We start from the raw sequence: 56,000 nt of genomic DNA, 5'->3' as shown, positions 1-56,000 counted from the left end.
GGGGAGTTGGTCCCGAATTATTTGAAAATTGAAGGCTCACTTTCACTATAAATATAGAGAGGTCTTGGAAGAAAGGGGCATTGGAGCGTGAGTGAAGTTCTCTAACAATTTGAGAACTTTGAGTGTTTTGTGAGAAGTAATTCTTTAGCATTTGACAGAGTTGAAGTGTTTTTGAGTGTTTTGTGAGTTTGGGACTATTTGGGTTTTGGATTGTGAGATAAATATTATAATACTTATATTCTCTATTTTTATAGTAAAATATTCTTCTTTGTCCTTACCCATTTACATAGGATAAAAAGCCGAAACATATATATCATTGTGCATTTTGTTTGATTATTTCTATTTTTCTCTATCACCTCATTAATATTGCCAGACAATCTGGGATTGTCACAACAAACGGACTCATTGACAAAATAAAACTTTTAGAAATACTAGAACAAGTAAGATGCCAATAACTCCTTATCCATATGGTGGAGGGTTCGACTTACGAGTCTCTCCATGGTTATAGGCATAAAAATTCCCCACAGACAGAAAAAAAGAAGAGAAAACCAAAATCCAAAATATATATAAAAAAAGACGACTCACGTCCACTCAAGAGAAGCAATTCATTTTCATGCTTAAAGTAACTGCCTATAAGCAGTGGAAAATTTAACTGGCACTATTCATTCTATATTCGATAACAATTTCACATTTTTTCCAAATTTCTCTCATGTTATGAGGCAGTTTAGGGTTGCGGTGACTGATTAAATAAGCTGCTTCTGTTGTGTGGATGAAATAAACTGCTGATTAAAAAAGTAGCTTGGTATTTGGTAAACTGTGCTGTTACGGTTGCTTGAGTTTAAAAAGTAGTGTACATGCGTTGGTAAATTTTATTACGAAAGTAGTATTTTATTATATAATAACAAAAATAGACATTATCTTAGATTACCTTTTATCTTTTAGGGTATGTTTAATAATGTTTAGACATGTCTTTTTCTTTTTAAAATACATAAAATTGCATAAAGTAAAAAAAAAAAAACTCATATAGAATCTAATGAACTTCATAATTTGTTACATAAAATATAATAAAAATTTATACTAATACATAATCCAAATAAAATACAAAAGTAATATGCATTACATTCATATTAAAGTTATTGCAATAAGCACCTTGTATATAGAAAAAAAAATGATTGAATGTTAAAATCAATAGTTATGAAATTGATTTTAAAAGTAATGGTTAAATTCCATGTGAAATTGTTCATAGTTCAAATAAAATTTATGTAATCATACGCAAGTTTTATTAAATTTTATAATAGAAAATAAAAGTAAAGTATAAAAAATATAAATTTACTGGATCAAAACTTGATAATTGTAAGGGTAATTTGATTATATTGGTAATATGATATCTTGTGGTTTATATATTAGGTGCATGAAAAAATAAGACATAATTATCTTTTTGTTGAAATATTAAGGTTATAAAAAGAATTTAATTTAAAAAGGAGTGGTGACTTATTTAATAAGTTGCTCATGAAAAATAACCTTCTACTTGCTTTTAAAAGCTATTGTTAAAATAGAAAAAATTATAAAATAAGTAGATTTTACAAAGTTTACCAAACACTATATTTGTCAAAAATTATGAAATAAACAGCTTATTGAATTTCAACCTCAATCCCAAACGGAGCCTATATCTTCTTTTATCAACTAAACACTTGATTTGAGCATTAGATTGCCTTTTTTTGGCGGACGACACAGATGGTTTGTAGTTCTAAGTCTACATATCAAAGAAGAAAACAAGGAATATTTGAAGACACTCTTGATTATCTCAATCTATCTTAGTCTTGTGTAATTTAAATAATAATATCCATCGATTTCATATTTGATGAAATCAACTACAGTTAAAGCAAAATCATGTATGATAATACAGTCCCATTACTTTATGATTTAATCTTTTGGCCTCATAGTGCAAATAAAAAGATGTGGTTGAAGAGGTCTCTTTCTTGAATGCTCTCTTTCTCTCCGAAAGAGAACAAAAGAATGGAGTAGATTTTGAGCTTTAATGGCTCTATTTCTCACTCTTTGAACTGAGTGATTAGTTCTGTTATTTCTTAGAGTATGGTAGTAGGGGAGTGCATTTATAAAAATGAGAGACTGTAAAGAGTTCTGGAATCTCAGGGAAGTAAATAGGTGGAGTTAGGTGTGGGTCAATAACAATGGATACAGAGGAGTTAATACGGAAATGCAAAGCTATCTCCATACGAGACGGCCATGAAAGAAAACTTTTGCTTCGAGGTGGAACTCAAGGGCAAGGGGGACGCATAATGGCAAACTCGTTAGTGGGCAAAGTTTTGTTGGCTCGAAGCATACATATAGAAGGAATCAAAACCGCCTTAGCACAAGCATGGAGAACAATAAAAGAGGTGAAAGTTGAAAGCTTGGGCAACAATATCTTCCTTTTTAAGTTTGGTCTGGAAACAGATAAAAAAAAGGTGATGGCAGGAGGACCTTGGCACTCTGACAGATCTTTGATTGTATTAAAGGAACCTAGTGGGATTGGAAATATGAGAAAGGAGGAATTCACGCATGCAGCTTTCTGGGTGCAAATTCATAATATGCCTATAGTATGTATGGATCGAGAAAACGTTCAAAAACTAGGGGAGCTGATAGGAGAGGTTATGGAAGTAGAAACAGATGAGGATGGGGAATGCATTGGTTCATATGCGAGAATCAGAATTTCCATCAACATTAAAAAACCATTAGAAAAAATGGTCTTCTTGGAGTTGGATGATAACGATGAGGTGGAATTGCCGGTCTTGTACGAACGACTTCCAGACTTCTGCTTCTGTTGTGGTACTATTGGGCATCAGTTCAAAGAATGTGCTTTATATGAAGGGCAATCAAAAGAAAATCTGCCTTACGGGGTTTATATAAGGGCACTATCAAAAGCAGAAAAAACCAGAATAAATCGCGGAAGAGACAAATGGAATTGGAGGGGGGAGCAGCAAAATCATGGCTTCACGGAGCAAGAGAGCCAGAGGAGAAGCCAGCCACATCAGAATGGCCTAGATCCAGATGGAAACGAATTCGGGTCAAATAAACCAAATCCGGGTGAGAAGGAAAGCCAAACAGAAAAGACAGGTGAGCAATTAATGCAAATGATGTTGGAACCAAGGAAGCAGTATGACACTATGCAGAAGCAACCCAGCATAGCTACTGCTGCAAACATAGCTGACAGCCCAAGTGGCTATGGGAAACAGAGAGAAGAAGCGGGAAATGAAAATAGGGAGGGAGCCAATTTGAGAGTGGCAGCAACTTTGGAGTCAAATACAATTTCTAGTCAAAGCCCCAGGCAAAAGGAAGTGGTAGATGAGAGGCGGGGAACAAAAAATGCTGGGCCCAAGCGAAGAAAATGGAAACTTCAAGCTAGGAATGTAATTAAAAAAGGGCACACAGAATATGGGCCAATTAGAGGAAAAAGGCTGGGGGGGGGGGGGGGGAATCACCAAAGCCAAGCCCAAACTATAAAAAGACTAGAATTCAAAGCCCCCACAACTTTTCTTTAGCCAAAGCCAACATTTACAATCGGCTTCCACACAAACAAAAGCTTCACTGGGAGGGTCTGGAAGAAGTGGACAGGGAACAAACCCACCATGCAGTAATTCAATCGGCGAAGGCTGAGGAGCAGCCCCGCCGACAGCCATGAAAATCTTGAGCTGGAACGTCCGGGGATTGGGGAATGACCGGACGTTCATAGCCCTGAAAAAATTCCTCAATTTGTACAGGCCTCAGTTGATTTTCTTGTGTGAAACAAAACTGACGACTGTATGTATGAATAATGCTGGCAAAAAGCTAAAGATGGAAAATTATTTTGCAGTGAGCAGTAAAGGAAAGAGCGGGGGTTTAGCTATGCTATGGAATTCGGAAACAAATGTGAATATTTCCTCATTTAGCAGCCACCACATTGATGCAGAGATAGCAACTAAAAATGGAGACCAGATGAGATGTACTAGGATATACGGTCATCCAAAAACAAACTAAAAGAAATACACGTGGACTCTTCTAAGAAGGCTAGCAGGTTTGTCATCATCCCCTTGGCTTTGTTTCGGTGATTTTAACGAAATAATGCACTTGAATGAGAAAAATGGAGGGAATGATAAGGAGCCGAGTATGATCATTGACTTTAGAGAAGCTGTTGAGGATTGTCATCTTAGAGATGTGGGATATAATGGTTACCCATTCACATGGTCCAATAGGAGGTCTGGAATCCACTTCATTGAGGAACGGTTAGACAGATTTTTGTGCAGCAAAGAATGGTCAAATCTGTTTCAGGACCAAGCTGCAACTAATCTAGTTACATGGTGTTCTGATCATAACCCAGTATTGATGGTTGTTAAAAGCAAAGATGAGGAATGGCATTATAAGAGGAAATGCTTCTCTCGAGCTCACTACGAGGATTTCTAGAGCTCTTATGATGAGTGCCGAGAAATTATTGAGGAGAATTGGGCTAAGCATGGGAAGTGGGAGGGGGCTGATGTAGTTCAGCTCTTTAAGCTTGTTAGCAAAGTTTCTCTTGCTGGTCTCATTCACTGGAGCAAGAGGACTTTTGGAGGTAATAAAAAGAAGCTTGAAGAGCTGGTCAACAGAATCAAGGATATTCAGCAACACAAACGGATGGGTGAAAGTGTTGAAGAATTGAGAAGCGTTGAAAGACAGATCCATCATCTCTTACTGGATGAAGAGATTTATTGGAAACAGAGGTCCAGGGAAGATTGGCTTACAGCGGGAGATAAAAACACGAAATTTTTCCATCACAAAGCCTCATCTAGAAAGAGGAAAAATAAAATATGGGGAATAGAAGATGCTCACGGCAATTAGATCGAAGAGGCTGGAGAAATTGCTAATCAATTTTGTGAGTATTTTGCAGCTTTATTCTCAACTTCCAGCCCCACCAAAGATCAGATGGAAGATGCCCTGAGAGGATTGAAGCCAAAAGTGTCACCAGAAATGAACGCATACATGAGCCAGCCATACACAGAGGAGGAGATTACAGAAGCACTGGCCCAAATGTGTCCAACTAAGGCTCCCGGACCTGATGGGTTACCTGCTGCTTTTTATCAGAAGCATTGGAAATCTGTAAAGGAAGGAGTCATATCTACATGCCTTCACATCCTCAATAACTCAGGTACAATTGCTCCTTTAAACCACACCTATATAGCTCTAATCCCTAAGTGTGCCAAGCCTAGGAAAGTGACCGAATTCAGACCAATAAGCCTTTACAATGTAATCTATAGAATCATTGCCAAAACAGTGGCTAAAAGATTGAAAACTATTTTGCATAATGTCATTGATGCTTCTCAGAGTGCTTTCATCCCCAACAGATTGATAACTGACAATATCATAGTTGGGTATGAATGCCTTCATAAGATTAGACATAGCAAAGGGAAAAAAAAGGGATTGGTAGCTTTGAAGTTAGACATAAGTAGAGCTTATGATAGGGTGGCATGAGAGTTTTTAAGGATGACTATGGGTAGATTAGGATTTGAGGAGAATGTTGTTAATCTGATAATGAAGTGCATTACCTCTGCAACTTTTTCTATAATCATCAATGGAGTCCCTCAGGGGATGATCACCCCTCAAAGGGGCTTGAGACAAGGTTGCCCGCTATCCCATACTTGTTTATAATTTGTGCTGAAGCGTTTTCAAATTTGTTGATACAAGCTGAGAGGAAAAAACAAATTCAGGGGCTGAGATTTGGACAACAAATATCCATTTCTCATCTTTTATTTGCAGATGACAGCTTGATTTTCTCACAAGCTTCAATCAAAGACTGCCAGCATTTAAAGAACATTTTTGAGTGCTGTGCCACAGCCTCTGGACAAATCTTCAATTATGACAAATCTTGCATGTTTTTTAGTGGAAATGTTCCAACAAAGCAAGCCGAAGATATTAAAAGAATTTTCCAGATCAATGTTGTGTCAAGACACGAGAAATATCTGGGATTGCCATCTATGATCGGGAGAAAGAAAAAGACTTTTTTCAACGAGATCAAACTGAAAATTCAGAGCAAGATATCTAGCTGGCAGCAAAAGCTCTTCTCGAGTGGGGGTAAAGAAGTCCTGATCAAACCTTTGGCACAAGCTGTTCCAGCCTATGCTATGAGTGTCTTTAAGATTCCAATGGGGCTCTGTGATGACATTCAAAGAAATATTGCTGGTTTTTGGTGGAGCAAGAAGAAAGACAAGAAAGGCATTTCTTGGACAAGATGGGAGGAAATGAGTAGAGCCAAGATTAGAGGGGGGATGGGGTTCAGAGACATATCAAGCTTTAACCAAGCATTAGTTGCGAAACAAAGCTGGAGACTAATTCAAAATCCTGAATCCTTAGCAGCTAGAGTACTGAAGGCAAGGTATTTCCCTAGGACTGATTTTCTTAGAGCCTCTATAGGGTCAAATCCATCCTATATCTGGAGAAGTATAATGTGGGGAAGGCAGGTCATTCACAATGGACATAGATGGAGAATTGGAAATAGGGAGAAAACATCAGTGTACAGAGGCAACTGGATCCCAAGACCATCAACATTCAAGCCACTCTCCATAATTAAAATGCCTATAGATACCATTGTTTCAATACTGGTAGACAACGAAAATAATTGGAAGACAGACCTGATTCAGCAAAACTTTGTGAAGGATGATGCAGAAGCCATTCTAAGCATTCCCTTGCCTAGGAGACAAAGTGAAGATGAAGTTATATGGCATTACGATAAAAGAGGGAAATATACAGTGAAAAGTGGATACCAAGTGGCTCTAAAGTTAAAATTTCCAGACTCTCCTGCTTGCTCTAACAGTAGTAGTAGTAACTGGAATGTCATCTGGAAGCTCACTCTCCCTGCTAAAATCAAGATTTTCATTTGGAGGGCAGCAAAAAATCTACTGCCCACAGCTGAAAATTTGTGGAAGCGAAAGATTATTCATGAAGCCTACTGTAAACGTTGTGGCAATAGAGTGGAAAACACATTACATGCCCCAATTACTTGTAAAGCTGCAAAGAAAGTTTGGCAACTCTCACCTTTGGCTAGTTCTTTTCAGGAAATGGGAAATACTGATATCTTGGGAGACTTAATGAGGGTGCAGAAGAAGCTAAGTAGAGACGATATGGAAATGCTGATGACTATTCTCTGGGTGATCTGGTATGACAGAAACAAACTGGTCTTTGAAGATTTGAAGTTAGATCCAAGACTATCAATGGCCAAAGCTGGAGCAATTAATGAGGCTTTCAGAAGAACTCAGTTCCCAGAGATTACGAATGGAGGAAAATTGCAGAAGCTAAAGCAATCAGTTTGGACTCCCCCACCCCAGGGATGGCTAAAGCTCAATGTTGATGCAGCTACTGATTCAAAAAAGAGTTGCGCTGGATTAGGTGCAATAATCAGAGACTCCTCTAGAAAATGCATGGCTGCAGGCATAAAAGCTGTAAAATTCAACGGAGGAGTATCAATAGTGGAGGCAGAAGCAGCTGAATGGGGAGTGCAAATAGCTCAGCAGATGGGTATGCAATCAATAATTCTGGAAACAGATTCTCAAGAAGTAGCAGACCTGATAAACGATAGAGAGAGAAATTTAACAGAGATTTGCTGGACTATCTCGGAAATTCAGAGCTTGAAGAAAACCTTCAGTTCTTTTGAAACAAAATATGTGCCCAGAGCCTGTAATATTAATATTAGTGCTCATCTTTTAGCTAAAGTTGCCTTAGAAAAGTTGGAATCTTTTGTCTGGGTGGAAAATTTCCCACCTGAGATTAGACATGTATTCACCTAGTTGAAGTAATGAAAGTTTTACTTCCCTCAAAAAAAGAAAAATCTTCTGGCCTCATAAAAAAAACTCTGTGCAATCATTTTCACCTCGATTCTTTGATATTTTCTCTTTTGAAAAAGTCTTAACTACCCCAGCTATAACGTCCCTGTTGCTATACCTACCCTCGTTAAAATTTGTCTTTTTAAATGGGAATAATAAGACATGGATATTTTTAGTCATTTTTTAAAATAGAAGGACTATTAGAAACTAAAGACTCTGAGCAAAGTTTATTTTCTTTATACACTCCCTCAACTTCTTAAAAAATGAACTGGCGGTAATCATAATTGTATTTTAAATGTTATTCAAAAGGAAACTTATATTAAGAACTCAGAATCACAAGCAATCTCCTAATTCAGTTGGGAAATCTTCCAACCAAACATGAAATTTATGCAACCTAAGAGCAGGGCTTGGCCAAAACATGAGCCGCTTGATTTTAATTCCTAGAAACATGACAAGCTTTAAAAGCATTACCAAGAATTAGACGTTGATGGATATAATGAATTACACAAAAAGGTTCTCCTTTCAGCTACCACGCTTGTTTCGAATTAAGTTTACCACAGTCAACGAATCAGATACGAGAACAGTGGTCAAATGTACACTATAATTAATGCTTGTGTTTTACGGTGTGTATTGTAGAGTGGAGCTATTCACAACCCTTTCATTTATCTCTTCCTTACTACCATTTTTAATAGAGTTACATAAATATTCTTAACTAAAATTGTAGAAAAGAGCAATAGAATCTTTAAATAGTGCAAATCAATTAACTGTCTATGAATAGTGCCAAATCCAACTCGCACTAAACAATCTTATCTTCTACTACAGTCTCAATTTCTCTGAACTTATTCCTTTCTCTTATGTTTTCCTCATTGGCCAAATCCTCTTGATGAAGGATTCAACTCCTGCCTCATCTTAAAACATAAATTAATATTGTGTCATATGATGATGCTATTGCTTAGCTCAAACTATCTTTCTCTAGTCTAATTTAATATCTTATCTTAGTTGATTTAATTAAAATTTGATGCAATCAAATGCATCATGAATGATTTATAAAGGTTCTCACTACTTTTACTTTGTGGACTTCATCAAAATTACGATAGTGCTGTCTCTGCCAACCTAGAACTAGAATATTCTTAATTGGCTTCTGTTTCACACATAAGTCATAACCGATCTCTGGGCTATATATATATATATATATATATATATATATATATATATATATATATATATATATATATATATATATATTGAATCTATTAACAGCCCCATATGTCGGTAGGCAAACATCTGGTTAAATGATGATATAATATAATTAATTATATAAACAGTTAATATTTTTCTAATAATCTTGAATCATAATGCTTGCATTTTTACTACAAATTAATACCTACATACCATATCTATGAGGCTCCTCTTGTGCTGGTGAGTTCATCTGAAATTTGTCGAAGTAATATGTAGGGGTAATTGGTCAAAAACATCATCATCTCCATCAGTTGTAAGATCCAGGATTTTTACCTCTACACTTTCTTGCACAGTAGAGTTCAATTCAAAATCTGGACGCAAACAAATCAGTTTCAATAAATATCCCACTACATATCAACCAAGAAATTCCAAGGATATATATATATATATATATATATAGTTTTGAATTTGAAGCAACCCTCCTCATAGCAGGGCAAGGAAATCCTGCTTGTGCAAAGAACATCATTCACCAAATTAACATCAAAATTGCCTTGGAATAAATTAAATTGTGATCAAATAAAGGATGATTATTCTTGCCACTTATACCAGCTTCCAATGCCACACCAAAACAAACATGTTGGCAGCATGAAAGCAAGTACATTTTATGAAATTGCTAAAAGAACCTTTTTCTTTTTCTAGTGGGGCGAATTGAAGCTAAGACAGTCCTCCCATTGCTAGATAGAACGGTATGTAACAGTATAGGGCGAAGAAAATAAGAGAAATTGACAGAACAATTGCACAAACTTTTCAGAATGCTTCTTATCGAGATGAATTTACTAGGGGAATTCTTAATCCAAGCTTATGGTGTAATAGGATCCACAGTTTACATGTGAGGCCTATGAAAATAAGAAGAGAAGAAGACTTCAGTACTAGTGTTAGGCTCTTATGAAACAAGTTGAAATCAAATTGTTAAAAATAAAAATGTTTGAAGCACAAATAGGAGTGACAAAGTGTCATGCAATATTAGTCTGTTACAAATGTCAAAGCAAAACTAATTGAATAAGAATATGAAGAATTTACGTGTACCTCCAACAATCGCAAAACCACATCTATGTTTTTCAAATCTTCAGACAAGCCTAGAAGGACTAGTCTATTTCGCAAATCTTTCCATTTCACAACAAAAGATATTCTGAAGGCTCCCCGACTAACTTATATCAAAAGTCTTATAACTATACATGTGCATAAAGACAAAATACAAAAATATAGCAGATGAAAGCTATAAAGTAATGATAAAATCACCACAAGTTAAAAAAGAATACGTTATTGATTTTTGCAGTAACGGGTTAAACCTATTGATTCTAATAAATATCCTCTGAAACTTAAGCAGAAAATGGTAAGGGGAAGAAACAAAGGAATACATGATATTGACTTTGATTAATGCACTTTAAATGAATAGAGGGATTGCTCGCAGCGGGATAGGGAAATCCTGTGTTTTTCAAAGCACTTAATGTAGCAAAAATGTAAAAGAAAGAGATAATTTCCGGGCAAAAAATTTCAAATAATATTATCATGGAGTTATTTATATCATCACTTTTCACACAATCATATAAAGAAGACAAACAATAGAAATTATTTGGAGCATTAGACTTACAAAAGAAAGCAGAATTTGAGAAAACAAGAAACTTTATTGCTTACGAGTGCTGGTTTGATCTCTGCAAAGTCTCTTGGGACTCTGTTCCAATTCCTCTTCATCAGATCTGCCAACAATTCTAATAGTTCCACTTGTGACGGCCTTATCATGCAGCTTCCTAATTGGAGTGAATTCTTCTTCACAGTTGGCACCAAAATTTACATTCAGAGTGCGATCCTGTCTCATTATGTTGTTTGTATACTGGAGAAAGCTTTAACCTGTAAAATTTTTTGTTTTCGTTCCCTGTGTGGTGAGAGACAAGGGATTAGTCAAATGAGATAGCGATGAAATCCGCATCGCAACAGTGAGAAATCCAAGTATGACATGATATGAATCAATGGATTCAGAGGGAGCCTGTATTTCAAAATGGAAGCTAAATTTGACTGAAAAGTATTATCTACTAGAATCAGACTTAGTCGAATTCAATAACAGCAAAAAGAGCAAATCTCATGAAGCTTCTGTCTAGAACAATGCTGTTGAAGTGGAATCCTTGTAGAAGATTCAGAACTTTGATTGCTGAACCACTCAGGAATTTCACTTCCAGATCAACATTCAACAAAGGGTGAATTCAGGCGGTTCAGCAAATTCCTGTTACAAGAGAGAGAACTGCATACCTTATCATGCAATAGTCTCAGTGATGCAGTTGCTATATGCAGAATTCTTAGATGGAGCTTCTATCTCATGAAGTTACTTTCTGCCCATTCATCTCCCAAGAACAACAGAATAATTGATGCAACTATAAAATGCTAATTTTTCCAAAATAACACAGTTTTGCCAATGAGTCGGTCATTCTCTCGAACATGTAGATGACAATCCTTGAAACAACAACCAACACACGTGGCCCCCAACATAAGTTTACTATCTCGAAAGTAGAAAGAACAGAAACCTTTCCCTCTCAGTGATCTCTGTGAATCACTGGCAAAATGACCCCACTTATGCTGTTTGCCAAGTACAAAAAGCGCGCCAAAACGAACTATATAACCGGTGTTTGACGAACTCAGTCTTTAAGTGAAGTCACGTGCTCCATCACGTGGGCGAAAATAGTCCAATTTCCTCCCGTTTGGCCGTTTCTTTTCTTTTTTTTTGGTTTTTAAACCATCCAGTTTTTGCCGACTGCATTGGGCCCCAACTAATTCGGATTTGGGGTATAATCACAATTAACGCTCCTTATTTCTCTTAAATGATGTGTTTAGTGGGGATCGAACCTTGAGATGTCAACTAGATTGCTCCATAATGGATATCCATAATATCCATATAATTGGATCGGATAATATCCATTCAAAACTTTTTAGATCTTGAAATAGATATTTTAAAATTATATCTAATGGATATGGATAATTATTTTTACCTAATGGATATCCATTTAACCCAACACAAGTTTAAAAAGTTTTAATTTTATAAAATTAAAAATGAAAAATGTAATAAACAAACAATTGTAAAATACTAAAAATAAATAAATGCAAAATTGTCCTCAACTAAAATATTTATTTTCAAATATACCCCCACAACAAAATTATAGAAAAATATTTTAAGTTTTGAAAATTTAGAAAAATTCATCATTGACACTATTCCATTGCCAAAACCATGGCTATTTCGTTGCCGGCAGCGAAACTTCATCCAATGTTGACACCGCTGACATAAATATATTGGAAACTACATGATCTGTACAAATATAAAAGCGATCAGCAGCAATCACAGAGAATGAAGGTGCACGCGCCTTAAACGTGCGGCGACCATGTGGTGGTCGTGGCTCTTTGTGATGCGTGTGCGCCTCCATCATTTGTTATTTTCTAAATCAAAAACCACCTTTAAATAGATTGTTGAATTTCTAGTATGTTGGTATGGGATTTGTTGACTACAAGTGATTTTGGGGCGATGGCGCCAGAAGAGACGGAGGCACCGACAACAAAACTGTGCTGCAATTTTTTTCAAAATTTCTAAAATAATTTTAATTAGCTTTTAAAATTAATGATTTTAGGAAATAGAAAATAAAAAAGAAATTTTTAATATAATACATCATTAATTAACTTTTACTTTATTAATGTATTATATTATTTTTAAAATTTAGAAATACTAATTTAATGTCTATGAACATCCATAGATATCTATATTTGTGTGGATAAAATCCATATCCATATCTAATTTTAGATATTAGATATGGATATGGACAAATCCATTAAATCATGAATTTACACACAAATGAAAAATATCTTTTTAGATATTAGATATGTATATGAACAAATCCATTAAATCATAAATTTACACACGGGTGGGTAATATCCATATCCAACTGGATATTTGCATTGGATAAGGATACGAACAAATCCATTTAATCATGGATTTACACATGGATGGACAATATCCATATCCAACTGAGTATTTATCATCCCCAATCGAACAGTTCTTCCCACAAACCCAATATATATTGCCAACTGAACTACGACCATTTGGTGGCCGTTTCTTTCCTTAACATTATAAGAGTTCCTAATGCTATACGAATTCTGATTTATTATTCTTGTGTATCAAGGAAATCCGACTGAATATAAGACAAGTTTTTTTTTTTTAGAAAAAGATTTTAAAGTTCAGATTTTTATCATTGTGCGTTCATTCATATCACAATTTCAATATTTCGTTTCTCCGGTTTCTTCATCAATGGTGATGCTCGGCAGCAGGGGAAGGTTAGATTTCTTAAACTCCAAGCCAGCGGCTAACTATATTGCTGGTGCGGGCCGTGGAGCCAGCGGCTTCACTACCCGCTCCGACATTGGCCCGGCCCGCACAGCCCCACCTTCCACTATTATTGGTCTTCCGAGACTAAAACCCAGAGACGACGACGGAGAAGATGATAATGATGATGATGGTAATAATGGGTACCAACAGAATTTCGATCACTTCGAGGGAAACGACGCCGGATTGTTTGCGAATTCGGAGTACGATGATGAAGACAAGGAAGCTGATGCTGTGTGGGAATCCATCGATAAACGAATGGAGTCCCGAAGAAAAAGCCGAAGAGAGGCGAGGTTGGAGGAAGAGATTAAGAACTACCGTCGTAAAAATCCTACGATTAGAGAGGAATTTGTGGATTTGAAGGGAAAGTTAAGCACTGTGAAAGCAAAAGAGTGGGAGCGCATTCTTGAAATTGGAGACTATTCGCGGAGCAATAAGAGAAAGAGATTCGAGAGCTTCGTGCCAGTTCCGAACAGCTTGTTACAGAAAGCAAGACAAGAACAGCAACATGTGATTGCTTTGGACCCCAGAGCAGGGTCGCCGGTGGGGCCGAGTCTGTTGTTACTGACTTGACGGCAGTCGGTGAAGGCAGAGGTAAGATTCTAACGTTAAAGTTGGATGGTATTTCCGATTCTGTAACGGGACTAACAGTTGTTGATCCGAGTGGATACTTGACTATGATGAATGATTTGAAGATTACTACTAACTCTGAACTTCGTGATATCCTGAAGGCGAGAAGGATAGTACGGGCAGTCACTGAAAATTCCCCAAAAAAACCATTGGGTTGGATTCAGGCTGCAAGGTTGGAGGAACTGGCAAAGGAGGAAGCTGCAGCTAGAAAGTTGATAACAAAAGGTTGCAATATGTGTCCAAAAAATGAGGATGTTTGGTTGGAAGCTTGCAGGCTCGCTAGGCCTGATGAAGCTAAAGGCGTTGTTGCTAAGGGTGTGAGACAGATTCCGAAGTCTGTTAGGTTGTGGTTACAGGCTGCGGAATTAGACCATGATAAGGCAAATAAGAGTAGAGTGTTGCGAATGGCGTTGGATGAAATACCTGATTCGGTTAGGTTGTGGAAGGCTTTAGTGGAGATATCCAGTGAGGAGGAAGCTAGGATATTGTTACATAGAGCAGTTGAGTGCTGTCCTTTAGATGTGGAGTTATGGCTTGCCTTGGCCAGGCTGGAAACTTATGGTGTAGCCAGAAGCGTGCTTAATAAGGCTAGGAAGAAGTTGCCTAAAGAACGGGCAATATGGATAGCAGCTGCTAAATTGGAGGAGGCTAATGGGAATACTTCTATGGTAGGGAAGATTATTGAGAGGGGTATAAGGACATTGCAAGGAGAGGAGGTTGTTATTGATAGGGATATATGGATGAAAGAGGCTGAGATTGCAGAGAAAGCAGGGTCTGGTAACTTGCGAAGCAATCATTACAAATACAATTGAGATTGGTGTTGACGAAGAGGATAGGAAACGGACTTGGGTGGCAGATGCGGAAGAGTGTAAGAAAAGGGGGTCCATTGAGACAGCCAGAGCCATTTTTTCTCATGCCTGCACTGTATTTTTTACTAAAAAGAGCATTTGGCTTAAGGCAGCTCAACTTGAGAAGACCCATGGGAGTAGAGAGTCTCTTATTGCTTTTTTGAGGAAAGCAGTCACTTACTTCCCGCAAGCGGAGGTTCTTTGGCTTATGGGTGCAAAAGAGAAGTGGCTTGCAGGAGATGTGCCTGCAGCCAGAGATATCCTTCAAGAAGCATATGCTACTATACCTAATTCAGAGGAGATTTGGCTAGCAGCTTTTAAGCTTGAGTTTGAGAATCGTGAACTTGAGAGAGCCAGGATGCTTCTTGCTAAGGCAAGAGATATGGGAGGTACAGAGAGAGTCTGGATGAAATCAGCAATCGTTGAGAGAGAACTGGGAAACAATGCAGAGGAGAGGGGTTTCATCGAGGAAGGGTTGAAACGATTCCCATCATTTTTTAATCTGTGGTTGATGCTAGGGCAGCTAGAGGAGCGGCTTGGTCACTTGAAAGAAGCTAAAGAAGCTTATCAGTCAGGTTGTAATCAGTGTCCCAATTGTATACCACTCTGGTATTCCCTAGCCAATTTGGAGGAGAAGAGGAATGGGCTGAATGGGTTAAGTAAAGCTCGGGCAGTGCTTAGTGTTGCTAGGTTAAAGAATCCTTTAAACCCTGAAATCTGCCTTGCTACCATTCGAGCTGAATCAAAGCATGGAAATAAGAAGGAAGCCGATAGCTTTATAGCAAAAGCATTACAGAAGTGTCCCAATAGTGGTATACTTTGGGCTGAATTAATCAAGATGGTTCCCCATCACGATCGCAAAAGTAAAGGTAAGGATGCCCTTGTAAAATCTGACCGTGATCCCCACGTATTTGCTGCTGTGGCCAAGCTTTTTTGGCATGATAGGAAGGTTGATAAAGCAAGGAATTGGTTCAACAAGGCAGTAAGCCTAGACCCGGATACTGGGGATTTCTGGGCATTGTACTACAAGTTTGAGTTGCAGCAGGGCAGTGTCGAGAACCAGAAGGAAGTGCTGAATAGATGCATTGCCGCGGAGCCAAAGCATGGTGAGAAATGGCAAGCAATTTCCAAGGCTGTGGAGAACTCTCACTGCCCAACTGAAGCAATCTTAATGAAAGTGGTTAATGCCCTTGGAGAAGGAGGAGAGAGTGGTGCTGAAAATGGTAGAAACTAGTTTCTTTTGAGCTTGTTAGGATCGTTTTTTTTTTCTTTTTTCTTTATTATTTGTTTTTGACTGTTGAATTTATGTTATCTATGTTATGTCTAGGAGATGGGAGGGGGGATGCCATGAATATTTTGATGGCAATACAAGGATTTTAATGATTTGAAATAAACATTAGAGTGCATTAATAGATGCTGCAATCGTTGACATGCTTAATCTTAATGATCTTGGCTTTAGGATGTTGTTTTGTTTTTCATCCACTTTGTACAAACTGTTTTGTTTTATCAACCCAGAGGGCTACTGTTGGATTTTGCTTTGCAGAATGTTTAGTTGATGTGCTCACCTGGAGATCAGAGAAGTTTGTTAAATAACTTGATGAGCTAACAGTTTAGTTATATGGTAAGGGCCTCGTGCTAGTACTTAGTGTGAATCCTAATAGAATGGTTGGGCTAAACGCTGTTTAGGCTTGAATTAATTAAGAACCTTCATTGAACATGAACTTCTGCTGGCTGTTTTTGATCCCTGTCAATTCAACAGTTTCTCGCAGGTATCCATTTATATTATCAACAGTATTGTTTTCAAATTTAATTAAGTTTAGTATTCTGTTGTTTGCTTCTAACCTGAAAAATGCCACATATCTAACAACAAATGGGAGAGGATTGTCCGGCTTCAATTGACCGGCCTAGAAGTAAAGTGTTTGTATTTGCTTGCAGGGAGCCTAACTGTTTGTTTTGTCTGGTGTAGGAAGCATACGCCGCAAGAACATTCATTTTGTTTTTTAAATTTAAAATGAAATTCCTTTCATCAGAATGCAATTTTGATTCTATTGTAACAATGCAGTTATTTTGTCCACTGACTTTCTAAAGTTTTATTAATGCAGCTCCTTGGCACATACTGTCTATCTGCATTGGTACGATAATAACCAAAATTAGAAAATTTTAGGTTGTGTCGATTGATGAATATACATAAATGACAATGTTCATTCACATTTGCAAAAGTCATACAAAACATAGAGATAGGAAACTGCACATGTTCATTCACATTTGCAAAAGTCATACAAAACATAGAGATAGGAAACTGCACTCACACCACTAATTTCAAACTTCATGGCTATTTGAATGCTTCTCCATTAGCATATTGTTGGCACATTCAATTCAATTTCTCTTTATAGCAACTAAAATCGCAGGATAATCAAACAGAGAATCAAATCATATGCTAACTAACGGTACATAGGAGCCGACTTTTGCTTTCTTTGTTGCCCTTTTCTCTTATATCTTCTCAGGAATCAGATTGAAAATGACGTTGACAACTTGACATACAGTCCCAACTGCATCAAAAAACATGCAGAAGTCAGGAATATCCACTTAGATATAACACAAGTTATGGAAATTAAAGGAGGAAAAAGGAATGATAAATGAGATACCTGGAGTTTCAAAATGGATGCACCTCACAAAAATGATTAAGATTGTTTCCTCAATGCAGGCTTACAAATTCTACACGTCTGCATTTACCAAATGACATAAACGCATCATTCCTATGAAATAAATTGTATGTTAAACAAAGAGCAAATATACTCTATTTGTAAGCTTTCAAAGCCTAACCAAAATAAAAAGTTTTGCACCTTGAAAGCGGAGTACAACTGTACATTTTTTCAAAAATAATTAGTTTTACAATGAAAAAGCAAAAACAGAATTTGAATCAGTAATAAGACACAGAAAATGATATATAAATACTAAACACAATTGTGCCACAATTGTGCTATATATAACACAATTTAGGATTAACGTTCAATAGAATTATAGATTTATAAAACAAATCAAAACATAAAAACTGGAGAAATAGCGTTGGACTTACATGAGAAAATAGAATTAGGTTTGTCTTTTTCTCTGCAAATTCTCTTCAGATTTGGCTCCAATTTCTCCTCTCCAGATATGCAAATAATCCCAGTACTTCCCTTGGTGCTGGCCCAATCATGGACCTTATGATAGTCACTGACATTGTGGAATTTCCTTATTTTAGTGCATTCTTCTTCACTGGAGGTAGCAGAATTCTCTGTAAAAATTTTGGATTTGGTCTCATTGGTATTTGCAGTTAGTGGACACACCCCAATACATTTGACCTTGCAACCAATTATGTTCTCTGGGTTGATGCAGTCATCACAGAGAAGAGAGAAGTGAAATGTGGCAGTTGCATGGAGGTCACCGTCTGGTAGCTGAATATTCAAACAAGGATCAAATCCAAGTAAGACGTGATTTGAGTAAATTAACAACTCCTCAACCTTATAGTCACTGGCAGAAGTCAAATAGCAAACCCAATCGCCCTTTTGGTTTCCAGAAAGTGTCTTGGTTTCAAATTGGTACTCACATCTGACTCCAAAACAGTATCCACGATAAAAGACCTCCTCAAATTCAATAACAACAGAAAGAGCTAATCCTATAAATCTTCTATTACACTGAGGCAGTTGAATAGTTATTGAGGATCCTAAACTTTGATAGCTGAACCAGTCAGGAATTCTGTTTCCAGGTAAACAAATGCTGAATTGAGGAGGTACATCAAATACCTGCAACATGAAAATAAGTATTTCTAGAGTGATAGAGAGACGGTAGTGAGAGAGAATGTTACCTTTTCATAGAATAGTCTTAGTGACGCTGTTGCCATATGTTGCATTCTTAGCTCCGAATCTGCCAAAATGTTGTATGATTTTCGATTCAATTTAAGGCAATTTGTAAATGTGAACGTTATTCTGGGCTGTGCAAAGACATCGGAGTACTCAGACAGTGTTTCCAGCTTGGATGCATCCAATTCTTCTAAATATGACGAAAGCTCCGGTAAAGACTGGAGCTGCTTGCAATTCCTTGCTTCTAACAATATTAGACTTGGTGGAAGCTCTGGTAATGACTGAAGCAAATTACAATTGCTCAGGATAAGTTCTTCCATCTGTGTAAACTGCTTGATACTTGCAGGCAAACTCACAAAATTGTTTCCCCTTAGATCTAAAGTTCGCAATGAGGATAGACACCCAATATCCTTAGGGATTTCTGTTATATTACGAAAGCTTAAGTTCAGTCCTGTTAAAGAGGATAAACCTGGTAAAGGAGGTAATATCAAACCTCTACATCCATAACTCCAATTTGCAATGGAGGATGGTAGAATTCTGTCTTCATTTGAAGATGGCTGCTCCTGAATTGTTGTTGAAGCCAAGGAAAAATATTCTAGACATTCCATTGTCTCCGTGATTTCCGGGAATCTCTCAAGTCTACAGCAGTCGTCGAGGCTAAGCAAATGAAGAGATTTCAATTTACAAATCCTAGATGATATACTTTTCAGCCGTGTACATTGCCTCATGTATAGCTCAGCAAGCTCAGTTAGGCACTCAACTGATGAAGGAACTTCTTCTATTGCTGTCCCACATAAATATAGCTGCTTTATATTCCCAGAAAACTGTGGGAACTCTGTGAGGTTAAGACAATCTGAAAAATCAAGAGTAATGGGAGATCTGAAATGAATGTTGCTTGGAAATCGCCTAAGACTCTCACAACCCCGCAAACATAAGATACTAAGGTTGTTGAAATTCTCGATGGATGAGGGAATGCAAGGCAAGCCTATGCAGTCCGAAAGGCGTATCCTCTCAAGATTTGGGGTTTCTAAGGGGTCCGGGAATCTAATCAGGTATTGGCAGTGATGAAGATCAATCCATTTTAACTTGAAAGACTCCTGTAAAAAAAATCAAATACTACAGTGATTTACTATCATAAGTTTTATAATTCCATAGAGAACAATAAATTTTATGTATGACATCATACCTTTTTTCCTTCCCACACTTGTTCAACCTTACTATAAGGTAGATTAAGTTCAATAAGATTCTCCGGACTAAAATTCGACGGCAATGTTTTCAAAGGGTATCCATGCCAATGGAGATATCTCAACTCATCAGAAAGATAGTCTAAACCATTGTGAAGATGCACTTTTACATCTGAAAGTTTGGAAAGCTTGGGCACATAGAACTTGAGCATTCTAAGATTAGTCATACACGCAAAGGCTCCAGAACTAAGATGTATCTCTCTTATTTTTGACATGTCTAGGAATATGCCTTTAATTGAATCAGTTCCCTGAAAATCAAAGAAAATTAAGTATGAGTCAGTATAGAATCAACATGAGCTTCATAAACTATCTAAAGAGTTCGTCTTAAGAAAGGAAATTTGATTGTATATAGTCTTGAAGGACGAAGTCAAACTGAGTAGGCTCTCACCTTATTTTTCTTCAATACATGATAGATATCCTCATGATGCCACAACCTGCTACGTTTGCCGGGCTCTTTGACAGATTCACAGCGAACAATTTCACGACCCATTTCTTCCAATAAATCATGCATTTCTAGCTTGTTGTAACTCGATATTGTTATGAGTGACTTATTAACGAGGACATTCAATACATAATGCACAAAATCAGGATCATCTTGTATCCTTGTCACGTAGTCTTTATCCTCCCCTTTGAAAAAACATGCTATATCTAAAAATATATTCTTCTCTTCCCAATTTAATTCATCATAACTGATTTTCAACACTTCATATACATCTCTGCCAGAAATTCTTTTTAGGTTGTGCAATGCATTTTCCCAATCTACTTTTCTCCTTCCATAGAAGAAGGAACCCAACACTTTAAGTGCCAATGGATTGCCTTTGGCATAATCTACTACCCTTGTTGAGAGCACCATAAGATCATGAGGGTGAGTATTTTGTCTGAAGGCATGGTTACAAAAGAGCTCAAGTGCTTCGTCATGGGTGAAATGATCAACACTATATATATTGTCTACTCCAAATTTATCAAGCACTTGCTTATCTCTAGTGGTTACAATTATTCTACTTCCTGGACCATATTGATCAATCCCCCCGGCTAAATATTCTAATTGTCTAAAGCTATTAACATCATCAAGAACAATAAAAACTTTCGTTTGCTTGAGTCTCTCCTTAACGTACAGGGGTATAGCGGGAGCTCCTATTTTAAGATTTTCTTCCAATAATTTAGAAAGGACTTGCTCTCGTAAATGTACTAGTCCACTCCATTTTTCTGATTCTTCTCTTACGTTTGCCATAAAACAATTACCCTCAAATTCACAGGAAATTTGATTGAAAATAGTCCCAGCTAGTGTTGTTTTGCCTATACCACCCATGCCCCAAATTCCTATAACTCTAAAATCTGATGATCCCATGCATAAAAGTGACTTTATCTGCTCAATTCGTGAATCTAATCCAACTAAGCCTTTAGAATCAATTGAGGGTGATATGTGTTCCAATTTCCTCAATATATCTTTGACAATTTCATCAACAAGTTTGGCCTCGGACCTGCCAGTTGAAAAGATTACTGACGATGAGTCCAAATAAAATAGACTAGGACTAAAAATGCTAAAAGCAAATCAGTTTTTCTACTTTCATTCTTCATAACACATAAATAGTTCCACTGTAATTATTTGTTTTTCTATTAATAGTAATAGACACATGAAAGAGTTATAAGTTACCTGATGTTCATGGAATCCCAGCCAGATAGATTGGAAGCTTCTGTGAGTACATCCCTCCATTTCTGAACCTTCTCTGGCATCTCCGTGAAACGACTTTCATGCTCAGCAAAAGCTTCACCAAAACTTCCAGTCTGCTTCCGCACATAGGATGGATTTACATGGTAGAAAACCGGAATAACCATTTGCCCATTTGTTTTCTGAGATTGAAGAATCTCAACAAGTTCATTGAGACACCATTTGGAAGAAGCATAGTGCTTTGAGAAAATGATCACTGCAATCTTTGATGCATTGATTGCCATCAACAAGGCAGGCGAAATCTCATCTCCTATCTCGAGTTCTTCTTCATCAATGAAAGTTTCTACTTTCTTCCGACACAAGGCGGCATAGAGATGGCTAGTGAAGTTATCACGAGTATCCTCCCCTCTGAAACTGAGGAAGACGTCATATTTATATTGAGTAGCAATGCAAGAAGAACACGAAGATACTAATGAAGCCATAAACAAATTCTTCAAGATGCTCTTTCACAGAAAGAGAAATTGTTGAGAGTAGGCAGTCTTTGCAAAGAGGATTCAATCTCTTCAATCATGTTCTTCAGAATACCGTAACATAAAAACAGTCACTTTACCAAACAGTTGGTTGACCATTGTTTTCAGAAAAGTCAGTATCAGCTGGTTGCTAAAGTTCAAAGCAAAATGTCAGCATCTCTGACTTTATATCCAGATTATTCATGACCGGCGGTCTAATTATACACGTACCATTTGAAAGCGCACCGCGAAAAAATATTAACAAATTATCTATCTGATTTTGACTTTCTAACTCCATTTTCCCACACAGTCGTATTGTCGAAAGCCTAGTTGACAATCTTTAAAACAATCACGTATAAAGAAGTGGCCATAAATAAACCAGCCTTATCAACCTTGGCTTTGCTGTTTAGGGAGGCGTGCCAAAATAACTGCCATTAGAAGTACATATTTGACATGGACATGACATTAATTGGTACACGCGACACGCTCGTGACTGACTTAATTTGAAAATCGGTTCAATTCAGTTCCGTTCAATCTAGGCAGGTAAAAAATCCTTGCGGATACGGAAGCGCGTGGGGCCCAGTTATATTAGGCTCGGGTGTCAAGTCTAATTTTTCTTTTGTTTTATAAAAAAGAATTGGGTACGTGTATAATTATTGATACCCGTTAATTGGATGGGTAGGATGGAGGTATTAAACACTAAAATCTGTATCCGCTCGTAAAGCCGTTTAATTATTTTTTTTTTTTGTTAGTTTTTAAAAGCTAAAATTATTAATTAACAGCTAAATCTAAATATAAAAATCCTAAAAGGCTAAAATGTGAATATTCCGACTGCCGATAATTAATGGCTAATCATCTCTATTAATTGTTATCGTTAGAGGCCTAATTACGACATTATAATGTTGCCATATGGATAATACATTTTTTTTTCCTTTTTCCCTATTGCATTAACTCCTCTAAATTCTCTACTGATCCTTCACCATCTTCCAAACCCACTATGTGTCTTTGTTGGAACTTGGAATTAGGATTCTAGGAACCTATGTTTTTTTTTCCTTGATTTATTTATGTACTTGGGAAGTATCCTATTCACAATTTAATTAGATTTTGTATTCTAAATTGTATTAGCCATCTCATCACATTTTTATTCCAACTATTAAGCAATTTTCTTTTTTTTTTATTTAAATAGATTTAATATTTATATTAATAATATATTAATTAAAATTAAACTTAATAATCATTAAGTTAAAAGAGGATATAAGGGATAGGGGAAGATGATGGGTATCTATATTTTTTAACGAGAAATCCCCGACTTATATCCGTTCAAACCCACAAGGAGTAAGGTTCGGTGACGGGGATGTCCACCATCAAACGAGTATGGGTACATGTATTGGTATCCCCCCATAATACCCACTCCGTTGCCATCCCTACATTCAATACGTTTATATTTTTTAAATTTCAACCCAACAATTCTTCCAAAGTACAACCCAAAGTACAAGTAAATAATAAATAAAATAAAATTACAATTGTACAGCCCGTCAAATAAGTTCTTTGACATAATCATCCGTAACCAAAAGATACAAATTAACATGGTCCTAGTTAACAGTAATGATACAGCCACAAACTCTTGTATAAATTTATTTTGTACAAACTGATGTAGTATGATAAGATTAGTTGAATTAAATATCACTTGACCCACATGATTTGTTTTTATTAATTTATATTTTCATTCAACCAATGAATTAATGTCACGTCAATTTGTACAAAATAAATTTGTACAAGAGTTTGTAGCTGTATCATTACTCCCTAATTAATCATCCAAAATTATATGAAGTCATCATCTCTAGCAAGTAAATATTAATATCAAAACTCAAATCCCAACAAAAGCCTGTTCATATATTTATGTTGCAGTGGCTGGAATCGGAATAGGGAATATGAATGGGAATAAATTATTTAGGTTAGTTGTAAGAATCGGAATCCAAATGAATTGTATTGCGATCAATGTGTTTACTTCGTTTTAGAATTAGAATTGATTGTTACAAGTTATTAAAATAAACTTAGTTAATTATTGTCATTATTTATTATAATAATTGCAATTATTAGTATACAAAATAACTTATTGTTAATTTTAATAATTATTATTATTACTCGAGAACAAAAAATAATAATAATTTTCACTAATTAATTAATAATAATAATATAATTGGTGTTGTTGTTGTTGTCAGCAAAAATTACAAAAATAAGAATAATAGCTATAATAATAATATACTAATATTCTATTCGAGGACAAAAGTGAAATTATAAAATTTGGTTTTGGTAAAATGGGAGTTCAAGGAAAAATTAAGTTCTCATTCCTTAATTCTAAAAATATGTGGGCTCCACATATTTCATTCACATTCCCACCTTTATTTTAGTAAGTAAATACCATCAATCATTCCAATTTTATATTCCAATTTCCTAATCCGAAAAATAAATGCACCATTAAATTTAGCAAATCAGAAAACATCTTAATGTAAATAAATAAATACAAGAAAGAAAAGCAAAAAGACATGTAATATACATTATCATCCTAATATTAAGCACGTAATGGTAATTGTAAGGCGAAATGAAAAAGATACAACTGGAATTGACACACCATAAACAATAATCAGGGAGGTCCCTTAAATTAAATCACGGGCATGGATGAAATGATGAAAATTTTAAATGTTCAAACAATATAATTCACTAAACAATACATGAAACTTCACTGCAATTGCCATATGCTGAATCCTTATTTGTGAATCAGCCAAATTCTTGTTGTTTGATTCTGCATCCAGTTTGGAGCAATTATTAAACCAGAACTGAATGGACGAAATGACATCTTCCTCTTCAAAGGAGCGTCTGGATAGCTTTTCGAGTACGGATGCATCTAGCTCTTCTAGACATGATGGAATCTCTGGCAAAGATTGGAGTCGCTCGCAATCGCTTGCATTTCACCGTTTCAAACGTACTGGGAGCTCTGGTAATGACTGAAGCCTATTGCAATTGCTCTAGTCAAGAGATTCTAGCCGTGAAATTTGTTTGATACTTGCAGGTAGACCCTCCAAGTTATTTCCTCTTAGATGTAACCATTCCAAAGAGGATAGATAGCCAATCTCTTGCGGAATAGACGTCAAGGCACAGTTATTTAAATGTAGCCAATACAGTAAAGATAAACCGGATAATAACGATGCAGACAATGGCACCAAACCTGACGACAAGGATGGTAGCTGACTAATGGCTGATCCATGTGCACCCATGTACTCAAAAGATTTGAAATTGCCAATGTTATCTGACAAATTATCTAGTTCAGAGAAACCTAGCGTTTCAAGTCCTTTTACATTTTCAAATGACGATGGCCGCTGCTCTGTAATTGTAGTCCTGCCTAAATTGATTTGATTTAAATGTTCCATTTTCTCCAAGCTTTCTGGGAATCTCTCGAGGTTTAAGCACCCATATGCAGAAAGTGCAATCAGAGATTTCAATTTACAAATGCTAGTTGAAACTCTCTTTAGCCTTGTGCACCTATTTATACGTAGGAGTTTAAGATTAGTTAGGCACTTGATTGATGAGGGAACTTCTTCTATTGCAGTCTCGTCTAAATATAGCCTTGTTATATTCCCAGAAATATGTGGAAAGTCTGTGAGATTAATGCAAGATGTGAAATCGATAGTCACAGGAGAAACAAAATGAAGGTTGCTAGGAAAGGACCTCAGAATTTTGCAGCCCTCAAAACACAACATATTGAGGTGGTTGAAATTTTGGATTGATGAGGGAACACGAACCAAGTTTGTACAATTCCAAAGATTTATTTTTTCAAGATTTGGTGTTTTTAATGGGTCCGGCATCCTAATGAAATATTGGGAAAAACTGACTTGAAAGCTTTCTGTAACAAAAGATAAACAAAGACTACATTAATTAAAAAAGCAACATTTAATTCAACAATTAATTACATGTATATTTAAAGAAAGAATAATTAACGTTTCAGTATTAATACAAAACGTACCTTTTTTCCTTCCCAAATTTGCACAACTTTACTAAAAGGTAAATTGCGTTCAATAAGGTTTCTAGGCTTAAAATTTGATGGTAGGGTTCTCAAATGGATATTTGTGCCAGTGAAGATTTTTCAATTTCTCAGGAAGATAATCTAAGCCGTCTAGAAGCTGTACTTTAGAGTCTAAAAGCTGCTCTTCAATGCTCATATGGACTGAAATCTCAGGTATATAAAATTTAAGTACTCTCAAATTAGACATATTTGAGAAGGCTCTTAAGTTCAGATTGATGCCTTTTATTGTCGACAAATTCAGAAATATACTTTCAATTGCATCGGTTCTCTTGTAAACAAAAATAAAGAATGAGCCTTCCTAAAATCCAAAAGAAACATCGGTGAACTTTATTAATTTCCTTAAATGAAAACAAATTATGCAATATTTGATTTTTTGGTTGTTTTTTATTGAATATCTATATAGGAAAAAAGAAAATTTTGGGGCCGTTTGGTAAATTAAACTAAAAATTTGGTGACCATTTGCTGAATTAAACTAACAAAAAAGAAATCCTTTGAACACTACTAAAATTTCAAAATTGATAAATTTTGGAGTTTTCTTTAAATTACAAACATGTTATCTTGACACCCTCAGTCAATTTTATTTTCCCTCTTTATCTCTAAATCTTAATCTGCAGGGCCAATCTTGGATCGATATAAGATTTGGATATGATTTTTTTTAATGGTGGAATCCTAAATGTTAATTCAAAATTAAAAAAAAAACCAACGAAATTAAGTAAATTTTTTTAATCATCCCAACATTTGAGTCTTAATTAATGTAGCAATTATCAATTGGATGGTAGAATTGAATAAGAAGTAATGTTTTACTCATCATCCAATAGATGAGTGGCATATAGATGATGATTTTTTTTTGTAAAGAAAAAGAACTAGGCAATTGCAGAAGAAACGTGCATGAAGCAGGTGAAGAAGATAAATGTCATTAGTATTTTATGCATAAACATGAAGATGACATTGGTTGATGGGTGTAAGAATGAAATGAGAACTGTTTTGGTATTTATAAGAGTATTCATAATAAAAAGTGATTTTTAAAAATTTATAAATATGTGTACTTAGTAAGAGTGTTCAGAAGTATATTATAGAGGGCAAGTTGCCACACCCTTATGTTAAACTCTTACCTAATATGACTTTAATGATATTACCTTTAGTTTGAAATTATCGCATTACAACAATTATTTACGTCCTAGCTCTTCAGCGAGAATTGTTTTTTTTTTTTTACCTTATTCTGCTTCAATACATGACGAATATCCCTGCGATGCCATAATCTGCTACGTTTCCCAGGTTCTTTGACAGATTCTTGACGAACAATCTCTCGTCCCATTTCCTACAATAAATCATGGATTTGTAACGTGTTGATATGTTCAGATATTGTAATGAGGGATTTATCAACGAGGATACTCAGTCCATGAGTCACATTGTAAGGACGATCATGTAGTAACGTTGCCACACGATCTTTACATTCTCCCTTGGAGAAACATGCAATATCTAAAAATAAACTTTTCTCCTCTGAATTAAGTTCCTCATAACTAATTCTCAGCACCTTATAAATGCGATTGACGTTAGAAATTTGTTTTAAATTATCTAATACATTCTCCCAATCTGTTTATTTGCTTTTCGGATGAAGGGAGGAACCCAAGACTTCGAGAGCTAAAGGATCACCCTCGGTATATCGTACTACCTTCTTCGACAATACATTAAGATCATCCTGAGGGCAATGATTTTGTCTAAATTTATAAAACAGCTGAAGCTCTTCACCATGGTTAAGTCTCTTAACCTCATATACATGTTCGTCTTTTTCACTCCCCTTTTACGAAGTACTTGTTTGTCTCTAGTGGTGACAACAATTCAACTTCCAGGACAAAACCCATCAAGCCATCCAACTAAATATGTAGTTGTTCAAATTCTACATTATCAAGAATAATGAGAATCTTAGTACTTTGGAGCTTCTCTAGAGTGTACGCTGGTATGTTAGGGCCTCCCATTTCAAGTCTTTCTCCTAATAGAGAAAGAACTTGTTTGTGTACGTAGATGCGCACTAATGCAACACCACTTTCTATTTCTTCTCTGACATTTTCTATGAAGCACTTCCCTTCGAACTCATCAGAAATCTGGTTAAAAAGAGCTTTAGCAAGGGTTAATATGTATTAAGGTAAGCCTGTCTAGTAAACTATGTTGGAACATACTCCTCAATTGCATGTCTTGCATACCCAATGGCAGCTATCGCATGTTGACAAGGGAGGCCGGCAATTTCCCAATAATCGCAATCACACGTTTTGTTCTCTAACTTCACCACAAGCCTCCTAGATGGATTGAAAATTCAGATCACTAGAAGTTTGTACAACTATTTTTTATGTAATCTTACTTTTTTTATCCACCTCTCTCAAAACTTTAGGTGTCAGCTGTCTTTTCCAGGTGGCTGCCTCATTTCTTCTCTTTGTGTACTGTTTTATAAGTCTACATATGATTTTTTTCAAGCATTATCAAGCAAGGTTTATCTTGGTAAGGTAATATCCATTAGTTGAAGCACTCCAATGCATTGTTGTTAGTATGTTCTACCATGTAATTTTTGTTATATATGTGCATCGACCGATTATAAGCATGTAGTTCTCCTTCTAAACACTCAAATGCAGCTTCTTTTCAGCTTTTATCTCTGCCATTGCCTTATCAAAATCATGCTTGTTACAGCTCTTAGTAGCTTTCCAAAATAGTTGTTTCAACTATGCACCAACATATGACTTGGAAAAATTAGCATAAACATGCCCTATGATAAGCAGTAGGCAATGTGTTTGAAATTGCATTAATTAGCCTCTTTTATCTGTCACTGGTAAAAGTCACTTGCCTTCTATCATCCAGATAATTATGCAAGTGCTCCATAAGCCATCTCCATGTCTCCCTATTCTCAATCTCACAAACATATACTGCTAATCAGACAATCTCATTATTACCATCCATGCCAATAGCAGCTAATAGTACTCCACCATATTTACCTTTCAAGTGACATCCATATATTCTAATAAAAGGTCTACAACCATTAAGAAACGTATTTCTTTGTGTAGAATAGGCAACGAAAAATCTTTGGAATAATACCTTATTAGGTATAGAAACAACATCACACAACACCTTGCATATTGCTCCCAGATTAGCTTTGTGAATGGCTGCAGCATACTCAAATAATTTCTGACACACCTTTGCTCGAGCCTGATACAATGTCTTCTATTCAATCTTCAAACCATAAGTCTCTTGTATATAATCCTTCAAAAGATCAATCTTCACGTTAAGGTCAACAACCTGAATTTTTATTTTAGTAGCAACCCAAGCAAAAGTAAATTTCACTATCTTGTTGGTAAGTCTATACTCATGCTTCTTGTTGTATTCTCACAATATGAAGCTAGTTCCATCATTTAGTTTTGCACCAGCCACATACCATGGATAGTCAGCCTCTTTACAAGTACCTACAAATCTTTTTGGCTTACTATATACTGTTTTAATAGAAAACCCTTTCCTAATCATCACCTTATGCAATATCTCTCTAAAATGAGCAACATGCCTAAATAGATGTCCTAATTTTAGCCTATATTTCCCATCAGCACCCATTTTATGCTCATGATGTTATATGTAATTATTCAATTTGACAGTGCCGAGCTCAATATTATCATCAAAAGAATCAACAACCCCTTTTACCTCTTTATTAGCATCATATAAACTACCATCTGAATCGGATCAACTTTAGCTTTAGCAATAGCTTCAACAGTTCTTTTACTGTCCTCATCAATAAGAGTAGCTTCAATAGTACCATCAACTTTAGCTTGCATGAATTCTACATCAACATCATCATTGCTGCAATCATTTCTGTCTGAATAGTCAAATAGTACTGCATCTCCATCAGGTTCCTTAGCCCAGTAGTAGCTTGTTCCTCAACAACGACTTCCTTAACAACAACTTGTCCCCCCACAACAGCTTGTCCCCCATTCGAAGCATTTTTCTTGACAAAATCATTAAACTAATTAATCAGTTCATTAGGTAACACAACTCCTAGGTTAGTCAATAATGCCTGCAGTAAGGAAGAATCTTGAAACTGAGGGTACAACACTGGTGCAACTTCAACTGTAAAAGTATTAACACCCAAAGCCCGATGAATTCTAAGCAAACATTCTAGCCCAAAATCTGAATCCAACGCAACCTTAACTTTATTCTCTGGGTTCGTAATGTTTAACAGAATTTTTGAAGCAGAATCTAACCCATATGGACTTGTAATGTTTAAAACAACATCCTTAATCTTCGCAATGGTACAATCATGTTCAAGCAACCCTAAATTCTACTTCATGCCTCAAAAGAATATCATTAACTCTAGTTATCGCATCTTGGATGTCCAAAACAAAAAAGAAAGATTCAACATTGGTACAGTTCTTGAGAATTAAAACAAAGTCAAGTATTGATCATTCAAACTTCTTACATTTTATAGTGCAATGTTAATTACTGAACTATAAAAACACGAACAAATACCCACAATGTTATTTCAAACATCCTTATTGTTTTCTTTATCTTCCTATTATATTCCAATAGTTATGAGTCCTTGTACTAATAATGTGTTATTAATATTGCACGTAAAAACCTTAACGAAAAGGCATGGAAACAAACATTTTGCTGGACTTTATGAGATTCTAAATTGTACCTAGTTTTTCAGAGATTCTAATTTTGCATGAAACAACCAAATCTTCACCAGGGGGGTTAGGGATATGGATACATATGTAGCCAAGGGTTAAAATAGCTCAAAAAATCACGACCTATATTTCAGCAACTAAAAATTTTCAAAAACCCCAAATTTTATATGCATAGGTAAGGGATAAACATGCATTCAACTGTACTAGCAACAATCTTTCACGTGTTTGCATCTAAACAACCTAATACAATATATTACTCCCCAATTTATCATTACCCCTAAAAAATTGTTACAAATCAACCTAATCTATATTCTAGTGTTTCAAGTAACAATGATTAACAACAATTAACAGACAAATCTGAAAGAACATTGTTTCATGTGAAAAATTAAATGAAAATAAATAAACAAACAAAACTTACTCGATTGTAGCTTGAAACCCCTAAAAAGCCAAAACATCGCGACTTCTTAATATGTAACGCCGGTTATGTGCTTTCTCTTTTACCCTTATTAAATTGGTTAGAATAATAAATATTGGGTGTTTGTGTGTGAGTAAAACTTATCAATTTGTTTTAAATGAGTTATGTAGGTTATTAGCTTTTATTAAAAAAGAATTTTCCCAAAACTCACATTTTCTTGTTTTCTATTTTTTTTTAAGTATTTAAGAGGAAGCCAACTTTTTAAGAGGAAATCGTCTTTTATTTTCTACGCCGTTACAAAACTTAGAAAAAGAAAGAAAGAAACATAAGTCTTTAGAGAAGGAAAAGAAATACTTATTACCTTAAGTATGATTTGGGTAATATATGTGTTTGTAATGCTGTGATGATATGAACAGTCTGTATCTTTGCTTCAAATCGTTTTCTTTATTTAGAATCACATGAATACATTTAGAAATAATGAAACTAGACATCCTAAGCTTTCCATTGATAGGTTTTATGTTGAAATCCTCTGAGTATGCAAATTGTTATGATTTTTCGAAGTTGGGTTACTGGTGAGCGAAAATTTCGATTTTCAGCAGCAGTTCTCACTTCTGAAAATTTTTCCATAAGGTTACACATCTTTAAAAATTATGGCGATTTTTTTATCAACAGATATATATCGCATATCATTTCAAATTTAATTTCGTAATTTTATTCATTATGATTAAATTATTAAAAATTATAACATGCGGCTGCTGCAGATCTGGAAACTGTTTTTCAGAATTGCAGAAGCTGAAACATGTAACACTTTGGGCTAATTTATGAACATTATATGCTATGTTAGATTTTATAATGAAATTTCAATCTTTCCACTGTCTTTAAAAACTAAAATCACAATTTTTTGGCATGTAAAATAAAAGATATGAATTTTTGAAATTCTGTCTTCAAATCTGGAATTTTCTGGACAGGTTAGATGTTCTCGGAAATAAAATACTTTTAAAATAGTTTTAGGTGTCCAAAAATTATGAATTTTAATTACATGAATTCTGAATGTGTCTAATGTAATTATAAAAAAGAAACGGATTATTTTGAGTACTAGAGAATATTTTATGAATTTCCTAAGTGGTAAAGGTCTGTTTTGGTCAATGCTGAACAGTTTTGTTACTTTAGTGAAAGGTCAATATTCTAACTTACTTTTCACTTGTGCTTATTTTTGTGAAATTTTGTATGCAATGTTGTGCATGTTCACAGTACCTCTGTAAATTTTCATGGTTTTCTGACATGTGTATAGGTTATAAAAAAATCAGTATGTGCAGGATACTCATGTTTAAGTCTAGAATATGTATAAGTTTTGAGCTAGTATAAGTGCCTATGATTTAAGGATGAATGAGATTATGTTTAAGGTTAGAGATAATATTGATAAGGATATTTTATGATAATTATAGGACGTGGGTGAGCTCGTTGGTTTGGTCTTAAGGTATTGAGTTGATTGTTGCAGATCAAGGTAAGTAGATTCATGCATGATGTGCTTTATAATAAATGCAATTTATATTATAAGAATTATGTTTAAATGAAAATTTTTACACAACTGATTTCTAAAATATTTAAATGAATTTTTTAAAATAAAACACTTTTAAATGAATTTATAAAAATGATTTTTTCTTAAGAAATTAATTTTTTTAAACAAAATGTTTTCTTAAAGAATTTTCTATAAGAATTAAATGATCAAAGAAAGATTCTTAAATGTTTTAGAAGATTTTAAATGCTATTTATGAAAGGATGTAAGGTGGATTCAAAAATGTTTTGGCTCATAGTCCATAGTAATGTATATGATGCTGATGTTATGATGTTACATAATGCTATGGCCAGGTTGCTGGTATGACGACGATGATCTTGTGCACAATGATGTTATGAACAATGAGGGGCATAGTACTCTGAACGAGAAAAAATGCGGGGTATAGTACCTTGAATGATGAATGATAATAATTGCGAGGCATGAGCTACCAAATGTTTATGTTTTAATGTTTTTATGGATATTTTAATATTTTTAATGCTTTTACATGAATCCATCCCTTATGCTAAATGAAGATGTTATTATAAGATGATATAAAATGTTTAAAGGTATAATGACAAAAGTTTTCAAATATTGTGTATGTATTTGCTTACCAAGTTGATGACTTACCCCTTGTCTCCAATATTTTACAGATTGATTAGAGATGTGACTTGGGTACCTAGATGGAGAATTTTTTGTACTGGACCTGTAGAGTTGCTTTGGCTAGACTTTTTATTTTGGATTAGAAACTTTTCCTTGGAGACTTTATTTTAGATGTTTTACGTAAGGATTCAGTTGGAGTATGAATAATGATTGTCTATCTTGAGGTTTATTAATGATAATAATCGATGTGAGCTTTCATTCCAATTTTACCCTTATGCTTTCATGGGTAAATTTTTTTGGGGTGTTACATAATAGCTCACCATTTTCCTCAATGCCTCTGAATCTTCGAATTAACAAAAGATTTGAAACTTAAGCGTGGTTCATTGATGAAAATGCAAAGAAATTGCAGGAAAAATGGCAAGATTTTGTTGCTTTTTCATGCATGATGGTGGGGAATAAACAATGACTGTTTTCGTTGCTTGCTGTGCTATGGACCACTATGCCTTTCTTTTTTTTCCTAATCATAGACTCTAAATGACGTCATTTTTGGAGCGCAGGTGAAATGATCATTTTACCCTTATGACATTAGCAAAGTTATAACAGTTTGCAAAAGGAAGTAGACAAGTATAAAATAATATAACTTTAAGTGGAGTTCAGCAAAAAAATATATTTTTAAAAGAGTAAAAAAACAGGTGGTCGATGAGTAATTGCTCAATTTTTTGCTACCCAATTCCAAAACAATTGTTGTGTGTTAAGAAATGTGATTGGATTATGAAATCTTAAAATTTGCATATGAATCTGGGATCGACATAATAATATATACATATGGATCAGGATCCTCTCCTGATCTGATCTTTATCTGAGCAAGTGTTATTAATATGATTGATGGTTAATAAATGAAAAATAAAAAATAGTTAAATCTTAACCATTCACTAATAATAAAATACAGGTGGCACAAGATATGTAAAAGATCAGGAGTGCTCAGATCAGGAGAGGATCTCAATCCATATACATATACTATTTCTCTGCTTAGCAAGACGTGTTTAATGCATTGCACTGCTGTCAAGCTAATCCTGTGTCTACAAGCTAATTCATCCAGTGGCGACTGCCCAATATCTCTTGTTTGTCCTATTTCCTTGCTTGATCTCATCTCATCTCCTTACCATCTGGAGTATTTTTACTATATGTTGAACATGCCATCAACACTTGCTGAGTCAGGCCATGTTTTTATTAGTTGATTGAAGTTAAGATCAAGCACTGTTGACAGAACCCTCGCCTTTAGATCAGAGGATATGGTGGTGGATAATCTGCAGTGCCGATATAATGCCATGGTGGAGTCGATTTGTTTGTTCATTTCTGAACCTTTTGTGTCATCTTCTTTAAAGTGTTTTTCATCCCAAAACTTCCAGTTTGCTTCCGCACCACTGATGGATCTACTATATATTTTCTACATTTGCAGCCCTGACGAGACCGCGCCCAAGAATTGACCTAGCAATAAAAATCGGTTAAATCAACAAGTTTTAACATTTGAATCTTTTTGTCCAAAAGCTAGCCACAAACCATTATCATATTCAAGAAATTCAAAAGCACACACCCATAAAGAAAGCGGCTCCGCATTCAGATTAAAGTTGATGGAGCATAACGTTTAAATGGTAAAACTGGAAGTTAAAAGTACATTTAGAAACTTTATCATAACAAATAATAATCAGGATGTGCTTTTGACAAGATTTTTCCCACCACTTCCAGCTTCGAATCAACTTATACGATCTCATAAGTTGCCTTCATGGACATTGGACCCCGCTTTTGGCTCTTAGCGGCCTTTTATTACAAGTGATGCTCTGTTTCCTCATGGCTTTTAGGCGGCATGTGCTGTGTTCTTCATGGCTTAAAATGCTCTCACTACCGCCACAAAACAAGTTGCCGAGTTGTTGCCCAGACTGCTGTGAACAATTCTCTCTCAACTCACATAGTCACATATGATGTCTGTTCCATATTTTCCCTTGTCCTTGCTCATGATTGTTCCATACTGTTTAATCTGGATTTACATGGTGAATGACAAAAGATCAGAGATGGCTTTATTTCTATCTGGAAATTGTTCAAGGTTACCCTCAAATTACAAAGAATCTAAATCAACAAAAAACTCCTAGAATGGCAAAGTAACTCACCAGCTTACAGGAAGATAGAACAGTACTTAATTTGCAGAGCTGTCCAAAATAAAAAATTAATTACTGCATTTTTAGACCAATGAACATAAGAAAAAACCTTCAATGGATTGCTTGCATCAAGAATCTGCCTCGGTTTTTGGCTCTTCAAACTTATCTATAGCTTCCCCAAAGCTTGCCTATGCCACTAAAAGCTCTCATTCTCATACTTCTAGTCTTCCAGAAGTTTCACTGGTCTGGCCTAATTTTAATTGTGCAAATCATAACTTCATTTCCTGATTTCATCACATTCTTCTTCACTTGGTGGCAGCATATTTATGGTAAAAGTGTTGAGTTTGGTCTGATTTGGATGAGCATATACTGGACATACTCCACAAGATTTCACCTTGTGACCATTTTCATTATTTGTGAAGAGATTATAAGTAAAGAAGTGAAATGAGACGGATATACCATCAGGTAGCCCAAAATTGATACAAGGACGAAATCCAATATAGATATGATCTGAGCAAGTGGACACTTGATTACCCAAATACCAAAAGTCATCATGTTTGGTTTCAGACAAAGCCGTTATTTCAAAACAGTAGCTACATCCAACATTGAAATATCCACCACCATTAGGGAAATCATCCTCATATTCAATCACAGCACAAACAGAAAATCCGATTAAGTTTGTGCTACAGCAATGTTGAGACAGTTGAATAGTTATTGAAGATCCTGAACCCTGGTTGCTGAACCAGTCAGGAATTCCACTTCCAGGTAAAAAAATGCTGATCCCATGTGGTTTCTTAAATTCCTATAACATAAAAACCATGATTTCAGATTTTAAAAAGGAGAGGAAAAGAGAAAAATAGTTGCATACCTTTTCAGAGAATAGTCTCAGTGATGCAATTGCCATATGCAGAATTATTAGTCGTAAATCTGCCAAAATGTTGTTGCCTTTTTCATTCAGTTTCAGGCAATCAGTAAACGTTAGCTCCATACATGGATCTGCTAAAATCTTGAATTGTGTACTTCCTAGGGAGTGTTTGGATGTCATTTCAAGTATGGATATAGGTAGTTCTTCTAGACATGATGGTAGCTCTGGCAAAGATTGGAGCTGCTTGCAATTACTTGCATCTAACAATTTCACACGTAAAGGAAGCTCTGGCAATGACTGAAGCATACTGCAATTGCTCAAGTAAAGTTCTCTCAGCCGTGAAAGTTGCTTAATACTTGCTCGTAAACTATCAAAGTCATTCCCACTGATATCTAAGATTTCCAACGAGGATGCACGGCCAATGTCTTGAGGGATTTCCATGACATCACAGTCACTTAAATCTAGCTTCGTTAAAGAAGATAAACCTGATAATATTGGAGGCAAAACCAAACCTCTACATCCATGAAATGAAAGCTCGATAACTTCATCTAAATATGCAATAGAGGATGGTAGTTTACTAATGGCTGATCTCTTAGCAAAGAGTCGCTTCAAAGATTTTAAATTTCCCAAGTTTTCCGGCAATTTACTAAGTTCAGAGCAATCCTCCAAGATCAACTCTCTAAGCCCTTCTAATTGTTCAACTGAAGATGGCAGCTCTTTGACAGCAGTTGATTCCAAGTCAATATATTCTAAACATTCCATTTTCTCTAAGATTTCCGGAAAAATCTCAAAGTTTGAGCAATTATAAAGACAGAGCAAATGAAGAGATTTCAATTTACAAATGCTAGATGGAAGACTCTTTAGCCTTCTGCAATATGCCAAGTCTAACTCTTCAAGCTTAGTTAGGCACTCTATTGATGATGGAATTTCTTCTATTGCTGTTCCTTTTAAATCTAACTCTATTACATTCCCCGAAATCTCAGGAAACTCCGTGAGATTAATGCAGTAGGAGAAATCAATCTCTATAAGAGATCTAAAATGAATGTTTTGTGGAAAGCACCTCAAACTTTCACAGTGACTGAGGCACAACATAACAAGGTTGTTGAAATGCTGGATGTAAGAAGGAATGTAAGGTAAGTTTGTGCAATTCCAAAGATTTATTCTCTCAAGATTGGGAGTCTCAGATGGGTGTGGGATCGTTGTGAGATACTGAGAGTATTGTAGGTCAATAAATTTTAACTTGAAAGCTTCCTGTAAAAAGAAATAAATAATTACCATAATAAATTAGAATCATAATGAGTTTCACAGTTAATATTCAACAAAGCAATAATAAAACCTATTCATTAGGTGTTAGACATGTGATACCTTTTTCCCTTCCCAGATTTGCTCAACTTTACTGTGAGGTAAGTTAAGTTCAATAAGGTTCTCAGGACTGAAATCGAATGGTAATGCTTTCAAAGGATACCCATACCAGTGGAAATATCTCAATTCATCAGGAAGATATTGTAGGCCTTGCTGAAGATGGACTTTAGTGCACATATCTGAACCAGTGATTTGCCCAGGCACATAGAATTTAAGCAATCTAAGATTAGGCATTTTCACAAAGGCTCTTGAAGTAAGATGCAAGTCTTCTATTTGTGACACATCTAGGAACATGCCTTCAATTGACCCAGTCCCCTTATAAGCAAAAAGAAAGAATGAGACAACAAAAAATGTACAAAAGTTCATAAGATTTGTAAAGAGCTCATTCTAATCAGTTATCCATTTACCTTTTATTCAAAATCTGTAGAAAGGAAGACAAAATCAAATAGATAGATTCCTTTACCTTATTTTTCTTCAGTACTTGATAGACATCCTCATAATACCACAACCTGCTACGTTTGCCTGGCTCTTTTACAGACTGTTGGCGAACTATCTCCCGACCAAATTCTTGCAATAAATCATGTATTTGAAGCTTATTGTTACATGATAACGCTACGAGTGACTTATCAACAAGGACATTCAGTCCATAATGCACAGATTCAGGATCATCTTGAATCCTTGTCATAAAATCTTTATCATCTCCTTTAAAGAAACAAGCTATGTCTAAAAAAATACTTTTCTCTTCTTGCTTTAGCTCGTTGTAACTAATTTTCAACATGTCATATATATCAGGGTCAGAAATCCGTGTTAGGTTTTTTAATGCATTTTCCCACTGCAGTTTGCACTTCCGTTGAAGGAAAGAACCCAACACTTTAAGAGCTAGCGGATTGCCATTGGCATAGAACACTATTCTCTCTGAAAGCACCAAAAAATCTTTAGGACAAATGTTTTGTCTAAAAGCATAATTTGAAAATAGCTCAAGTGCTTCATTTTGATTCAATCCCTCAACCTCATATATTTTATCCACTCTGCATTTATCAAAAACTTGTCTATCTCTACTAGTCACAACGACTCTACTTCCAAGACCAAATCGATCAAGTCCACCAGCTAAATAATCTAATTGTTCGGGTTTATTTACATCATCGAGAACCACAAAAACCTTCATTCGCTGGAGCCTTTCCTTAATGTATTTAGGAACACTAGGCGTTCTTATTTTTAGAGTTTCCTCCAATATTTCTGAAAAAAGTCGCTCTCGTAGATAAACTAATCCACCCCTTTCTGATTCTTCTCTAACGTTTGCCATGAAGCACCTACCTTCAAAGTCATTGGAAATCTGGTTGAAAATAGCTCCAGCAATGGTGGTTTTACCTATACCGCCCATGCCCCAAATTCCTATAATTTGAAAATCCGGCAATCCGACACATAGCAATGATTTAATTTGTTCAATTCTTGAATATATTCCAACTAAGCCTTCAAAATCACTAGAGAAAGATTTATCTTTTAACTTCTTCAAAATATCTTCAATAATTTCATCTACAAGTTTCGCCTCTGGCCTAGTATAGGTGTTAAAACGAACAAGAGTGAGTGAAAATGGTATGGACAAAATTAGAATTAGAAAAAGTGAAACATATGTTTTCCCAATTTTGATAGACGACAGAAAGGGTGAATTTTTTCCTCTTTTTATCTAATAATCTCTGAAGCATGAATTAGTTATGAAATACCTGATATTCATGGTGTCCCATCCAGATAGATTTGATGCTTCTGTCAACGCAACCGTCCATTTCTGAACCTTTTCTGGTATCCCCTTCAATTGCTTTTCATGCTTAACAAATGCATCACCGAAACTTCCAGTTTGCTTCCGCACATCCGAGGGATCTACATGGTAGAAAACTGGTACTACCATTTGAGCATTTTTATTCTTGCATTCAAGAATCTTGACAAGTTCATCCAGGCACCATTTTGAAGAAGCATAGTTTCCTGAAAAGATGATTACCGAAATCTTTGATCTTTCAATTGCATCCAAAAGGGCGGGTGAAATCTCATCTCCTCTGACAAGTTGTTCATCAATGAATGTTTTTATTTTTTTCTGACACAAAGCGGCAACAAGATGGCTAGTAAAGTTATCACGGGTATCCTCCCCTCTGAAACTGACGAAAACATCATACCTGCATTGAGCAGCAAGGCAAGATGAAGATGCAGCCATAAATGAGATCTTCAAAACTTTGTTACCGAAGCATCAGAGGTTCTTGAGAGTAGATAATTGACTTTCTGCCTCCTTTCCTTCGTGTTTCCTCTACTAAGGTATAAAAATAAATAAATAAAATAATTCAAAAGCATAAATCTCAAGAAGCTCTGACTTTACGCAACGACCATCTAGAAGTTGAATAACAAAATAAGTGCTTGCACGACTTTGAGCAACAATTATGAAAACACTAAAGTATCCCCTTTTTTCTTCTAACATTCATGTGAAGGTTTTCTCATGATTTCTTATATTTCTTTGAGTCATTTTCTCGAACACTTAGATCATACAATCTTTAGAACAACTACTACCTCTGGTCAGCTGCTAAAAGTGACGCATCAAATAAAATTAATTGAAAACCTACAAACCACGGCAGCTCTAATTTTATATCTCCGGCATGGATCCATTATGCTTAATCCTCCAAACTTATCCATCTTTGCCAATTGCCAGTAACAGCATTTAATGAGCTAAGTTCCATTGTAGATTTTAAAATTAAAAGAAGTACCCACTGCTCATATTAAGATCATCTTTGCCAATTGCCAGTAAAAAAACAGACCCATGCAGAAATCTTTCAGTAATCAGCAACAAATTTTACGATCTTTAGCGAAGCATTTAATGAGTTAGGTTCCATTGTAGATTAAAAAAAAAAAAACTAAAAAAAAGTATCCAATTGCGCAAAATGATATTAAGATCCCGCACTCTAACTAAAGCACGGAATCTCTTAATAAAACCTAGCTCAACATTTAATTATACAATTGTAACTTAAAATGCACCATGCAAAATTATTATTCTAACAGATGTATAAACGCCATGTCTCTCCATATTAGAAAAAAATGGACCGGATTGAACTGCTTGAAATAACATTGGATTTTTGTGTGTATTTATGATCCTTTTTAGTGCATATGTCTTTAATTTTTTTTTTTTCACAGAGGATATATTTTTAAATTGTGGGATTTAAGAAAATAATTCAATAAGTCCCTTAAATCACATGATTTTAAAATTTATTAAAAAATAATTTTTTTTAAATCGTCAAATTTAAAAGTGAGTTCTACTAAAAAAAATTAAGAATGTCTGTACTTGAAAATAATTATATATTTAGTGAAAAAAATTATATATTTGACTTAAGCAATCAATTGATTAAAAAATAAATTAAATTCAATGAAATGAAATATTTGCATAGTAATTTAAATTTTAATATATGGTACAAATTTAACTATAATTTATTAGATAAAATTGATAAAATACATAGTTAATGTGTGCTAGTGTGTCAGTTAATAGCATCCATAGTGTATATACAAATTGCTATTTTGGTGAGAAAACAATGTTGTTATTTCTTAATTAAAATTTCACTACAATGTTTGTTGTGATTTTGGACTCGATGAATAACAAATAATTGATAATTTAATCAAGCACTTACAAGATAACTTCAAATAAAAAATAAAAAATACATTCAACAAGAACAAAACAAAACAGAGGATTTAGTTAGTTGAGCGCGGTGTGTACATTCAGAGGAGCAATCCAGAATACAGGGAATCTTTAAAAAAAAAAAAAAAAAACTCTTTATAATGACCAAGTAAACCTGATGGAAATCACAATTGTTCCCCCTCTAGTCAACAGCACTTTGCGGAGACTGAGCTGCCAAAATAACACTTGATTCTTGCATTTGCGCACTAAAGAACATGAGAAAAAGCAGCCTTAAATAAATTGCTTGTGTAATGAGTCTTGCCCAGTTTTCTGTTCTTCAAACTTTTCAAAAGCCTCCAATGCTCATATTATGCGTTATGCTTAATCCTCCAAACTAACCCATATTCGCCAATTGCCAGTTAAAAAACAGACCCATGCAGAAATCTTTCGGTGATCAGCAACAAATTATACAATCTTTAGTAAAGCATTTAGTGAGTTAGGCTCCATCGTAGATTTTAAAACTAAAAAAAGAATCCAATTACGCATAATGATATTAGATCCTGCACTCTAATTAGATCTTGCACTTTAACTAAAGCACGGAATCCTTAATGAAACCTAACTCAGCATTTAATAATACAATTTTAATTGAAAATGCACCTTGAAAAATTATTATAACAGATATATAAATGCCATGTCTCTCCATATTAGAAAAAAACTGGACCGGATTGAACTGCACAAAATAATATTGGATGAATTAGACTAGATTATATATATACTTTTTTGGAAGAAATTGTATATTTAACTTAACCATTCAAATGATTGGAAAACATATTAAATTACATTCAATGAAATATCCACCACCATTAAGGAAATCATCCTCATATTCAATCACACAGCACAAACAGCAAATCCGATTAGGTTTGTGCTGCAGCAATGTTGAAACAGCTGCATAGTTATTGAAGATCCTGAACCATGACTGCTGAACCAATCAGGAATTCGACTACCAGGTAAACAAATGTTGATTCCATGTAGTTTCCTAAATTCCCGTAACATAAAAACCATGATTTCAGATTTTGACAAGAAGAAGAAAATAGAAAAATAATTGCGTACCTTTTCATAGAATTATCTCAGTGATGCAATTGCCATATGCAGAGTTATTAGTCGTAAATCTGCCAAAATATTGCTGAATTTTTCATTCGGCTTCGGGCAATCAGTAAATATTGGCTCCATACGTGGATCTACTAAAATATGGAAGGGTGCACTTCCAAGAGAGTGTTTGGATGTCGTTTCAAGTATGGATATAGGTAGTTCTTGTTGAAAATAGCAGCAATGGCAGCCATGATCTTAGCCAGTCAACAGCTGACTTTAATGGCACAGTGGCATGCCACCTGAGCTACGCACATTTACAGTCAACTTATGAAAGAAATGAGATGAATTCAATGAGGTGGCAAAACAGTTACACAGAGGAATATCAGCACATGGGATGAATGGATGAAGATTCTAGAAGCACTATATCGTTGGCCAATGATTTAATGATTGTTTTTGTTTTATCTGAATTTGTTAGCTTTTAGCTAGCTGTCATTTTGTTTTCTTATGTATATATAGACGTTGGCCTGTAAACATTAAAATCAATTCAAGTTTTATTTTCGAATAAAAAAAGCTCTCTGGTTTATTCTGCTCTGCTTGCTAAAAGAAGCAATTCTTAAGGAATTCTAAGTTGGTATCAGAGCCATCTTTAAAGCTATGGCAAGCAGTAGCAACACACAAGCAAATGTGAATCAAAATGATCAGATGGGCAACTTGAATCAAAATGAAAATCAAAACACTGAACGAAGTTCAAGTCACAACACACCCTCACCCACTCAACACATCACTAGCAGCACATATGTATTCACAACCCCCATTAAGCTCAATCAAAACAATTTCATGCTCTGGAGATCACAAGTGATTTCCAGCATTAGAGCAAACGAGCTTGAGGGGTTCATAGATGGCAGTCATATCTGCCCTCCTAGAGTCTTCATAAACCTTGGACAAGACCAAACAATAGTTACCACACCCAACCCAGAATACCAAGTCTGGAAGAAACAAGACCACATTCTTCTAAGTTGGTTGTTGTTTTCACTGATTGAGGAAGTTTTAGGCACTGTGGTGGATTGTTCCACCTCTCTTGAGGTGTGGACAACTCTTTCCAATCAGTTTGGTGCAAGAACTAGATCTACAATCTTACACCTCAGAACACAAATCCAGACCACTAAAAATGGTTCATTAACTATTTATGAGTATTACTCTATAATGAAGTCTATATTGAATGCTCTTAGGGCTGCAGGGAGTAACATGAGTGATGATGACTTTATCATGTGTGTATTTGCTGGTTTGGGATCAGAATATGACTCAGTTGTAGCCAGCATAAACTCAATGCAAGAAAGTCCCTCACATTCTGAAGTCTATGGCATGCTTCTCAGCCAAGAAAACAGAACTGAACATAACTTAAGCTCAGGGACTATAGAGGCAAACTATGCACAAGCAAGAAATGGAAGAAGGAATTGGAACAACCATAACAGGGCTGGAAATCAACACCAGCCTGGAATAGTTTTCAGAACCCCTGGAAATGGATCTAGTCAGGGAAATCAGAACTCTCAAGACAAAGGGAAAGGTAAAGCTGTAAGTGATGAGGATGGTTCAAATCCAAAGGGGCCTTGTCAAATTTGCTGGAAAATGGGACACACATCTGCTGATTGCTGGCACAGATTCAAAAAGAATTATGTGCCACAACCAAGCCAAAGGAGAGAACCAAGAGGTGCATATGTGGCTGCAACTGATGGCCAAAGCAGTGGAGCCTGGTACCTGGACAGTGGTGCCACAAACCATGTGACAAATGCTCTTGGCAACATAAACATCAACTCTGAGTATCAAGGTAATAAAAAATTAACTGTTGGAAATGGTAAAAAACTCATGATCTCTCATGTTGGTAATTCTATGCTCTCCACTTCAAATCCACACAAACACATTGCCTTGAATGACATATTATTTATGCCAAGCATCATTAAAAATCTCATCAGCATTTCCAGATTATTGCATGACAATGATATTGACATTGAATTTCAAAAATCTGTGTGTTTTATGAAGGACAAGAGGCAAGGGAAAATTCTGGTGAAAGGAGTGGCTAGAGAGGAGCTTTATGAGTTGCTAGGCTTGCCTACTCACCTGAGTGGGAACAAAACTCCTTATGCTGCTGTTTTGTCTTCATCCTTTATGCCTGAGTCAAGAAGTTGCATCAGTAATCCAATGTCTATGCTGTCATTTAATCCTAGTAGTGTCAAGCTAGCTAATGTTTGTGTTGAGTCTTCTGAAACTGATAAATCAAGCAAAGATGTTTTGAAGGATATTGATCTCTGGCATCTCAGACTAGGGCATCCAAATGAGTCTGCTTTAAAAAGCACTTTGTTGTCTTGTAATCAGTTCAAATTAAACAAGAATTATGTTCCTTCATTTTGTTGTGCATGTCAGTATGGAAAACTATCTAAGCAAAATTTCAAAAGCACAGAAACTAAAACCAGCAAAGCCTAAGAGCTGATTCATGCTGACTTATGGGGACCAGCACCAATTCCCTCAAGTCATGGACACAGATATTATATATCTTTTGTGGATGACATGACAAGATACACATGGCTGTTTCCTTTGACAACAAAATCCCAAGCTCTCAACACATTCATCACCTTCAAAAGTCAAATTGAAAACCAATTGAATCTGAAAATTAAAGCACTACAGATAGACATAGGAGGAGAGTTCAAACCATTCAAACCATTTCTTGACAAAGAGGGCATTATATTGAGACAATCATGTCCTTATTTACATGAACAAAATGGGAAGGTTGAGAGAAAGCACAGACATGTGGTAGAAACTGGACTCACATTGCTAGCACAAGCTAAAATGCCATTAAAATTCTGGCAAGAAGCTTTCAATTATGCCATCTACATTATCAACAGATTAGCCTCACCTGTTATTGGGAATAAAACCCCCTTTGAAATGCTTTACCATCACAAACCAAATTGCTCACAAATCAAAGTGCTTGGATGTGAATGCTATCCATTTTTGAGACCATATAACAAGTACAAGTTTGATTTCCATACTGCCAAATGCACACTGCTAGGAATAAGCATAACTCACAAAGGATATGTTTGCATGCATCACTCAGGTAGAATATATGTCTCTGCAAGTGTCAGGTTCAATAAAAGCTCATTCCCTTTTTCTAATGACCCCAAGTTCAGCAGGCAAGAGTCCACAAGTCAGAATGATTTCTTTAATCTTTTAGAAAAATTTCAGGTCGTGTCATTCTTCCTTGATACTCCTCAAAATACTCAGTCAGCAGTTAATCAAAGTCACTCTCTTGAAGCTCCTGAAAATACAGAACATTCCCAGAACCTTGACCAAGGTAAGACACAATAGAATTTGAGCACTGACGTGATATCAAATAATCAGTTATCCTCACCTCATTCAAATCACCAGCCTCAAGCAAATGACCAACCTTCATCTCCTATCACAGCATCCAACACAAAAGAAGCTGTACCATCACATCCTATGGTAACAAGATCTAAGGCAGGGATCTTTAAACTAAAGTTGTACTAAATCACTACTCAACCACACACAGCATTACCCTCAAACACCTCAGAAGCCTTAAAAGAACCAAGTTGGAAAAGGGCAATGGAAGATGAGTACAATGCCTTGATAAAAAATGAAACATGGACCTTGGTACCAAATGACTCAAGCTACAAGCTGATTGGAAATAAATGGGTGTACAGAGTCAAAGAGAATCCAGATGGAACCATAAACAAATATAAGGCCAGATTAGTGGTGAAGGGGTTCTTGCAAATTCCAGGCATCGATTTCACAGAGACCTTCAGCCCAGTTGTTAAGGTTGCAACAATCAGAATCATCCTTACTTTGGCAGTAAACAATGACTAGTTGCTGAGGCAGGTAGATATAAACAATGCCTTCTTGAATGGTGAGCTAACAGAGATGGTTTACATGCCACAGCCTGAAGGTTTTGTGAACAAAAGCAAGCCCAATCACATATGTAGATTAAAGAAAGCATTGTATGGTTTGAGACAAGCCCCCAAAGCATGGTTTGACAAACTAAAAGGTGCCTTGAACTCTTGGGGATTTGAAAACTCTAAGTGTGATGCCTCATTATTCTACAGAAGAACTAAATCTGAAATAGTTATATTGCTTATTTATGTTGACTACTTTATTATTACTGGTGATAACAGTGGTAGTATTGAAGAGCTGGTTAGCAACTTAAATATGACCTTTGCCTTAAAGGATTTGGGAGAGCTAAACTTTTTTCTGGGGATTCAGGTAAACAGAAAACAAAATGCCATTTTGCTGTCTCAAACCAAGTATATTCAAGATTTGCTTGCCAAAACAGAAATGAGTGATTGTAAAGGAATTGAATCACCTTTCAGCACCACAGAAAAGCTGAAGAAGAATGAAGGAGAAAAGTTTAATGATCCCACACTGTATCGAAGTGTTATAGGCAGCCTGCAGTATGCAACACTCACAAGGCCTGAGCTTGCTTACTCAGTGAACAAGCTCAGCCAATACATGTCTGATCCTAGGCAACCTCACTGGATAGCATGCAAAAGAGTATTGAGGTATCTCAAAAACACCATGAACATGTGTCTAAAATTCAAGAAGTCAGAGTACTTTGATCTAGTGGCTTACACAGATGCAGACTGGGCAAACGATTTGGATGACAGAAGGTCCATCAGTAGCTATTGTGTATTTCTGGGTGGAAATCTCATTGTTTGGAGTTCAAGAAAGCAAGGTTTGGTTGCTAGATCTACGGCTGAATCAGAATACAGAGCAATGACCCTTTGTGCTACAGAAATCACATGGATTAGCTCCTTACTAAGTGAGCTGAAATTAGAGATGCAAAGAACACCAACAATCTTGAGTGATAGCACAAGTGCAGCTACAATAGCCACCAACCCTGTTTTTCATTCAAAAACTAAGCACTTTGAGATAGACCTACATTTTATCAGGGATAAGGTAGCTAGAGGTGAAATGGAAATTAGCTTTGTTGCAGGCAGAGATCAAATAGTTGATGTTCTAACTAAGCCGTTACCTCATTACAAATTTAGCTGCTTCAGAAGCAAACTCAAGGTGTTTGACAAAACCTTGTGTTTGAGAGAGGGTATTGAAAATAGCAGCAATGGCAGCCATGATCTTAGCCAGTCAACAGCTGACTTTAATGACACAGTGGCATGCCACCTGAGCTACGCACATTTACAGTCAGCTGATGAAAGAAATGAGATGAATTCAATGAGGTGGCAAAACATTTACACAGAGGAATATCAGCACATGGGATGAATGGATGAAGATTCTAGAAGCACTATATCATTGGCCAATGATTTAATGATTGTTTTTGTTTTATCTGAATTTGTTAGCTTTTAGCTAGATGTCATTTTGTTTTCTTATGTATATATAGACGTTGGCCTGTAAACATTAAAATCAATTCAAGTTTTATTTTCGAATAAAAAAAGCTCTTTGGTTTATTTTGCTCTGCTTGCTAAAAGAAGCAATTCTTAAGGAATTCTAAGTGTTCTTCTGGACATGATGGAAGCTCTGGCAATGATTGGAGCCGCTCACAATGACTTTGTATCTAACAATTGCACACATAAAGTAAGTTCTGGCAATGAATGAAACATTCTGCAATTGCTCATGTAAAGTTCTCTCAGCCGTGAAATTTGCTTAATACTTGCAGGGAAACTACCAAAGTCATTCCCAGTTACACGCCCAATATCTTCAGGGATTTCCATGACATCACAGTTACTTAAGTGAGATCCATACTTGAAGCAAAGATAAACCTGACATTATTGGAGGCAATACCAAACCTCTGCATCCACGAAATGAAAGCTTTATAACTTCATTTAAATATGCAATAGACGATGGTGGTTTACTAATGGCCAATCTCTTAGCAAAGAGACACTTCAAGGATTTTAAGTTTCCCAATTTCTCAGAGATAGTGTTGGCGATACAACTGCCATATGCTGAATTCTAAGTTGTGAATCAGCTAGAGTATTCATCTTGTTTGCCAATGACAGATATGGAAACTATTTAATTCAAATAAAATTGGAGGAGCTAATGAGAGTGAATGGACCTGACCTTTATCAGAACTTGTGATGAAATCGCAGCAGCGTCTCACTGCTCTTCCGATTAGCAATTATGAAATAATTTCTATAGTGTAATTACAGCAATGATAAAGAACACATACAAACTCTGAGTCATTATTGAATAATTTTCCTGGGACCTTGTCCTTGTTCAAGTAAGTATTTATATGCTTACTGTTTCAATCTTGGAGCATCTTTCCTTGTTTATGCATTTGAAAAATCTCTTAGTTAATGCGTTCTCGAATCAAACACAGGTATAAACTATAGCATATACACACAAATCTCAACTGCATTTATAAGGTCGAGTTTTCTTTTTCACATGAATTGGAGTTAAAAGGTTTGAATTTCTAATTGCATTGTGATAAATCTTGAATATCTCAATTCGTCCAGACTTTTGGTTTTCTATTTCTACTGACTAGTATACTAGATTCATTGGATGCATTGAATCAAGAACTAGCAAGACAACTGGAAATCAGAATCAAAGACATACAGCAAAAACAAAACAGAGGATTTACTTGGTTCAATACGAACTGACATTCGCAGGGGCAGCATATCAGAGACGGCCTTATTTCAACCTGGAAAGCATCACGATCTTCACTCAAGATTACTGTGTGAAGATCATGATGCTCCCTCAAGGAATTTGAATCTAGAAAGAACTCTCAAAATGGCCAAGAAAATCTGGATGAGAATTACTGTGTTGCCCCCTCTAACCGCCAGCTTAATTATACATAGTTAAAACAGGATTTTGCTGATCTGCCAAAATGACATGTTCACACACCAAGGAACAGAAGAAAAAGCCTTCAATAGATTGCTTGCCGCAAAAAATCTGTCTCGATTTTCTGCTCTTCGAACTTATGTGAAGCTATTGAAGCTCATCCGTGCCATTAACGGCTTTCATAGTGTATAAATACACACCCAACATGCTGACAAGCCACCAAAAACTACCAGATTCTAGGCCTTAGGAGCGAGCAATAACAGAATGCCTCGGTGGTTATACATTTGAAGCTGGGCACTGACCAAGAAAATGTATTCAAATTAGTGTATTTTCTAAATGTTTGTAGTTTGACACTATTAGTTAATTAAGGACAGTAAATAAAAAGATAATGCACAAACATCAAAACCTAAAATTAGTTATAATGCCGGGACCTTGAAGTATAAATTGCAAAAGAACATCATTAATATGCTTGTGCTGAAAATTGCATTAACCAAACAGAACATTACACCTCGATGCTTATATATGAAGTAAAAGGGTGTCTAGCCCGAAGGATTATTTTTTGCCTACTCTTACTAAGGAAAACAACAATGGAGGATTAAAACATGAGATTCAAAAGAAAAATCCGAATTAATTAAAACCACAACTTATTACATTTAGTTTTAGCCAAAAAAAAATAAAATTCTTTAATGCAAATAAATAAATCCAAAATAAGAAAGCAAATTAATAATGAAATATACATTAAATGAACAGGGAGGTTCATTAAAGCAAGGGCTTGAAATGATGAAAATCTTAAATTTTCAAGCAATGTAATTCACTAAATAACATCAAAACTTCATTTCTGTTATCAAAATTTGTGCGAATGAATGGAAGAAATACGAATTTGTACAGCACAATTTTTGAAAAGTGTAAGATTTTCTCTGTTTTTTTTCCCTTGAGAGAGAGAGGTTATTACGAATAATAATAAACAGGATAAAGAAATAGAAATCAATTGGAGCATTGGACTTACTGAACAAAAAGGAATATAAATAAACAAGTGACTCTGTTGATTTGGTCTCTGCAAATTCTCTAGGGACCCGGTTCTGATTCCTCTTGATGAGAACTCGCTTCAAATTCCACTTCATCAGAAGTTCCACTTGTGCTTGTCTTATCATCCAATTTCCAAATTTGGGTAGCAAAGTTGAGAGTAAGGTTGTTGGGTTTGGTCTTGTCGGGACTTGCATACACTGGACACAACCCACAACATAATACCACATTGGACTTTGAGAGGAACTCAAATGAGACGGTTGTATGGTGGTTATCATCAGGAAACCTAACATTCCCGCATGGACTAAATCCAAGCATGACATGATCTGTTTTAGTTATCTGAAAACTATCCCAAACACAAGAGCGACGAACATGTTTTCTTTCAGAGAGTGCTAATTTCAAAGGTGTATTGACAGTGGACATCAAACAAGTAACGTAAACTTTTAGATCCAAGAACAGCACAAAGAGCAAATCCCATCAAGTTTTGACGAAAATGCTGAGGCAGTTGAAGAGTTATTTCGGATCCTGAAATTTGATTGCTGGACCACTCCGCAATTTTGCTCCAGGGTAAGAGTATACAGCATTCCTGTAAAATCAAATTCATGATTTCAGATGTGATGAAGACAGATAGACTGAGAAAAGAGAGAGAATTGCATACCATTTCCAATTCAGTAAAATCGTCTCAATGATGCAATTGCCATATGCTTAATCCTTAGTTGTGAATCTGCCAAATTCTTGTTGTTTGCTTCATCTAGTTTCAAGCAATTAGTAAACCGGAAATCAATGGACGATCTCTGTCGTGTCCATAATTTATCTTCATTTTCATGGGAGAATTTGGATAGCTTTTTGAGTAAGGAAGCATCTAGATCTTCCACAGATGACGTAATATCTGGCAAAGATTTTAGGCGCTTGCAATTACTTGCATCTAATCTTCTTCAGATGTAATGGGAGCTCTGGTATTGACTGAAGCATATTGCAATTCCTCAAGTAAAGATATCTCAACTGTGAAAATTGCTTGATACTTGCAGGTAAACTCTCAAGGTTATTTTCACATAGATCTAATGTTTCCAATGAGTATATACAGCCAATCCCTTGTGGAATAGCTATTAAAACACATCACTTAAATTTAGCAATCCCAAAGGAGATAAAAATGATAATAACAATGCAGGCAATGACACCAAACCTATGCATCCTTTGAACCAAAGTTTTTTAAATTTGTTTGAATCTGCAACAGAGGATAGTAGTTGACTAATGGCTGATCCATGTGAACCAATGTACTCAAAAGATTTTAAATTGGCAAATTAAATCTAGTTCAGAACAACTCCCTAAGCCCAGCACTTCAAGCTCTCCTAGATATTCAAATGAAGACGGCAGCTACTCTGTAATTGTAGTCCTGCCTAAATTGATTTGATTTAATGTTTCATTTTCTCCATGCTTTCTGGGAAACTCTCAAGGTTTAAGCACTCGAAAAGAGAAATGCCCAATCAGAGATTTCAATTTACAAAAATTCTAGTTGAAACCCTCTTCAGCCTTGAACAACTATCCAAACTGAACACTTGAAGATTAGTTAGGCACTCTAATGATGAGGAAACTTCTTCTATTGCAGTTTCGTGTAAGTCCAGATCTGTTATATTCCCAGAAATCTGTGGAAACTCTGTGAAATTAACGCAAGATGAGAAATCCATAGCTATAGGAGAAACAAAATGAAGGTTGCTTGGGAAGGACCTAAGACTTTTGCAGCCCCTGAAACACAACCTACTAAGATGGTTGAAATTCTGGATGGATGAGGAAATGTAAGAATATCCTGTACAATTCAAAAAATTTGTTCTCTCAAGATTTGGGGCTTCTGATAGGTCTGGCATCCTAAGGAGATATTGGGAATGGCGGAGATCAACAGATTTTAACACGAAAGCTTTCTATAACAAAAAATAAACAAAGACCATTAAACTAGTATCAATGAATTACATAATTAATTATGTGTTGTATTAAGAAAGAAAAATTTAATGTTCTAGTATTAGTACACCTACCTTTTTTTCTTCCCAAATTTGCTCAACTTTACTGTAAGGCAAACTGAGCTCAATAAGATTCTCTGGTTCAAAATCAAAAGGCAGTGTTTTCAAAGGATATTCGTGTCAATGGAGATATCTCAATTCTTCAGGAAGATATTCTAGACCTTGATCAAGATGCACTTTAGAGCTCATAATTGGAATATCATTATGCTTGGGCATATAGAATTTAAGCAATCTAAGATTGGACATATTTGCAAAGGTTTGAGGACTTAGATGTATATTGTTTATTTTTGACAAATCAAGGAGTATGCCTTCAATTTTATTGGTACCCTTCCAAACAACAGTAAAGAATGAGCAAGCATATAAAATCTATAAAAACTTTTGAAAAATTGATTAAAAGCTTCCTAATTGAAAATAAAATGTGAATTTGTTAATTTTTTTTAATTTATTCAACATTTGAACTCACTAGTGATCAGCCTCTTCCTTTCTCCTTGATTTATAGGCTTTTTCATTTCTCTTTTATCTAAAAGTTCAGAAGATAAACATTTAAAAAATTCATAAACCGAAGTACATGAGATGCTCTATTTAATCTACTTTTCGGTGATTGCAAATGATGCTCTCATTTAAAAGTGTCTGTAGGAGCCAAAAATGTTTAATTGCCTAAATAGCTAGCCTAGGCTTTTTAGTTTGAAAGATATGTTTTTCTATTACTAAGAATCTGAGATGCTCCCGGGTTTTAAAAGAAATGATATTATATTGAATCACTATAAAAATTAAATGAGCCAATGTTTTGGTTGTTTCGTCCAAAAAAGTAACATTGACTGAGGATGTCTTTGGTAATAACAAATTTACTGAAAACATGTGTATGAGAGGAATTTGATTGTGCATATATTGTTAACATATAAAAGTCAAATAGATAGATTCTCACCTTATTTTTCTTTAATACATGATAGACGTCTTTGTGATCCCACAACCTATTGCATTTGCTGATAGAGTTTTGGCGAACAATGGTCTGTACCCATTTCTTGCAATAAATCATGCATTTGCAGCTCATTATAGAATATTGTAATGAGTGACTTATCAACAAGAGCGTCTTGTGATGTAGGATCATCTTGTATCCTTCTCACAAAGTCTATATCTTCTCCTTTGAACGTCTTGTGATGTAGGATCATCTTGTATCCTTCTCACAAAGTCTATATCTTCTCCTTTGAAGAAACAGGCAATGTCAAGAAATGTTTTCTTCTCTTCCAAATTTAGCTCATCATAACTGATTTTCAACACATTATAAATGTTAGGTACAGAAATCAGTTTCAAGTTTTGCAATTTAACCTTCCATTGTTGTTTGCTCTTTTGATAAAGAGAAGAACCCAAAACTTCAAGAGCTAATGGATTGCCATCGGCAGAATGCACCACCTCCTCTAAGAGCTACGAAAGATCATGAGAGCAATTCTTTTCTCTAAAGGCTTTTCTACAAAAGAGCTCGAGGGCTTTATTGTGTTTCAATCCCTTGACCCCATAAATGTTATTCGCTCCACACGTATCAAGTACTCGTTTATCTCTCGACCTTATAATGATTCTACTTCCACCACTAAATTGTAACCCTGTAGCTAAGCATTTTAGTTCTGTGAATTCATCATGAACATCATCAAGAACAATCAACACTTTCATGAGTTGGAGCCTCTTTTTGATTCTTTGAGGGATGATAGCAGTTCCTATTTTCAGATTTTATCCTAACACTTCAGAAATAACCTCATCTTGATCATGTATTACTCCCTTCTTGTTTGATTCTTGTCTTACGTTTCTCATGAAGCACTTGCCTTGAAAGTCTCTGGAAATTTGGTGGGAAACAGCACTAGCAATTGTTGTTTTACCAATACCGCCCATGCCCCAAATTCCTACAATTTGAACATCATGCAATCCAAGAGATAGTAATGATTGAATTTTCCCAACTCGTGAATTTAATCCAACAAAGTCATCTAAATCAGCTGAGTCTGACATCTTCCAATTTCTTGGAAATATCTGCAATAATCTTTTCGACAAGTTCGGCCTCATTCCTACCAAGTTTTGTTAAGATGAGAAAAAACGATGAGTCAAAAGTCAAAACTAACCAAGCTAGGTTACAAAGCAAAAGTGTGCTTTCATTGACAAAAACAGAGGCCGTAAATTTTATTGATTTAAAAAAAAAAAAAGAGTTCTAATACTATTGGATACAAGGAAGGAAGAGTCAGGAAGAGTTACCTAGATTCAGTGGAATCATATCCAGATAAATTTGATCCTTCAGTCAATGCATCCCTCCATTTCTGAACCTTATCTGGAAAGTTGTTTTCGTGGTGAACAAAAGCTTCTCCAGAACTCCTCCTCTGTTTTCTCACATCAGATGGATCTACTTGATAGAAAACCGGTATAACAATTTTGCCATTCATTTTCTTGCAATCAAGAATATTGACAAGTTCATTGAGGCACCATTTGGAAGAGGATAATTACCGAAATATCTGATGTTTTGACTGCAATAAAAAGGGCAGGCGAAATCTCATCACCTTTGTTAAGTTCTTCACCATCAATGAAGAATTGTATTTTTTCCGATGTAAAGCTGCAGCTAGATGGCTAGTAAAACCATTACAAGTATCTTCCCCTCGGAAACTGAGGAAGACCTCGTATTTGCTATGAGCAGTAAGGCTAGAAGAAGAAGAAGATGGAAAACACATTAAATTTTTTAAAAGAAACAGAGATTCTTAAGAGAAGGTGTAACAATAAAATATTTCAGGCATAAACCGTAATCTATATTCTTCCTTCTCTTCAAAATTGAAATTAACATGATTAATAATCAACCTTTGAAATAGACTGACTTCTGCCCGTTAATTGTTCTTTGACTTTTTTGGACTTCTTCCTATCAGATATTTCTACATTTTCCTGAAGTCTAGTACGTTAAAGTCCGACGAGACAACCCCGATAATTGAGGAAACCACATAGTCCGATTAAGAAACAACTAGTTTTACCACTGAGTCAGTTTATCGAGCACTTAGATGGCAGTCTTTAGAAACAATATCAACCAAAACCCAATCATATTAATTAAATTTCAGAATCAACAAACCCATTTTTCTCATAAAACTAGATGCATCTACAATTGAAGAAAGAGAGACACTGCCTTATAAAACAAAAACTGCAAAGGATGAAGAACACGACGAAGGCCGGTTTCATCGCTTGTGCTTTGACATCTGAATTTTACCGCCACTTCCAATGACTGATTTACGAAGTTGTCTTCATGGGCTTCGAGCTTTTTATTGGGCCTCGGTGGGTCATTTTTCAGGTTAATCATGATCACCTCCAAAGTGGCGGAGCTAGACTTAAGTCACTAGACTAATGAAGTTATGGGACAAATTAACTTTGAGTGGTTCTTCTAAAAAAAAAAAAAAAATTTTGAGTGGGGACTATTAGGACCCTTTTGTGTCAAGAAGATGATAGTTTTTTTTTTTTTTTGTCTGAAATTTAAATATGTTTGAATGTTACTGAAGACTAAATAAATCTAAATACAGATATCTGAATAGTATATTTGTTTTTAATTTTTAATGTTCGAATGTAACTAGTAACTTG

The 56,000-nt window shown here is 35.5% G+C and overlaps 3 protein-coding genes, 2 long non-coding RNA genes and 1 pseudogene across 14 annotated transcripts; 1 reads left to right on the top strand and 5 right to left on the bottom strand.

The window, feature by feature from the left end:
* Window positions 1–9,108: 9,108 nt before the first annotated feature.
* Window positions 9,109–11,655, bottom strand: LOC127901212 (uncharacterized). 2 transcript variants are annotated; one of them, XR_008053344.1, is made up of 3 exons: window positions 11,313–11,655; window positions 10,704–10,941; window positions 9,109–9,379 (listed from the first exon to the last, which is right to left on the bottom strand). XR_008053344.1 is itself a non-coding variant. In XM_052437946.1 (2 exons), the coding sequence occupies exons 1-2, from the start codon at window positions 10,882–10,884 to the stop codon at window positions 9,255–9,257; spliced, it is 306 nt and encodes a 101-aa protein (XP_052293906.1). In that variant the 5' UTR covers window positions 10,885–11,241; the 3' UTR covers window positions 9,109–9,254. The 2 variants fall into 2 exon arrangements, 1 of the variants encoding a protein (XP_052293906.1); XM_052437946.1 differs by lacking the exon at window positions 11,313–11,655 and having other exon boundaries at window positions 10,704–11,241.
* A 1,442-nt stretch (window positions 11,656–13,097) lies between these two features.
* LOC102624009 (protein STABILIZED1-like) lies at window positions 13,098–16,367 on the top strand (annotated as a pseudogene).
* Window positions 16,368–17,053: 686 nt separating this feature from the next.
* LOC102617184 (disease resistance-like protein DSC1) lies at window positions 17,054–22,356 on the bottom strand. Its single transcript, XM_052437945.1, has 7 exons — window positions 21,641–22,356; window positions 20,375–21,467; window positions 19,929–20,234; window positions 18,748–19,839; window positions 17,980–18,685; window positions 17,549–17,626; window positions 17,054–17,452 (listed from the first exon to the last, which is right to left on the bottom strand). The coding sequence occupies exons 1-6, from the start codon at window positions 22,135–22,137 to the stop codon at window positions 17,619–17,621; spliced, it is 3,702 nt and encodes a 1,233-aa protein (XP_052293905.1). The 5' UTR covers window positions 22,138–22,356; the 3' UTR covers window positions 17,054–17,452; window positions 17,549–17,618.
* Window positions 22,357–35,067: 12,711 nt separating this feature from the next.
* LOC102609197 (disease resistance protein RPV1-like) lies at window positions 35,068–40,969 on the bottom strand. Of its 2 annotated transcripts, XR_003065682.2 has the most exons (6): window positions 39,572–40,969; window positions 38,314–39,403; window positions 37,854–38,165; window positions 36,492–37,739; window positions 35,636–36,425; window positions 35,068–35,505 (listed from the first exon to the last, which is right to left on the bottom strand). XR_003065682.2 is itself a non-coding variant. In XM_025099461.2 (5 exons), the coding sequence occupies exons 1-5, from the start codon at window positions 40,051–40,053 to the stop codon at window positions 35,901–35,903; spliced, it is 3,657 nt and encodes a 1,218-aa protein (XP_024955229.2). In that variant the 5' UTR covers window positions 40,054–40,969; the 3' UTR covers window positions 35,524–35,900. The 2 variants fall into 2 exon arrangements, 1 of the variants encoding a protein (XP_024955229.2); XM_025099461.2 differs by lacking the exon at window positions 35,068–35,505 and having other exon boundaries at window positions 35,524–36,425.
* Window positions 40,970–42,238: 1,269 nt separating this feature from the next.
* On the bottom strand, window positions 42,239–42,805 carry LOC107177135 (uncharacterized). Its single transcript, XR_008053353.1, has 2 exons — window positions 42,604–42,805; window positions 42,239–42,529 (listed from the first exon to the last, which is right to left on the bottom strand). It is a non-coding gene; the product is annotated as an uncharacterized LOC107177135 (long non-coding RNA).
* A 5,294-nt stretch (window positions 42,806–48,099) lies between these two features.
* On the bottom strand, window positions 48,100–55,783 carry LOC102616371 (uncharacterized). 8 transcript variants are annotated; one of them, XR_008053352.1, is made up of 4 exons: window positions 54,648–55,780; window positions 50,384–54,463; window positions 49,178–49,674; window positions 48,100–48,388 (listed from the first exon to the last, which is right to left on the bottom strand). It is a non-coding gene; the product is annotated as an uncharacterized LOC102616371 (long non-coding RNA). The 8 variants fall into 8 exon arrangements; XR_008053348.1 differs by lacking the exon at window positions 48,100–48,388 and having other exon boundaries at window positions 48,987–49,674; window positions 50,384–50,986; window positions 51,059–54,463; window positions 54,648–55,783; XR_008053350.1 differs by lacking the exon at window positions 48,100–48,388 and having other exon boundaries at window positions 48,987–49,674; window positions 54,648–55,085; window positions 55,239–55,783.
* Between the last annotated feature and the right edge of the window lie 217 nt (window positions 55,784–56,000).

Source organism: Citrus sinensis, chromosome 3, assembly GCF_022201045.2.
Source record: "Citrus sinensis cultivar Valencia sweet orange chromosome 3, DVS_A1.0, whole genome shotgun sequence".
NCBI lineage: Eukaryota > Viridiplantae > Streptophyta > Magnoliopsida > Sapindales > Rutaceae > Citrus > Citrus sinensis.
Note: the sequence above shows the minus strand (reverse complement) of the source record. Positions and strands in the feature narration are given on the sequence as shown.

Bases quoted from the DNA above. Each gene is read 5' to 3' on its own strand.
- LOC127901212 (XM_052437946.1), bottom strand. From the start codon at position 10,884: ATGAGACAGGATCGCACTCTGAATGTAAATTTTGGTGCCAACTGTGAA. The intron at 9,380-10,703 runs GTAAGCAATAAA...GTTTGCGTCCAG, and splicing joins CAGAGATCAAACCAGCACTC to ATTTTGAATTGAACTCTACT.
- LOC102617184 (XM_052437945.1), bottom strand. From the start codon at position 22,137: ATGGCTTCATTAGTATCTTCGTGTTCTTCTTGCATTGCTACTCAATAT. The intron at 20,235-20,374 runs GTGAGAGCCTAC...TTTGATTTTCAG, and splicing joins ATGTATTGAAGAAAAATAAG to GGAACTGATTCAATTAAAGG. The intron at 19,840-19,928 runs GTATGATGTCAT...TTTTTTTTACAG, and splicing joins AAGTGTGGGAAGGAAAAAAG to GAGTCTTTCAAGTTAAAATG.
- LOC102609197 (XM_025099461.2), bottom strand. From the start codon at position 40,053: ATGGCTGCATCTTCATCTTGCCTTGCTGCTCAATGCAGGTATGATGTT. The intron at 39,404-39,571 runs GTATTTCATAAC...CACCTATACTAG, and splicing joins TGGGACACCATGAATATCAG to GCCAGAGGCGAAACTTGTAG. The intron at 37,740-37,853 runs GTATCACATGTC...TTCTTTTTACAG, and splicing joins AAATCTGGGAAGGGAAAAAG to GAAGCTTTCAAGTTAAAATT.